The sequence below is a fragment of the Castor canadensis genome, chromosome 12 (assembly GCF_047511655.1).
Source record: "Castor canadensis chromosome 12, mCasCan1.hap1v2, whole genome shotgun sequence".
Classification (NCBI taxonomy): domain Eukaryota; kingdom Metazoa; phylum Chordata; class Mammalia; order Rodentia; family Castoridae; genus Castor; species Castor canadensis.
In genome coordinates this window covers 81,195,905-81,266,512 of record NC_133397.1, presented here as the reverse complement: position 1 = coordinate 81,266,512, position 70,608 = coordinate 81,195,905, and the positions used below count along the sequence as shown (strand labels likewise).

At 41.1% G+C, this 70,608-nt stretch overlaps 1 protein-coding gene and 1 pseudogene across 1 annotated transcript; one reads left to right on the top strand and one right to left on the bottom strand.

Annotated features, from left to right (window-relative positions):
• Positions 1 to 10,088: 10,088 nt before the first annotated feature.
• Positions 10,089 to 47,467, bottom strand: LOC109675841 (small ribosomal subunit protein uS5m). Its single transcript, XM_074050238.1, has 12 exons — positions 47,228 to 47,467; positions 44,892 to 44,972; positions 40,988 to 41,122; positions 37,660 to 37,785; positions 35,519 to 35,752; positions 34,673 to 34,707; positions 33,121 to 33,211; positions 24,196 to 24,242; positions 23,535 to 23,592; positions 23,174 to 23,236; positions 14,925 to 15,061; positions 10,089 to 13,080 (listed from the first exon to the last, which is right to left on the bottom strand). Exons 1-12 carry the CDS (start codon positions 47,283 to 47,285, stop codon positions 12,856 to 12,858), a joined length of 1,290 nt encoding a protein of 429 aa, XP_073906339.1. The 5' UTR covers positions 47,286 to 47,467; the 3' UTR covers positions 10,089 to 12,855.
• On the top strand, positions 43,629 to 43,951 carry LOC109680620 (probable ribosome biogenesis protein RLP24 pseudogene; annotated as a pseudogene).
• Positions 47,468 to 70,608: the final 23,141 nt, after the last annotated feature.

Genomic DNA, 70,608 nt, shown 5'->3' with positions numbered 1-70,608 from the left:
ACCCTGCCTGTCAGTATATATACATGCATCTTATTCACTACTGGTTAGGACTTTCTATCAGTGGTCATTTAATTGTTGCATATTTTACCACTGTTTTAAAACAATATTATAGCAAATTTGCTCTGGGATCATTTCGCCAGAAAAGGGAAATTTCTGAGTAGTAGCAGTGTACGTGTGCTAAATGGATAATGTTAAATGTGCCTCCAACATGTATGAAAGAGCCTCTTTTTCCATTCCCTTCCCAAAGCACATCATCACTATTCTTAATGTTTGTTCAAAAGCATGTCATGTGAATTTGCATTTATGTGATTGTTAGTTGAGACTCAGTGTCTTTTCAAGTGCATGTGCTTATTTGTGTTTCTTCTTATGAAAATCTCCTCCTTACAGCCTTTGCCTCTTTTTCTACCGGGCTGTCCTTTCCTCCCAATGTGTCTCTCATATCTTAACACTGTTTTGGGTGTTAAGAAAAGTTTTGAATGTGGATGTAGTCAAATGATTAATCTCCTTCACAGCCATGGATTTTTTAGTTTAAGCAGATCTTCCCTGCTTTTAGGTCACAAGTATATTCTTCTAGGTTTCCTACTAATACTATAATAAATACTTTGTGTTTTATTTTGTTGGTCAGATGGTCTGGGTTTAAATGCAAGTCTCCTGTACTTGCTAGCTGGTGACACGGGACAGTGATTTGGGCAGATCCTCAGTTTTCTCCACTGTTCTCACTTCCTGGGGCTGTGATGAAGATTAGCCCCAAGTAATGCACTCAACCAGCATTACTTATAAAATGATCATTGTCAATCACTAATCAGAAGACACCTTAACAACTATTGTTAAAATGTTCGGTCACCACCATTTTACTTTCTACCTCTATGAGTTTGACTTTCTCAGGTCCCACAGCTGGGTCAGATCATACAGTATTTGTCTTTCTGAGCCTGGTTTATTTTGCTTAGCACAGAGTCCTCCAGTGCTCTGTTCTTTATCTGTGCTCCATGACCAGAAGCTTTTTTTTTTTTTAGTTTAAATACACTTTATTTTTAGACAACCTACATGACATGCTTTTCTTAAAAAACAATGCCTCCACTCCACATAAATCACAGTCAAGAGAAATGAAGATCTCAAGGTTACCTCAATCCCATTTGTTTTAAGGACCAGAAGCTCTTTTATGCGACTTTTTGTAACTGGCCATTGCTGGGACATTGACCACCATAACTATAAGAATTTATGGGATCACCTGCATCAGGCCACCTGAGCCTTGCTTGCATTCACTCTCAGAGTCTGTCATTGATCCTCTTGGATTACCTGGGTGGATAATCAAGTGCCCTGGAAAAAGTTTGCTTTGTTAACTCCCATCCCTCGTCTTGGTTTGCTGTGCTGGGTCCACCCCTAAGACAGAACCAAATGGTAGGTGAGGAAGCCGCAAGACTGCACCCTCCCTCCTGCAATTTGGTCTCAGCTGACAGGGGAAAGTACTGTTGTCCCGTTATCCCAGGGAGGGAGCTCCTCTTTAGTCCTAGTTTGCCAAGATATTTTATCAATAGATAAGACTTGTATCAGTTTTTTCAGGGAGAGATTCCAGGCTTTCCTCTTTTAAGCTGATACCCTTGTTAGCTACACTGATAGAACATTCCTGTTGTTGGTTCAGTCCTGGGTACCCTCTGGTCACCCTAACTCCTCAGGTGATGGTTTCTCCTCTGGGAGAAAGATGGTCAGAAGGATCCCAGAGCTCAGGCAAGTTTCACTCTGACTTGGTCCCTTCTCTCGGCCACCTCAAGTTGCAGCCACATTATGCTCCACTGGCCTCCCTCATCAGTGTTTGGAGACTGGGTTTGCTCAGGTCCTGAAGGAAGAAGGAACCATGGCAGGTTATGGCCCAGGCCTGTGGCTTCTGCTTAAAGGGATGTAACCAAGCACCCAGAACACCCCCACCCCACATGGTCAGACCCTCAGAGCCTGACTGTGGATTGCAACCAAGCCCCTCTGCATTGACTTCCGGGATCAGCAAGCCACCAGCTCTGGAGGCCAGAACATTCAGGCCTGGAAGACATAGTACACTGGCAGAGAGATGGCAAGCAACGAGCAGCCCTCTAGCTGGTCTCCATCTCTTGGTGTCTTGCAACTTCAAATTCCAGAGAGCAAAGAAATCAAAGGAAAGCTTCACGCAGAAAAAGGGGTAACACATAAATGCAACCATTTCCAGCACAGTAATACTGCAGTGCTCTCAAGTGTTCCAAAATTTATTTGAGGTTCTGACTTTTGGATGCATACATGGAATTGACATATAGTTTTCTTTTTATATGTTATCTGGACAAAATAAATACAAGCCCTGGAGGTTCTGATCCAGTTGCCCAGGATGGACGCAGGAATCTGCATTTTTAAGAAGTCAGGTCTGAGAATCACTGATGATGGAGGTACTGGAAGGTCCTTGCTGCAGCCATTGAGGGGTCATAGAAGGTCTCAGAGACGGCAATGGGCACTGTGGTCCTCTAGTGCCAGTTCCAGCCAAAGTGAAGCAGGAGTGTGTGTGTATGCGCGCCATGTCTAGTACTCACTAGGGAGTAGAACACTTTGATTTCAAAAGTGTGGTTTGTACAGAATCTGAGCATCCTCCTGCAGACCAAGCACCTATACATTCTGTAGTGCTGTGTATATGCAGGAGTGTCTGTGATACCTACATTAAAAACAATGCTGAGGCCAGGAGCAATGGCTCACACCTGTAATTCTAGCTACTAGAAAGTTGGATAGGATCAAGGTTCAAGGCCAGCCCAGGGAAACAGTTCTTGTAACCTGATCTCAACCAATAAAGGCAGGGAGGCAGGGATGCACAAAAGCAAGAAATTATTTGAAAAATAACTCTTTAAAAAGGCTGGTGGTGTGGCTCAAGTGGTAGAGTACTTATCTAGCAAGTGCAAGGCCCTGGGTTCAAACCCCAGTACCACAAAAAAAAATTCTGAGCTTTTTACAAACTGTATTTTTCCATCACTAATAGTATACCTACTATTAATATGTGTGGTGGTTATTGTTTTAAAGATGCTAAACAGGGAGCTTCATACCCGGAAAGGCTGGGAATTCCTGGAGCAAGGGAGCAGAGAAGCTGGGTGGCTGCTGCCCTGGCCACTAGGCTGGCAGTCACCCCCACCCCCACTATGCCCACTTGGGTGACCAGCTGGCTGGGATGCTCTCCAGGACTTGTGTCATCTCAGTCTGTGACAGCAAGAACTCTGTTAGAGAGGAGGAGACATAGTGAGCCTTTTGGCCATGTAACAGCCTGAAGTGGGGGTGAGGGCACCATGGCCACCATCTTTTAGTGGGTCCCCACCACCACTCTGACATTTCAGGCTGACTCAGATTCTTACAAGATTTCTCACACTCCCAACATTGAGTAGAAAGTTCTAGATGTTAATGGCCTCAAAGGCAATAAGGCCCACAAATACACCATGAACAAGGCCCCAAAACCTAACCAACCTCATGGCTAAGTTCATAGCCTGTCCTTCAGCAAAGCAGGAGCCATGCATTTGGGGGTTATCTGGTGAGTGTCTGATTCAGAGGCTGAAATAAAAATGGCTGCTACAAGTTCCCGTGGCTCTCTACTGAGAAGAGCAGGCTTTGTTCCCACGAGTCCCTAGAACATAAGGAGCCCTGGTCATGCCCCACAAAGGACTCTTGAGGTGTGCATTTAAGGATAAAAGACTGCATTTTCCTGAACTATCTTGAAGCCTCAGTTCTGATAGCGTTTTCCCCTGTTCTCCCAGCTGGGGAATTCTCTTTGGTCCTAAGAAAGAACCACACTACCTTCTCAACAACACGTCAGGGGTCCATTTGTTCTGGCTCCTGAGATTCAACATCCTGTTTTGCTAAAACTCAACAGAACGCTTCGAACTCCGAAGGTTTGCCATTTGATCTTAGGCTGCCTCCATCCCAAACCCTTCCCTGCCCCCATGCTTTGAAGCAGTTTCTTTGGAAGCTGCTTCAGAGTGGCAAGAACAAGCGATTCCTCTGATGGTGTTCATTTCAACAGGAGGAAGGGAGGGACCAGAAGGGACCCACGGTGGGAGCAGTTTCTCTCTCTGCTCGGGGTGGAGACTGAGGGTTGCCAGGATGGCTCGGAGAGGGAGGGAGACACTACCCAACTCAGGTAACAAAGGGTGAGGGCTGCTGGAGGCCCCCTCCCAGCCCTGGGTCACTGCCTACCCAGAGCCCCCAGGCAGGAACAAAGGTGAGGACAGCTGGAGATTGGAGGGAAAGTCTTGCTCCTCAGGAGTTTGGGCTGTGACAGTGCCACCAGAATCCCTGCATGGTCTGGACAGCATTCAGGCAGGAGGACTGAGAGGGTGGGACTGCTGGTCCCAAGGGGATATCAGGCAGGGGTGGCCCTGGGAAGCAGTGGGATCTGCTCTGAAGACTGCTGTGGTCCCAGGTCCCAGCATTAGCAAAGGACCCAAGGGACACTAAATTCCCCTGCTTAAGGACAGAAAAATAGGTTTCTTGAGAGCCACAAAAAGAAAACATGTCTCATAGGTTTCTGTTTTACCTCAAGGAATGACCTTGGCCACATAGGTGGCAATCCTTCTCCCCTGTGGAGCCCTCTGATACCTGCCCCAGAAGAGTAACTTCTCCCATGCCCAGCCTCGGTAACATGAGCCATGCTGAGCTGAGCCCTGGGGCAGCATCTTTTCTGAAGTGGTAGCCCCATTTGTAAGATAAAGATTTTAGCTTGATTTTTCTTAACTAAAGGACCTTTTGGGTTATTAACTAGGAGTGAATTATCTGCTCTCCATGTTTAAGACCAAAGTAATGCAGCTCTGCTGGGTGCCCCCTCCCCCAAGCACGAGGGCGTGCACACACACACTCACACACACACACACACTCTGCAAAGGACTTTTCTTTCCAAGGAACTCCTATTGAAGATGAGCCTTCAGCAGGGGCTCTGTGTTTGATGAGGCAGATACCTCCAGTGGGGTCCTGTAGGTGGGAGGGATAGGGGAGCAGGGGAAGGGGCTCCCTAACCGTGAGACTGTGGTCTGTCTCAGTTAATGATCGCCTGGTCTGTCCCCTTGTTTTATAGATGGAGAAGCAAGAGCAGCACCCCCCCCCCCAACACACACAATTCATTCATTCCTTGAATACAACATGGCAGAAGTTGAACCTCATATTGCTTATCGTTTGAAAAAAGCAAGTTTTCTTTTTTTTCTGTCCCTCAGTCTGTAGGTCTCTCTGCGTCAAAAGTTTTGTTACGTTTTGATTGCTTTTAGTTTTTTGAGACAGCGTCTTGCAGTGTAGTCCAGGCTAGTCTGGATCTCCTGCCTAGCTGGAATGACACCCCGAGGCCCAGTTATTCGGTATTTTCAATGTTCTCAGTCACTGCTGCTCAATTTGCACTTGAAAGTGAAGCTCATAAGTCTGTTTGTGCTTCGGACTGTTTGAAAACCACGTCACCTAGAACTCGGTGCATTGGCACAGGTCGTGCGGTCCCCCTAACACTTCTCCTCCCCCCGCCCGCGCCCTTCCCGCCAGGTCATTGGCCTGTCTGGCCCTTGCGGCTGCTGCTGGCGGCCAGGGGTGCAGTGGCCCCCCGACACTGCGGCGCTCCCCCCTCCCAACACCCCGCACTCCACCACCCCCTCCCCCCGGCACCGCGGCGCCCCAGCCCAGGCTCGCCTCGCCAGGCCGGCGGAGAGGAGTCTCCCGGGACAGAGGCCGGTACTAAGGCACACACCATCTTCCTGCATCCGAGCGGCCACCAGCGGCCCCGGGGCCTTCCCGGCCCGGGACCGCAGGGCCGCCGTCCCCGCCGTGCGCGCTGCTCAGCTGCCAGCACCCTTCGCTCGGCGCCCCGCCAGCCCCGCCGTGTCCGGGCACGTTTCAGGCCCCGCCAGCCTCCGGTCACTTTCAGGTCCCCGTGGATGCGCACCAGCAGTCGGCCGCGGAGAGCCCCATCCACACACGCGCTACCTCCTACTCGTCCCTTACGGCCCCAAGCAAAAACCCCTTCACTCCTCCCAACTCCCCAACCATTGGAGTTGGGTTTCTCCCTTCACCCGCCAAAGGATTCCTGGATAAAGGAATTTACCCTGGAGGTGAGCGCCTCACCCTTACCAGCTGTTACTTAATCTGGGACTCAGCGCTCAAGGGTTATTAGTTTACATATGTAAGTGGATTACACCGTTAGGTCCTGTTAAGTGCTCAGCCCTTACCAGGCGCACTGTCAAAACACTAAAGTCACCGGACACCAAACAATATTCTTGATAGGAATGAGGATTTCAATCAATATCAAAATAATGAGCAAATCTCTTAGGGTCTGCAATCACTGATTACATTTTAAGAATAAGGCAGGTTTTCCAGGTCGGACTAGCAATGTTAGCAAGCCCCTATTTCAAAAACAAAAGGTCTGGCAGTGTAGTTTAAGTGACAGTGTTTGCCTAGCAAGTATAAGGCCCTGGGTTCAACTCCCACCACAACAAAAAAGGGCAAAAGGAAAAGGCAGGAGTGCCTCTGCCTGGCAAGTCTGCAATCACCATGGCCAGCAACATTGCATGCAGCAGGCACCTAATTGCTCTCAAGTATTCCCAGAGTGGGACACCCACTGCCCCTGTCAGGTGTTTGCTTCTATTTTTTGAAAAGATGGGCAGCAGTGTGCCAGTGAGATATCTGCTCCTTCTTGCAAGCCACAGGGCCAGAAGCCCCCAACCCAGAAGGCTCCACTCCCTGAACTGTCGTTGGTCTCCTGCAGCCCACCAACCACTGCTCTGCTTCTCCCAGCCTGTGCTGCACCGGCAGGCAGTGTGGACTTCATGCGTCACATTCTCACCCACTTTTAGAAAGCTAGATGGGGACTTGGGGTTGAGAGAGTAGTAAAACAACTTGACATTACACAGTGGCTTGATGGACTTGTGTTTCTGCAGCTGCCCCACTGGGGGTGTGATAATCCATTTGAACACTGTGATCTGCAGTTGAAAGATGTCTGAATCCCACCTCCAACCCACTCTTAGAAAGGGAAGCACCTGTGATACCTTCAAGGAAGTATTTGCAGCACAGAGCCTGGAGCTGAAGCAGAATCATCCTGCTAATAGGTGTTTGTAGCCCTAAAGAGCCCAAGTCCAGCACTGGAAACAGAACTGACCCATGTAGAAGGCAAGCATTTCTAACTGCTACAGGTCACTCACAGGAAGTGGACTACTGGAAGCAACTTCTACATGGTAGCATTCAAAAAAGGAACCAAGGTGACTATTTGGGGAACTCTCTGCCCCCTGGTGGTTGTAACTTAAAAATTTTAAAGTTTCAATGAAGTTTAAATAATCTATGGGTTTAAAGTTTGGCAAATATGACCACTGTGAAACCACCACCACAAACCAGTATGACATACCTATTATCCCCAAAGTCGACTCATGTCCCTCTGTAATCCCTTCACTCTGATCTTATGCCCTCCCATTGCCAGGCAACCACTGATCTGCTTTAACTATAGAGTAGGTTGCATTTTCCAGAATTTTATGTAAATGGACTCATATAGTAGAAGCTCTTTTTTCTGGGTTCATTCCCTCAACATAATTATTGAGGTTCATCCATGCTGTGTCAATAGCTGAGTTCTCTGCCTCCCATGGCCTAGAGGAAGTCCATGTATCCACTCACCTGATGATACATGTGTTGTTTCAAATTTTTGTCCCTTACAGATACAGCTGCTATGCACACTTATATACAAATCTCGTGAGGGCAGGCAGTAACTGATGAAATGCAGAGCATGGACACAGAAGGCCCTAATACTTCTCGGTTTTACCTCCAGTTTACCAGGTTCCCACAGTGACTATCTATCAGGCTCCTCTGGCTTCTGGTAGAGGAAAGGGGAAGCACCTATTTTGAAATGCACCAGAGCATTCAGTTCTTCACAAGGCCTGCCCTCAAGAAAAACTATTTTATCAGAGCCTATGCTACTAGGGTTCATCAGAGCCTAACTGACCCGAGGGAAGTCCCCTCAAATCATTCTGTTCCACCTATGGGGGAAAAGACAACATGCAAGAACAGATTGGTAACATAAGCAGGGAGATGGAACTTCTAAGAAAGAATCAAAAACAAATGCTGGTGATAAGAAATGCGTAACAGAAACGAATGCCTTTCATGGACTCATTACAAACTGGATATGACTGAGGAAACAATCTTGAGAATACATCAAGAGAAATTTGCAAAACTGAAAAGCCGACACACACACACCGAGACCAGGAACAGATTATGTAAGAATTATAGGACAACAAAAGGTGTAACATAAACCTGGTGGGAATATAAGAAAGGAAGACACTGAAGAAATCTGTGAAGCAGTAATGACTGAGAATTTTCCCCAAATTAATGACACCAAAATCAAAGGTTCAGGAAGCTTAGCAAGCACAGAAGAAACACCAAAGGACCAACACCTACACGTAACTGCAGAAAACCAAAATAAAGAAAAATCTTTAATGAAGCTAAAGGAAAAACAACTCACCTATCAGGGAACTTGGTAAGAATTATACCCAACTTCTCCTCAGAAACTGCTGCAGGACTCCCAAGCTGACATGCGGGACACTGAGGCAGTTTAGCAGGAAGCACACCCGCGTTCAAAGGCTGAGCCCCGAAAACAAAGAAGTTTCCCCTCATATACCCTTGCAAACAGGTTACAGAAGCAAAAGGCAAAGCTCAATCCACATATGGCTGCATGTGACTTCACTGGCTATTTCATTCTCCCAGTGCTATGTGACCTTCATGTTTCAATTCTTTATGTTTTATCTCTCTGCTTTGCCATCCCTTCCCCCTGCCTCATTCAGAACACAACCTGTTTCTCTTCCCATCCTCCTCCCTGCTACAAAACCACACAAGAGTTGAATGAAATCTTCAAAGTGTTGAGAGAACCTCACCAAGAATTGTGTCTCCTGTAAATTATCCTTCAAAAGTGAAGGAGAAACAGACTTTCTCAAGTTGAGACTTTTTGTGCTGGTGAACCTGCCTGCAAGAAATGTTAAAAAATGCTCTTTAGTGAGAAGGAAATAACTACCTGAACACAGATTTACACAAAGAAAGGAAGAGTACTGGAAAAGGAATGTGAAGAAACAAATAAAACTTTTTGTCTTAATCTAACAGATAAGCTTGTTCAAAACAACAATAACAATGTACTCGAGCATTGCTTACCTGTATGTGAAATGAATGAAACAAGGGAGGTGGGAATCAGGGAGATTTTGTTATTATAAGGTACCTGCACTACTCATGAAGCAGTATGGTATTACTTGAAAAGTGGGTTAGATGTGATGTATATTGCAAGCTCTAGGGCAACCACTAAAAAAAGGTAAAAAAAGAAGTGTAACAGATATGCTGAGAAAGAAGAGAAAACAAAAACCAAAGGCAAGTGAAAGGCAAAAATAGGAACCAAAAACAAAAGGAATGAATAAAAACCAGTAACAAATACAGCAGAAATTAAATCAGCTGTATCAATAATCATTTTATAAGCCAATGATCTAAATACACCCATCCAAAGAGAGAATCAAAAAGTAAGACCCAGCTATGCTGTAAGAATCCCACATTAAATATAAATGCAATCAATCATGTTTTGAAGATTGGATAATATCAAAAAGGGAATTTCCAGACCTTACATAACCTAGCTAGCTGTTCAAGTTAACATACTGTCATTTTAAATTTTCTAATAAAACTGCTTTTTAATGTGGAAAAAAAAAAAAAGAATCCCACATTAAATATACATGTGCAGGAGTCCTTCCTTATCAATGGCATATACGTCCCAAGAACCCCCAGTGGGTGCCTAAAATTGCAGATAGTACCGAACCCTATATATCATTAATTTTTTTTCTAAACATACATATCTATGATAAACTCTAATTTAGAAATTAGGAACAGTAACAGATTAACAACTAGTAGTAATAAAATGGATAATTTTAACAATATAATAAAATGGCCAGCACTACTGTTGTGTTTTGGGGCCATTATTAAATAAAACTTGGGTTACTTGAATACAAGCACTGTGATACAAGTACATTGATAACTAAGATGGCTACTAAGTGACGAATGGGGAAGTAGCATATATGGTGCTGACACACTGGACAAAAGGATGAGTCACATCCCAGAGGGACAGCGCAATATTTTATCATGTAAATGGAGGTTAACTGAAACTGTGCACAGCTAAACCATGGGTACTGGATTAATGCAGATTAAAAGGGATGGAAAAAGAAAGAAGTACCTATATTAATTTTAGAGCAAGGAAAAATATGGAAAAAGGAGTACTTACATTAATTTTGGAGCAAGGAAAATTATCAATCAGAAATAGGGACATTAATAATGATAACCAATTCTCCCATGAAGACATAAAAATCCTTAATATGTATGAGCTTAACAGCAGAACATTAAAACACATAAGGCAAAAACTGATAGAACCGCAAGGAAAAATAGATGAATCCACGATTATAGTTTGAAATTCCATCACCCTTCTATTAGAAACAGACAGATCCATCAGAAAGAAAATCAAGAAAGCTGACCTCAACAGCACTATCAACTAACTGGATCTAATGGACCTTGTTAGAGTTTAGATCCTCAATGTCCTCCAGAGACCCATATTCTAAAGGCTTGGTCACCCGTCTATGGCACTGTTCAGAGGTGGTGGCGCCTTTGGTATACCTTCACAGGTATGCAATTTTGGGCACGGGGATATTTGATGGAAAGCCTCTGCAGACCCCACCCTCTCACTATGTAACTCTTTCCTCTGAAGTGCCCTCCCCTATGAACTCGTCACCTTGACAGTCCTTCACTACCACTCCATCTCCTCCCTTAAGAAAGTCACCAGGTCCTGATGGTATGAGCCTTCCTGGAGCTATGGACTTTCTCCAGATACTAAGTAGGGATAACTCTGCTTCTCATCTCTATATGATCATTGTCCGTTGTTGGCTCAAGTTCATTGATTTTGTTTGTTTTACAGTACTGAGAATTGAATCCGGGGCCTTGCACTTGCTAGGCAAGTGCTCTTCAAAATGCTCTCCTAGTTTTTTTTTCCTTTGTTTGTTTCAGTAATGTCTCATACTTTTGCCCTGGAAGGCACTGGACCCTGATCTTCCTACCTCTGCCTCTCAAGGAGCTGGAATTACACGTGTGAGACATCATGCCTGGCCCTGATATTTTGACATTTATTAGGTATTTAAGGAGGGTAACCTGACAAGACAGAAAACCTTTAGACAATGATTACCTTACTCTAACTAAATAACACAGAAAAAAACATGCAGTCCCCTTCCCTCCCCTAACACACACACACCTAATGATGTCACAGGTTGAGAACCTTCCCCAGCATCCAGGCTTACAGGGCCTTCTTACTGTACTGCTCCCTCTTCTGGGCAGCATGGCCTCAGGAGAGGTCTAGAGGGGAGCCAGAGCAGGGAACCTGGATTTTCACCTACTCTTGGCAGTCATTTCTGCAGCCTCCTGAGAGATTTTAAAACTCCCAGAGTTTCATAATATGATAATGAAAATCCCTCGGATACAGTCCAATCACTCATTACACCAAAAACCAAGAAATGGTCCAACTGAATAAGAGAAGGCAGGGGAAGACAACCCAAAGATGACACAGGGCTGGGCTACATGACAAAGCTTTTAGAGCAGCCACCGTAACAACACTCCCAAAACAAAACTGAGATAATATAAAGAATCGAATGGAAATTTTAGAACTGAAATATACGAAAGCCAAAATTAAAATACTGAATGGACAGATGAAGGGCAGAATCAAAAGAAAAGTTGTAATTAGTAAACCTGAAAATAAAACAACAGAAACTACCTGATCTAACAAAGAGAAAACTGACTAGAAACAAACTGAGCCTCACAGGCTTGAGAGACTATAGTAAAAGGCCCAATATTTGTGTCATCAGTGTTCCAGAAAAAGCCTGCAGGCTGAGCTAAAAAATATTCAAAGAGATAAGAAAATAACTCAGAAGGCAGACATTAGGATCGAGGTTTGAGGCTAGCCCAGGCAAAGTTAATAAGACCTCATCTCAATCATTAAGGGTGACATAGTATTCATGCCTATAATCCCAGTTATGCAGGAGGCATACATAACAGGATCTTGATCCAGGCCAGCCCAAGAGACCCTGTCTGAAAAATAACTAAAACAAAAATGACTGGGGGTGTGGCTTAAGCAGAACACCTGCCAATCAAGTACAAGGCCCTGAGTTCAATCCTCGGTACTGCAAAAAAAAAAAAAGAACACAGTAACATATTCCACAGAGTAAGAAAAGTTTTTTGCGTCATCTATCTGTTAAGGTGCTTCAATCTAGAATGTACTATTACAACTCAATAATAAAAACTACAAATAACCAAATTTTTTAAGTGGACAAAGGATTTAAATAGGTATTTTTCCAAAAACACCTACGAATGAATGGCCAAAAGCACACAAAGCCACAACACAATGAGGCGCCATTTCACACCCACTAGGATGACCTTCATCAGAAGACAGAACAAATGCTGGCGGGCAGCAGGGATGTGGTGAAACCTGGGATGCCCCAGTGGAACATAAAACAGCCCAGCTGCTGTGGAAGAGTTTGGTAGTGCCTCAATGCAGTCAGGTTACTTTTTAACTGCTCCATAAAATAAAGTTAATAAAAAGTCATTTTGGATGAATCAGCAATTTGGATCAATACTTAGACTGAGTCTTGAACTGAGATATGTATGTGAAGTTCTTATCCCACTAACTGGTGTTTACTATGTGTTCAATTAACCAAAGCTATAATATTTAATTGTAAATAAAGAAGACTGAAGTCCTCAAAAAAGAGGGGTAGCGGAACATGCCAACGTTGGAGGGGCAGTTTCTGGTGGGTGCTGGACAGCACCAGGCACTGGCTGACCAGGCCAGAGCAAAAGTCAGGTGTGTGATCTCTTTAATCCTGACCACACAGAGCGCTTCATTCCCTGCATGGCCTTCACATCTTCCCAGTCCAGTTTGACGTCTGGAACCTCGGCTTCTGGCTCTGGATCCTTTCTCAAGGCCCCCTGGGGGGAGGCAACCACAATGGGCAGAGGACCACATTCCTCCCGGAATTCCACCACATGGAGACCCTTCTTGTCAGCCAGCTGTTGATGGGTTTCCTGGCAAGACCAATTGAGAAAAGCAGGTTAGGTCTACGAAGCACAGCTGTAACCTAAACAGCAAGAACTTCCATCAGCCAGAGGGAAGCTGGAGTAAGAACCCTGTAGAGGGGAAAGAAACACCATTTCAGCTGATTGTGGGTAATGCATTCTGTGGCTAAACTATGGTGATCTGTCATGGATGGAATTATCTTAACCCATCTCTCCACAAACTGGAAAGGAGGAAGGGCCCTACTTTCCAAACCCCCTCATTATGTGCACTGCTAAATTTCATCAAGCCTTCAGATCTCACTATTAATTTATAGGAAATAAAGAGAGAGAAGACAGTAAGGACCCCACAGGTTTTTAGTCAGCACCAAACTGGGAAACACTACAGGACAAACAATCCTTTTTTTTTTCAACAAAAAAAAATGTCAAGGGGAAAAAAATAGGGAATCTACAGATCAAAAGAGACTTAAAACACAGAGCAAAAGCATGGAATGTAAATCTGACAAATGGGTACATTTGTATGAACAGGTTGGATATTTGATGAAACTGAGCCATCATTAATTTTTTCAGGAATGATAACAGTACTGTGAAGTACTTCTTAGTTTTCATCTTTCAGAAATACGCAGTGAAATATTTATGGATGAAATAAAATGGATGTCTTGAGATCTGGTTGAAAATCCCTAAAGCTGGGTGGAGTGGTATTCTGTTCAACTCCATGTTTTCAGATGTCCACTCTATACTATTGTAATTCTGTAAGTATTTAAAATCAGAAAAAAACAGTGAGTTGTTTCATAAAATGATTTAAACTGGTGTGTTACAATCAAAGGCATGTCACTTTACCCGGTGGCATTTTTGTCTGAGTAGCACATTAAAAAATGTAATTTTTTAATAATTGATGGCATTTTAGAAATGATAACAAGTGGTGGTTACATCAGAAGGTTCAAATCACTAACAGAAAATAAAAATATCACATGAAAGATTAAGACTACAAAATCGTAAATCTGACTCATATAAAACCAACAGGTTAAGTTACATCAAACAATTAAACCTTCAACAGTAGGTATGAACTTAGAAGTGTTTTGAAGATGTTTTAGTACCAACACACAAAAGTAAAAAAAAAATTATTCAAATCCTTCTTTTTCTTTTAATTAATTTTCCTATTTTAGACAGAAATATATATTATTCCATGAATCAGTCCTCAGCTAACAGAGTTCAGAGACTGGAGCCTATTCAACTGTTGCCGTTTCTGCTCATTGACCTCTGCTTAAGAGACAGGCCATCCTTGCTGGGCAGACCTTAGAGCTGTCAGGAGGGCCCCTAAAGACACAGCCCTTCCCCTCTAGTGGAGTAATAGTGGGCGAGGCAAAGGCCAAGCTCAGCAGCAACTCAAGGAAAAATAACTGACATATTAATGTTCACAGCTCTTATTAACTCAGGTGAATCTGAACCACCTATGCAGGTACCGTGCAGAATGACAGCTTCTCTTGAGTGTGAGGCACTCTAGGCACTTCACCCGAGATGACTGAAAGGACTAAGTTAGGAAGGACTTTCTCTTTTTGCCTGACTTTTCTCAACAGATGCAGCTTCAGAATGAGCATGTTTTCTTTTCATACTAAAATGCAGATTGCAATTACTGACTTTTAAAAATACTGAATTTTGCAACTTCAAAAAGTCCATGAAGTATTTGTTTAAGGGTTATCGTTAACTCTTCAGTGACCTGATGCAGCTACAGAAAGAAAAGAATGCCCACATCCTCAGGTGGCCCTGAGAGCATCTGCAGTAGGCCATGGGACACTGTGATCTTGAGCACAAGCACACTTCTGTTTCCTTGCCCTGTGACCCCAGGGCAGGGTTACCTGGTGTGCGAGCCCAAGGAAGAGGCCCCGGGTGAGGTTCAGCATATTGACAGACCCGGAGACCTTGGCGTACATGTCCTTGATGCCAATGAGTCGGCAGATGGTGATGATGGCCCTGTGGCAGCGGAGGCCATAACCTAGAAAGAAAAAAGATCAGAGTGAAACTGGCTGCTCGCCTGCAATCACAGGTCTTTCACATGTCTCCAGGACCAGAATTTAGGGACTAACATTCTGCTGCATCACTCTCCATTGGGGTGACGCTTAATAATACACTTAACTTCCAAGATGATGCTATGTCAGTGGAAGGCTGTAAGAAGTAAACAGGTAATATACATGAACCTCTTAAAACAACAGGGCTACTACAAAGATTAACAGGTGCCTGAAAGCCCTTGACATGCCATGCCCATGTTAACTAAGAATGGAGGGGCACATCTGTATACATTTGTGCTCAGGAGCACTTAGCAGAGATGTCCACTTCCTTTTCCAAAAGAACTTCCTCTTCCCTCTCCTTGATTCTTGCCTGGTCCTGGCTCAACCTTCTTAGCTCCTTGCTGGGCACTAAATCTTGGGCGGTCTCCCCTACCCCCCAGCCATTTGCCCTATTCTCCTCCACCTGTAATCCTCTAGCAGAGATTTAAAAATGCAACCCAACACATTGCTCACCATTAAAGTCCCTCACTGCCTACTGGTCTCTGAATTAAAATAAACTCCACAGCCTACAATGACCCCATGCCTGAAGTCTGCCCCTCTCATTGTCCTCACAGGAGGGCATTTCCTCCTCACGCTGGCTTTTCCACTGAAGGGACTTTGCACTTGGGATGTTCTTCCAGGCCTGCCCCTTTGCTCCTCATCTTCGAGATCTCACTCAAATTGCTCCACCTTGGAGAGGCCTCCTTTGACTATGTATGCTACTGAAGATGGTGTCCTCCCTTCTCTACCCCTCAACCCCAGCTCTAACACGTTGTTCTCATTATGGCATTCAGGCCCTCAATGAGAACCCTCAGTAGAATGTGGGCTTCAAAAGGGCCAGGATAGTGACTATTTACTATTGTATCCCTAGGGCCTTGATCAGCACCTGGCCAATGCAGGTAAGAACAAGGAAGAATGAAAGGCCTGAGTTGGGACTCTAACATTTTGATTTGGCAGACACAAAACTCAGCACATACTTCCCTGTTTCAAGCCACAGGTCTGAGCTAGAAGTTGAGTGTTACTAACTTAGGTTTCTGATTTTCGCAATAAATCAGTATCTGTGTGGAAAAACTACATTTGGATCTAAGCACATAACATATTCTCAGCTAAAACCATCCCTCTACTTAAGAGAGTCAAGGAACTTGGACTCTATAATTGTGCCAGGTCATGGCATGTGTGAACCAGGCACCTTAAGGGTGGCTGCAGACAGATTATGATGGCCTTCCTTGTCCTTTTGTGTGGAGTTATCAACACACAGAACTTGTGTTCATGCATGAACATAACATACCCATACGTAAATGTGTGACAGATGTGGAGAGAGAGATGCACATGGAAGGGGGCATGAGGCAGATTTTGGAAGAAGCTAGGAGGCATCCTGCAGGGCTGGATGACCCTGGGCCAGATCCTCCTTCTCTCCAAAGCCTACTTGGCAGAGCCTCTGGTGAGTACCATGGGCAGGTAGGTATGATACACAGCACTAACCACAGTAGATGCTCTGTGTAAGGCAGTCAGTGTCTTACATACACAATGTTCAGTAATAGTACTCACAGTCCTATGGGAATTATTTGACTATATTCTGATATGAACAATTTTAGGCTGGGACTATGCCAAAAAACAATAAAAGTTAAATTTCTGTGTGTGTGTGTGTGTTTATATGGGAAACTCTCTGAAATGCTGTGTCAAGAATTGAATACTGTCTTGTACCCAAGGAAGATGTGTTTCATGGTTACTTAAGTTTGGGAATACTGCATTTTCTATCTTCCCCTGGGATATTCATATTGTATAAACATGCAACGTGCATTAAAAATTGTACCAGTATCAAAGATGTCTTTCCTTAATCTAGTTCTCCCACTTCACACCTACTTCAGGGTAACACCTACTACTATCTCCTCACAAAAATAGTGATAAATAGGAATACAGTTACAGAAATGCCTATTTGTATATGGATTTAGAAAATGTCTATAAAGTACCTTACTATTTCAGCTTCAAAAAAGGATATTTAACCCTAATACACAGGTAATGGTTTGACCTATACAGAAACCTGAAAAAGTACAGTTCTGATTAGAAAACAAGGAAGATTTTTAAAGGGTAAATTTAACTTAACCAATTAAACTAAAATTGTAGCAGCCTTTCCCTTTTGTTTTTCCCCCCAGTACAGGGACTGAATCCAGGGCCTCACACATTCTTAAACTGTAGCAGTCTTTGAAAAATCACTCAGCTGGGCTGGCAGCATAGTTCAAGTGGTAGAGTACCTGCCTAGAAAGTGTGAAGCCCTGAGTTCAAACCCCAGTACCACCAAAAAGAAAAATCATTCAGTTATAAATGTGTCTAAACACTGTCAAACAAAAATATGATGTAGATCACAAACAGAAGCCAAAAATGTAATTTTTAAATTTCTTATAGATGTATTTTTAAAGTTTTTTTAATGTAATTAATTTTATTAATATCATTTATATTTATTTATTAATATTAAGCCAACAGTCCAAACATTACCATTTCAAAATGTACTCATGTAACAATACTTGTGAGATTTTCACATTCTTACTGAGTATTTCATACCGAGGCTTTAAAATCTGGTACGTATTTGATCCTTACAGAGGCTCTCAACAGCCACATTTTAAGTGTTCAGTTGCCTCGCTGGCTGGTAGCCACAAAGTAGAAAAGCACAGGTCTAAACCTTGATGTCTGAGTATCCAACAACAAAATAAATGGCTCATATCAGGCATCTGAATGATTAGCTATACCTTGGAAGCCAAAGGCAAGTTTTGGTGTATTAACACAACAGATACCTTTTCTTATTGTTTCTCTCTTGATTTATTTGCATGCCATAGCTCTAGCAGAGTTGAGTTGAAGCTTTGATAGTTTGAAATTTTAAAGATTTTATCTCTTCTGACTCAAACTTTTTGAGATTACTATAACTAGGGGTATACGAAATTTTTTTTTTTTAACTATAAAACTACAAGTGAAATGTGAATCAGAATGTGTAAGCATTCTACACCCAGAGTCCACTGGACATGACTGTCACAGCCTATGACCAACTCTGCCTGCCTGCTCATCTACAAGACAGGAAGAGCCACTGCTGTATCCCCAGTCTTTCAATCAATAGAGAATGTAGATGTTCAATCAATACATGATGATGAAGTGGCTGGGGTACAGCATGTGCTTGGCCTGCATGAGAATTTGGGTTTGATCCCCGTACCAGAAAAACCCAAAACCACAACACCTGATGATGAGCTGCAAAACAGTGGAACTGAACATGCTATTAAAAACAAATGTAACAGCATCAATGAATTCTCTTAATATTCCCACTCATCCAAATTCAACTATTCACTCAGTTGCTGTCTCCTATTCACATGTGTTCTTCCTGCCCAGAATTATTCTTGGAACATGATGTGTTCACAGCTAGACTTCTGTTTATTTCTGCAAGAGCCTCATTCTTCCTATGCCTAACTTAGGCCTTCTGTTTTGGTGTTTTTTTTTTTTTTTTCATTTTTCTTTTATTATTCATATGTGCATACAAGGCTTGGTTCATTTCTCCCCACTGCCCACACCCCCTCCCTTACCACCCACTCCGCCCCCTCCCTCTCCCCCCACCAATAACCAGCAGAAACTATTTTGCCCTTATTTCTAATCTTGTTGTAGAGAGAGTATAAGCAATAATAGGAAGGAACAAGAGTTTTTGCTGGTTGAGATAAGGATAGCTATACAGGGCATTGACTCACATTGATTTCCTGTGCATGGGTGTTACCTTCTAGGTTAATTCTTTTTGATCTAACCTTTTCTCTAGTACCTGTTCCCCTTTTCCTATTGGCCTCAGTTGCTTTAAGGTATCTGCTTTAGTTTCTCTGCGTTAAGGGCAACAAATGCTAGCTAGTTTTTTAGGTGTCTTACCTATCCTCATCCCTCCCTTGTGTGCTCTCGCTTTTATCATGTGCTCATAGTCCAATCCCCTTGTTGTGTTTGCCCTTGATCTAATGTCCACATATGAGGGAGAACATACGATTTTTGGTTTTTTGAGCCCAGGCTAACCTCACTCAGAATGACGTTCTCCAATTCCATCCATTTACCAGCGAATGATAACATTTCGTTCTTCTTCATGGCTGCATAAAATTCCATTGTGTATAGATACCACATTTTCTTAATCCATTCGTCAGTGGTGGGACATCTTGGCTGTTTCCATAACTTGGCTATTGTGAATAGTGCCGCAATAAACATGGATGTGCAGGTGCCTCTGGAGTAACAGTCTTTTGGGTATATCCCCAAGAGTGGTATTGCTGGATCAAATGGTAGATCGATGTCCAGCTTTTAAGTAGCCTCCAAATTTTTTTCCAGAGTGGTTGTACTAGACTACATTCCCACCAACAGTGTAAGAGGGTTCCTTTTTCCCCGCATCCTCGCCAACACCTGTTGTTGGTGGTGTTGCTGATGATGGCTATTCTAACAGGGGTGAGGTGGAATCTTAGCGTGCTTTTAATTTGCATTTCCTTTATTGCTAGAGATGGTGAGCATTTTTTCATGTGTTTTCTGGCCATTTGAATTTCTTCTTTTGAGAAAGTTCTGTTTAGTTCACATGCCCATTTCTTTATTGGTTCATTAGTTTTGGGAGAATTTAGTTTTTTAAGTTCCCTGTATATTCTGGTTATCAGTCCTTTGTCTGATGTATAGTTGGCAAATATTTTCTCCCACTCTGTGGGTGTTCTCTTCAGTTTAGAGACCATTTCTTTTGATGAACAGAAGCTTTTTAGTTTTATGAGGTCCCATTTATCTATGCTATCTCTTAGTTGCTGTGCTGCTGGGGTTTCATTGAGAAAGTTCTTACCTATACCTACTAACTCCAGAGTATTTCCTACTCTTTCTTGTATCAACTTAAGAGTTTGGGGTCTGATATTAAGATCCTTGATCCATTTTGAGTTAATCTTGGTATAGGGTGATATACATGGATCTAGTTTCAGTTTTTTGCAGACTGCTAACCAGTTTTCCCAGCAGTTTTTGTTGAAGAGGCTGCTATTTCTCCATCGTATATTTTTAGCTCCTTTGTCAAAGATAAGTTGCTCATAGTTGTGTGGCTTCATATCTGGATCTTCTATTCTGTTCCACTGGTCTTCATGTCTGTTTTTGTGCCAGTACCATGCTGTTTTTATTGTTATTGCTTTGTAATATAGTTTGAAGACAGGTATTGTGATACCTCCTGCATAGTTCTTTTGACTGAGTATTGCCTTGGCTATTCGTGGCCTCTTGTGTTTCCATATAAATTTCACAGTAGATTTTTCAATCTCTTTAATGAATGTCATTGGAATTTTGATGGGAATTGCATTAAACATGTAGATTACTTTGGGGAGTATCGACATTTTTACTATGTTGATTCTACCAATCCATGAGCATGGGAGATCTCTCCACTTTCTATAGTCTTCCTCAATCTCTTTCTTCAGAAGTGTATAGTTTTCCTTGTAGAGGTCTTTCACATCTTTTGTTAGGTTTACACCTAGGTATTTGATTTTTTTTGAGGCTATTGTAAACGGAATTGTTTTCATATATTCTTTTTCAGTTTGTTCATTATTAGTGTATAGAAATGCTAATGATTTTTCTATGTTGATTTTATATCCTGCTACCTTGCTATAGCTATTGATGATGTCTAGAAGCTTCTGAGTAGAGTTTTTTGGGTCTTTAAGGTATAGGATCATGTCATCTGCAAATAGGGATATTTTGACAGTTTCTTTACCTATTTGTATTCCTTTTATTCCTTCTTCTTGCCTAATTGCTCTGGCTAGGAATTCCAGTACTATGTTGAATAGGAGTGGAGATAGTGGGCATCCTTGTCTGGTTCCTGATTTTAGAGGGAATGGTTTTAATTTTTCTCCATTAAGTATAATGCTGGCTGTAGGTTTGTCATATATAGCTTTTATAATGTTGAGGAACTTTCCTTCTATTCCTAGTTTTCTTAGAGCTTTTATCATGAAATGATGTTGGATCTTATCAAAGGCTTTTTCTGCATCTATTGAGATGATCAAGTGGTTTTTGTCTTTGCTTCTGTTAATGTGGTTTATTACGTTTATTGATTTTCGTATGTTGAACCACCCCTGCATCCCTGGGATGAAGCCTACTTGGTCATGGTGAATAATCTTTTTGATGTGTTGCTGAATTCGGTTTGCCATTATTTTGTTGAGGATTTTTGCGTCAATGTTCATTAAGGAGATTGGCCTATAGTTCTCCTTTTTGGAGGTGTCTTTGCCTGGTTTTGGGATAAGTGTAATACTGGCTTCATAAAATGTGTTAGGCAGTTTTCCTTCCCTTTCTATTTCGTGGAACAGTTTAAGGAGGGTTGGTATCAGTTCTTCTTTAAAGGTCTGATAGAATTCAGCAGAGAATCCATCAGGTCCTGGACTTTTCTTTTTGGGGAGACTCTTGATTGCTGCTTCAATTTCATTTTGTGTTATTGGTCTATTCAGGTGATTAATTTCCTCTTGGTTCAGTTTTGGATGATCATATGTATCTAGAAATCTGTCCATTTCTTTTAGATTTTCAAATTTATTTGAATATAGGTTCTCAAAGTAGTCTCTGATGATTTCCTGGACTTCCATGGTGTTTGTTGTTATCTCCCCTTTTGCATTCCTGATTCTACTAATTTGGGTTTTTTCTCTCCTCATTTTAGTCAGGTTTGCCAGGGGTCTATCGATCTTGTTTATTTTTTCAAAGAACCAGCTTTTTGTTTCATTAATTCTTTGGTTTCTATTTCGTTGATTTCAGCTCTTATTTTTATTATTTCTCTCCTTCTATTTGTTTTGGGATTTGTTTGTTCTTGTTTTTCTAGGAGTTTGAGATGTATCATTAGGTCATTGATTTGAGATCTTTCAATCTTTTTAATATATGCACTCATGGCTATAAACTTTTCTCTCAAGACTGCCTTAGCTGTGTCCCATAGGTTCCGGTAGGTTGTGTTTTCATTTTCATTGATTTCCAGGAACTTTTTAATTTCCTCTTTTATTGCATCGATGATCCACTCTTCATTAAGTAATGAGTTATTTAGTTTCCAGCTGTTTGTATGTTTTTTGTCTTTACTTTTGTTGTTGAGCTCTACTTTTACTGCATTGTGGTCAGATAGTATGCACAGTATTATTTCTATTTTCTTATATTTGCTGAGGCTTGCTTTGTGCCCTAGGATATGATCTATTTTGGAGAAGGTTCCATGGGCTGCTGAGAAGAATGTATATTGTGTAGAGGTTGGATGAAATGTTCTGTAGACATCTACTAGGTCCACTTGATCTATTGCATATTTTAGATCTTGGATTTCTTTATTGAGTTTTTGTTTGGATGACCTATCTATTGATGATAATGGAGTGTTAAAGTCTCCCACAACCACTGTGTTGGCGTTTATATACGCTTTTAGGTCTTTCAGGGTATGATTGATGAAACTGGGTGCGTTGACATTGGGTGCGTATAGATTGATGATTATTATTTCCTTTTGGTCTATTTCCCCTTTTATTAGTATGGAATGTCCTTCTTTATCTCGTTTGATCAATGTAGGTTTGAAATCTACTTTGTCAGAGATAAGTATTGCTACTCCTGCTTGTTTTCGGGGGCCATTGGCTTGGTAAATCTTCTTCCAGCCTTTCATCCTAAGCATATGCTTATTTCTGTCGGTGAGATGAGTCTCCTGTAAGCAACAAATTGTTGGATCTTCTTTTTTAATCCATTTTGTCAAACGGTGTCTTTTGATGGGTGAATTAAGTCCATTAACATTAAGTGTTAGTACTGATAGGTATGTGGTGATTCCTGCCATTTCGTTGTCTTAGTTATTTGAAGGTTTGATTGTGTGTACCTAACTTGATGTTACTCTCTACTGTCTTGCTTTTTCTTATCCTGTGGTTTGGTGCTGCCTGCCTTTTCATGGTTAAGTTGGGTGTCACTTTCTGTGTGCAGGATCCCTTGCAGAATCTTTTGTAATCGTGGCTTTGTGGTTGTTTTGGTGTTTTGTTCAAATAAAGATGAACAAAAATAGAGGAGAAGATGGGATTGCTGTAATTTCTGATCATTATATTCACCAAATGGTAAGAGTTAGTTACCTCTGGGTTGTTTCTTCATCTTGATATGCGTCCTTTTAAATCTTAATGAAATATCATGGAATACTGGAGGGTAAAAACATAAACACAAGAAGGATCAGGCATGTGGCTTTAATGCCTTTGCAAAACCATAAAGCAAGGCATACTACCCCGAACAGACAACAAACAGTGGCAAAGATAAACAAATTTTCATCCCCCTCATTTCACTAACTCCTTAAGAGATTACATTTGTTTCCACATTTCATACATAAGTAAGACTACAATAACAGAGAAACACAATGATACCCAGGGACATAGGCATATTGCCACGCATCCTACAATGGGCGTAACCCTGCAAATTTTAGAAGAAAAGCCCAACACTCACTTGTATGGTCATCATATCGTTCTATGTAATGCAAATAGTGAATTGCTCTGTTTTTTGCCTAAAGAAAAGAAGAGAGCATAATATATTTTCTTAAATCTGCTATTGAACCAGGCATGGCTTGCAATAAAACAAACAAACAAACAAAAAAACCTCATAGAATTTTTTTGTTTTTCTTTCTTTCTTTCTTTTTTGTTTTTTCACACAGGGTCTCACTTGCAATCCTAATGAATGCTGGAACTATAGTTGTGTACCACAACCAGCTTCTTGATGAATTTCAAAAGTGCCTTTTATGAAATATTTTTATTATAAAAAATGTCACCTGTGAAAAAATTTTGGTATATACTTCCAAAAGTTAAGGGCTTATACATAATCACAATATTACTATTATACTTAAATTAACAATTCTATCTTCGAACATTTTGTCAGTATTCAAACTTCTGCAGCTCTCATAATTCAAATAAACAATCACAAGTTTAATAACAGTGATGCAAAAAAAATACACATACTTCTGAAATGACTTTTTATAAGACAAGTAACCTTTGACAGCAAGCCTCATGAGAGGGTTCTGGGATAAATTATTATTTTCTTTGGTTTCCATGGAGTCTTAACACACAGCTTATTATCTTTCACAAAGTGTCAACCAAGGAAAAACTGTACCTACCTTCCTGAAAGCATCTGTCCGATCAGCAGCTTTCCCAATAGCAAAACCTTTAAAAGAAAAGCAAAATTATGAAGAAGAAAATGTCTTTGGCAAACATGCCTCACACCATATTCTCAGTTCTGGCACCCAAAATATTTTATGCACTTGCTTCATGTATCTATTGCCCACAGAAAACCTATCCACAACCAGCAAGCAAGCAGGAGGCTATCCGGATCGCTTGTCTATCTTGGAGACTTCTGAAATTTTTAATGTGAATGTATTTAAGAAACTTAAGATCAAATGCCTAGTATTACCTTTTATAAATCTCTACTAAAATGAAATACACTTGAGGACAATTCCAAGATGGCGGCTAGAGGGAGGAAGCAGAAAGCGTGCCTCCTAAAGTAAAATCTTGGAGAGATGCTGGAGACACACCTTACAGGAAAAACCACGGAGAAGAGGCAAAACTTTGACTCCTCCCCACCTCCAGCCTGTGCATAGCATCTCCACTTCAAGTTAAACCGAGAAACCAGAAGGGCCCCCGGGCCACCGCCAGACACCAGCGCCCAAACTGCTTGGGAAGACACAGACCACAAGGTGAGCTAAGTGGCACACGGTACTGCCACAGACAACCCTGGGCCAGATCAGCATAGCCCCCTGGACAGACTGACCCCCACCCAGGGAAAAAAGAAAAACTGAATAATAAGCAATAACAACATAAAAGACACTTAGCAAAGAGGGTGGGGTGCCCTGAGCACTGAAGCGGGGGGAGGGGAATCCCTTACGGAACTATAAATAAACAAGCCAGTCCAGAGAAGGCAGAAGCGGTGGCACACACTCCAGCAACTAGGAGCAGGAAAGCTTGTGAGAGTGGAGGTGGGAGGAAAACTCCACAGGAGAGGGGGGGGAGGCCCACTTCCCATGTGAACTGTAAATAAACACGCCAGCCTGAGAAAACGGGTGCAGTGTCACCTCCCCCAGTATACTGGAAAGGGGAAAGCTTGTTGCAGCGGATTAGGCATAGGAGAACTCTAAGTAAACAAAGCCTGAGGGGCCAGGTAAGTGTTAAGCTCACTCCTGAGATCTGCATAAATAAAGCCCCCAGCAACAGCAGGCTGACAGCAGCAGGCAGGCAAGCCACAGCCTCAGATAGCCATTCACAGAACTGTCTCCAGACTCTTTTGTTTTCTCTCCCTACCTTTGATGAGACAACAACCGAACTACACCTGTATGCTGAAAAACTTACTGAAACTGTATTGCACTTGAACTTGGGACACTTTGTGGGGTTTTTTTGTTTTGTTTTGTGCTGTTTTGCTTTGTTTTGTGCTGTTTTGTTTTTTTTTAGTTTTTTTCCCCTTTGATGAGACAATGACAGAACTAATTCGGAGACCCCATCTCCAGGATTGGAGGCTGAGGGACAAACACCAAAATTATTAAGACTGAAACTTTATTGCATTTGAACTTGGAGATTTTTTTTTCATTTATTTATTTTTAATTTTAATTTTAATTTTCTTTATTTTCAATCCTCTGTCTCTCTAATGCCTGTTCAGCTTACTGTTGATTATTAGTACACTATCTCCCCCTGTTTATATCTTTGAAACTTTTTTGCTTCTCTGTTTTGTTTTTTCTACTTATTTGTTTTCCCCTTTTTCTTTATCTTCATTGCTTTCCATCTCCTCTCATCCTTCCATTCTAAATATCACCAGTGTTATTATTACAAGCTAAAACAGTACGGGGTCAATAACAACACCAAGGGCAATGATGGGAAGACAGAAAAAACAGGGAAACCAGTTTTCCCACAGCAAAAAATTAGTACGGGAATCAGAGGGAAATGAGGAAAACAAATACTCAGATCCCGACTCCAACAAACTAAAGATAAACTATGACAAAGAACCCAATGAAGCCCACAAGAATAATCTAAAACAAGAAATACTACAGGTACTCAATGAGAATTTTATAGAGATGATACTGGATATGGTCAACCAAAATGTACAGGAGACACTCAAGAAATTCCAAGACAACAAAAATAGAGAATTTGAAAAAGCACAAGAAGAAACAAAAGAAACCATAGAAGCACTGTATAAACACGAAAGTGAAACAAAGAACACAATGAATAAAGAGATAAATGAACTCAGGATAAAAATAGACAACATTAAAGAGGAAATGACCCAGGATATGGAAAACCTCAGAAAAAAGAATGAAACAGAACTGCAAAACAAAATGGAAGGCCAATCCAGCAGAACAGAAAAACAGAAGACAGAATCTCAGGACTCAAAGATGAAATGGTAATTAAAGGAAAAACCAAAGAACTATTAATTAAACAACTCAAGACCTGTGAAAAGAAAATGCAAGAACTCACCGACTCCATCAAAAGACCAAACTTGAAAATCATGGGCATTGAGAAGGAGAAGAGGTACAAGCAAAGGGAATGTGTAATATATTCAACAAAATAATAACAGAAAATTTCCCAAATCCAGAGAAATCTATTCTCGTACAGACACAAGAGGCTTCCAGAACACCAAATATACCAGATCAAAATAGAACTACCCCATGGCATATCATCATTAAAACAACAAGTTCAGAAACTAGGGAAAGAATATTGAAGGCTGTAAGAGAGAAAAAATAAACAACATACAAAGGTAAACCCATCAAAATCACAGCAGACTTCTCAACAGAAACATTAAAAGCAAGAAGTGCTTGGGGTGAGATCTTCCGGGCACTGAATGAAAATAACTTCAACCCCAGGATACTCTACCCAGCTAAACTATCATTCAAAATAGATAGAGCAATAAAAGTCTTCCATGATAAGCAGAAACTAAAACAATATGTGACCACAAAGCCACCACTACAAAAGATTCTTCAAGGGATTCTGCACACAGAAAGTGAAACCCAACATAATCATGAAAGGGCAGGCAGCTCCAAACTACAGCAAAAGAAAAAGCTAGAAAGTAGAGAGTAACCTCAACTCAGGTACACACAATCAAACCTTCAAACAACTAAGATAACTAAATGACAGGAATCACTACATACCTATCAGTACTTAACACTTAATGTTAATGGACTTAATTCCCCCATCAAAAGGCACCATTTGACGAAATGGACTAAAAAGGAAGATCCAACAATTTGTTGCTTACAAGAGACCCATCTCACCTACAGAAATAAGCATAGGCTTCGGATGAAAGGCTGGAAAAAGATTTACCAAGCTGATGGCCCCCGAAAACAGGCAGGAGTAGCAATACTTATCTCTGACAAAGTACACTTCAAACCTACATTGATCAAATGAGATAAAGAAGGACATTCCACACTAATAAAAGGGGAAAAAGACCAAATGGAAATAACAATTATCAATCTATATGCACCCAATGTCAATGCACCCAAAATTTCATCAAACATACCCTGAAGACCTAAAAGCATATATTAATTCCAACACAGTGGTCGTAGGAGACTTTAACACCCCTTATCATCAATACATAGGTCATCCAAACAAAAAATCACTAAAGAAATCCTAGATCTAAAATATACAATAGATCAAATAGACCTACTTGATGTCTACAGAACATTTCATCCAACTTCTACACAACATACATTCTTCTCAGCAGCCCATGGAACCTTCTCCAAAATAGATCATATCCTAGGGCACAAAGCAAGCCTCAGCAAATATAAGAAAACAGAAATTATACCATGCATTGTATCTGATTACAATGCAATAAAACTAGAACTCAACAATAAAAGTAAAGACAAAAAACATGCAAACAGCTGGAAACTGAATAACTCATTTCTTAATGAACAATGGGTCATTGGTGAAATAAAAGAGGAAATTCAAAAGTTCCTGGAAGTCAATGAAAATGAAAACACAACCTACCGGAACCTATGGGACACAGCTAAGGCAGTCCTGACAGGAAAGTTTATAGCCATGAGAGTATATATTAAAAAGACTGAAAGATCCCAAATCAATGATCTCATGATACATCTCAAACTCCTAGAAAAACAAGAACAAGCAAATCCCAAAACAAATAGGAGAGAAGTAATAAAAATAAGAGCTGAAATCAATGAAACAGAAACCAAAAAACCATACAAAGAATTAATGAAACAAAAAGTTGGTTCTTTGAAAAAATAAACAAGATTGACAGACCCCTGGCAAACCTGACTAAAATGAGGAGAGAAAAAACCCAAATTAGTAGAATCAGGAATGTAAAAGGGGAGATAACAACAAACACCATCGAAGTCCAGAAAATCATCAGAGACTACTTCGAAAACCTATATGACAAAGGTGCTAAAAATATACGATAGAGAAAAGACAGCCTCTTCAACAAAAACTGCTGGGAAAACTGGTTAGCAGTCTGCAAAAAACTGAAACTAGATCCATGTATATCACCCTATACCAAGATTAACTCAAAATGGATCAAGGATCTTAATATCAGACCACAAACTCTAAAGTTGATACAGAAAAGAGTAGGAAATACTCTGGAATTAGTAGGTATAGGTAAGAACTTTCTCAATGGAACCCCAGCAGCACAGCAACTAAGAGATAGCATAGATAAATGGGACTTCATAAAACTAAAAAGCTTTTGCTCAACAAAAGAAATGGTCTCTAAACTGAAGAGAACACCCACAGAGTGGGAGAAAATATTTGCCAGCTACACATCAGACAAAGGACTGATAACCAGAATATATAGGGAACTCAAAAATCTAAATTCTCCCAAAATTAATGAACCAATAAAGAAACAGGCAAGTGAAGTAAACAGAACTTTCTCAAAAGAAATTCAAATGGCCAAAAAACACATGAAAAAATGCTCACCATCTCTAGCAATAAAGGAAATGCAAATTAAAACCACACTAAGATTCCACCTCACCCTTGTTAGAATAGCCATCATTAGCAACACCACTAACAACAGGTGTTGGTGAGGACGTGGGGAAAAAGGAACCCTCTTACACTGCTGGTGGGAATGTAAACTAGTACAACCACTCTGGAAAAAAATTTGGAGGCTACTTAAAGAGCTAAACATTGATCTACCATATGATCCAGCAATACCACTCTTGGGGATATACCCAAAAGACTGTGACACAGGTTACTCCAGAGGCACCTGCACACCCATTTTATTGCAGCACTATTCACAATAGCCAAGTTATACCCCACTACTGACGAATGGATTAAGAAACTGTGGTATTTATACACAATGGAATTTCACACAGCCTTGAAGAAGAATGAAATGTTATCATTCACTGGTAAATGGATGGAATTGGAGAACATCATTCTGAGTGAGGTTAGCTTGGCCGAAAAGACCAAAAATCGTATGTTCTCCCTCATATGTGGACATTAGATCAAGGGCAAACACAACAAGGGGACTGGACTTTGATCACATGATAAAAGTGAGAGCACACAAGGGAGGTATGAGTTTTTTAGGTAAGACACCTAAAAAACTAGATAGCATTTGTTGCCCTTAATGCAGAGAAACTAAAGCAGATACTTTAAAGCAACTGAGGTCAATAGGAGAAGGGGACCAGGAACTAGAGAAAAGGTTAGAACAAGAAGAATTAACCTAGAAGGTAACACACATGCACAGGAGGGCAAAATAGTTTCTGCCGGGTATCAAGGGTGTGGGGAGATGAAGGGGGCAGGGGTGGATAAAGGAGGCGGTGGGGGAAGTAGGGAGAAATGACCCAAACATTGTATGCATATATGAATAAAAAAAAAAAGATAAAAGCAAGAGCACACAAGGGAGATATGAGGATAGGTAAGATACCTAAAAAGCGAGATAGCATTTGTTGCCCTCAACACAGAGAAACTAAAGCAGATACCTTAAAAGCAACTGAGGGCAATAGAAGAAGGGGACCAGGAACTAGAGAAAAGGTTAGATCAAGAAGAATTAACCTAGAAGGTAACATACATGCACAGGAAATCAATGTGAGTCAACTCCCTGTATAGTTATCCTTATCTCAACTAGCAAAAACCCTTGGTCCTTCCTATTATTGCTTATATTCTCTCTACAACAAAATTAGAGATAAGGGCAAAATAGTTTCTGCCGGGTATGGAGGGAGTGGGGCGTAAGGGAGGGGGTGGGGGAAGGGGAGAAAAATGACCCAAAAATTGTATGCACATATGAATAAAAGAAAAAAAAAAGCTTTGAACAGTGCCTGCCATATAATGAACATAGCTGTTGATACATATTGGGCCTCTGGAGGCATAGGCTAGAACCTGTTGATTCAACCAACTATGGATTGAAAATATTTTAAAAAATTAAATATAGAATTTTTTCTTGTTGTTACTCTCTAAACAATACAATGTAACAAGTATTTATAGTATTCATGTTGCACTGCATATTATAAGTGATCTAGAGATGATTTAAAGCATGTGGGAGGGTGTGCACGGGTTATGTGCAAACACTGTGCCATTTTGTATGAGGGACTTGAGCAACCTCAGGTTTCGGCATTCATGCAGAGTTCTGGGACCAATATCCCAGAGATACAGAGGGACAACTATATTATTATTAAATAACAATGCATCTCACAGAATTAACAATAATCCAAGGCTGTCAATGAGTGTTATATCCAATAAATATCTTTAAAATCACCAAAAAAAAAAAAAAATACACTCAATTTAAAAAATTAAGTATGCTCTAAATTAATAAGGCAGATGTTTTTAGACAATTTTAGAAATAGATTAAAATAACCAGAGGGGTGGGGGAAAATTACATTGCTCTGAAGTAAAGCCATGCCCAGGAACTGTGAAGTGGAATCTAGATTTCCATTAACCAGGAAATAAAATCAATGGCTTTTTAGTCTGTGGACACTTGAAATAAGGTTCATCAAGTTACAGAAAAACACTTTCATTCTTCACTGCCTCCATTCATTATTGCTTTTGAAGATCATACTACATTTTAAAATTATTCACAGAAAAGCATCATATGTAAACATGAGATATGCAAGATGTCTGAGACAAAGGGACTATGAATTCCAGCTCCTAGTTTAAACAAAACAAATTAAATCATGGAGGTCCTAGAGGAAAGTACAAGTGGCCTTTCTAAGATAAACACAAAACCAGAAGTGATCTAAGACTAATAAATTTCCTACATATTCTATGGAAACTTCAAAGAGATAAAGTCAATTTAACTGAGAATTCTAATAAAATTGCCCAAAGATAAAATAAAGTACTTCAAAATATTAAAAAAAGAATTTGCTATACAGAGGCTTATAACTTTTATGGATTTAAAATTTCTCTGTGAAAAAAAATAAAAACTAAGTCAAAATGTCTGTTAGACAAAGGGCTGATTTGTCTTTAACTTATAAAGGGCTAATACCTATCAGCAAGAAAAAGAAGTCACCCAATTAAAAAATGCACAAAGTGCATGAACTGATAGATCTCAAAGAGGAAATAACAATGGCCAACAAGCATTTAAAATGGCATCCACACTCTCAAAATTAAAGAAATTGCAAATCAAAACTAAGAAACTGGCTTCACATATCGTACTGACAACCAGTAAAGTTTGGTAACACCCAGGGTGAGGGCGAAGATGTGATGGTACATAGGAACATAAACTGATGCAGTCTTTCAGGACCACAGTACTTATCAAAATGCAAAAGTACTGGGGCAGTAATCTCACTGTAAGAAATCTCCCCGTAGCTGTACTGCAGAAGTACAACAAAGCTACCTGCACACGAAGTTGACTGTTTTTATTAGTAGTAAAACTTTGGAATCAACATAAATATTTAGCAATAAGGAAAAGGTTAGAAAAATTACATTCGTCCGTACTATAGAACACCACGTAACCAGTACAAAGAATGAAGGGAAATCTGTTTACACTAATACAAGATATCTGAGTGTAACACTAAGCAAGAAAAGGAGGTGCAAGCTCCTGGCTCTAACATGTTCCCTTTCTTAAGTGTTTGTTTTAAAAAGATAAAGGGTGATAACACAAAATTTCTGAAGTTACTGTTAAAAGTGGTTTCTTATAGCAACAGGCTATCTGTATTAGTTTTGCTGTGGAAGTGTCAATATGTGTTAGCTAGCAGTTTTCCAGTTTTTCTTTCCTTCAAACTGCATATAGACATTTAGAAAACAGGTGTTTACCACAGATGCTTTGCAGAAAAGTATAAAGATCATTTAAATAACTGGCAAACCTAACTGGAGTAAACACTATTAACCTTTTCAGTGTACAGACCTCTAGTCTCTTTGTATATAAACCTAACTTTGGGGATAGGAGTGGTGATACATGCCTGTAATCTCAATTACTGGGGAAGCAGAGAGTGGGAGAATTGTGGTTCATTGTCAGCAAAGGCAAAAAGTCAGCAAGACTCCATCTCAACCAAAAGCTGGGTACAGTGGTGCATGCCTGGGATTCCAGGCATGCAAGGAGGCATAGGTAGGTAGGTGGGTTGTAGCTCAAGGCTGGCCCTGGACAAAAATGCAAGATCCTATGTGAAAAATGACTAAAGCAAAAATGGGGTGGGGGGAGTGGTTCAAGGCTATCTAGCAAGCATGAGGCCCTGAGTTCAAACGCCAGTACCACAAAAAACAAACAAACAAAAAAAATTTAACTTTATATCATATTACATAGCTTTTTTTAGTATTACTGTGCAATTTTTCATAATTATTTAATGGCTAGAGAATCTTACGTTGTATAACTATGCTGTTTTTGGAACCAAGGCCCTATTGGACATGTGGTGTGTGTCCCTCTAGTTTTTCATTGTACATAATATAGCAGTGTCATAAGGTTTTTAAAATATCCACTGTCCTCCACGGAAAAAACAGACTTAAGAAGAGGAACAGCTAGTCTTTCTTTTTCTCTCTAAGGGGCTTCATGGGTTTACCTACCAGCAGATTTATAACCCCAAACTACTGAAAGGCTTAACCAACAGTAAAGGTCAGGCAGCAGCTTGGTCGCTCAGGGCCAGGCTTGGCCTCCACCCATCCACCACCACTACCATGTGGTATCACATCCAATTTACCTGCAGCTCCTTTTCCATTCCCCACAGCGACCAGGACACGGACTGATTTCTTTCTTCCCTCTTTCGCTGTCATATTGAAGACATTTCTTACCTAAAAGACAAAATGTCTCATCAATAATACATGTAAAGAAAACTCTGAAGTACGGCACTAGAGGGATCTGCCTAGCTCATTCATTCACACGCATGGTACTCTCCCCCTCCCACTCCCATTCTGCAAGCACAAACAACAAGCTGCCTCCCCCCAAAAAAAAACTTCCTCTGGACTGTTTCTTCAAGATGAGAGCAGAAACCAGCTTTCCCTTCCTGTTTCAAAGGGTTAGTAGATGATGTTTAAAGGAATTTGAAACTATACAAGTCAGCATAGCCTATTGTAATGAATGCACCACAAGAAAGAAAAAAGTTGTGAACTAAACTGAAATGGTTTATTACTGATTTAAGATATATTCCAACATCAGAGATGCTAAAATGTCTTAGAGATGATAGGGTGCAGCACATGGAAATAATTGCACAAGACTGGATCTCTATGTTGAGGAGTAAGCTTAATGGAGAATGAAAATTTGGAAATACCTGCTTTTTGTGAACTATAGGAAAATCTGTAGGTATGGTTTTTGGTTTTGGCCTATTTAAAAGGCCAAGAACTATGAAACTGTTAACTAAACTGCTTGGTGGCAGCTGCCTCTCTGGCTCATGGTGCCCCTTTTCTGTAAAAATTAAATTAAAGGAAAAAGGAGGTTGAGTCCATTCTTGTGGATAATCTTATAGAAAACAACCTACATACATGAGAGTTTTTCAAAAGGGATTGGCTTTGAAAAACATACACTAGGATACCAACCTAAAAACTTGTAAATATATTTTAAATTCTGTGATCGATAGAAGAAATAATACACATACTCAGAGAGGGTCCAACACAAATGCAATAAATGATATCCCATACACTGTTAAATAGATTAATTATGCAGCACCAGCTCAAAGGGAGGTTGACCACTTTAGAGAATGTCCTGGAAAGAGTGGCTAAAGTTTACTTGAGATGGGCTTCAGTTCCAAGGGCTGTGAGCAGCTCAGAGACCATTTTCTCATCAAAACTGGACATTCATCTTCACCCCGAGCTTTTATCCCTCCCCCTTCTCTGCCCATCTCTGCTCCATGAATTGAGTGCTATCCACATACAATAGCTTTATAATTCAATAACAGATTGCTAATCTACTTTAGTCTTAGGAAGGAGAAAATTTAAATATAATCACCAAATTCTACTAACTGTACCACTGAAGTTGCCATTTTGAGATAGGGTCCCCTTATGTTGCCCAGGCTGGCCTCAAACTCCCAATCCCACTGCCTTGGCCTCCCAAGCTGGGATTACAAGCATATACCACAAGACCCAGCTCTCAAGTAACTGAATTTAAAGTTCCATTATGTCCTTATCCAGATCAGCTCTCCCCCTGAGAAACTGCCATGCATCAAACACTTTTCCTCTCAGTTCCTCCTGACCTAGCCCCACCCCATCCACTCCAACTGCTCCAAAGGCCTAAATGGATATTTAATTCATCATGCCTACCTCAAGTATCCTGGTATCAAAGTCATCGTATGTTTCTAGGAGAAAAGAAACAGGCATATGGATGAATGTGCTTGTACTACTAATGGATGAAAGCATTCTTCTACACATAGGCACTATCAGAGTTTTAAAAGAGAAAATCTTAGGTCTTTCAGTCCCACTCTCAGAGCCATGCTCTTGTCTACCATCATGAACAGAAACTGCTCTGCCACTGAATTCATAAACCCTGTCTCTTATTCTTTTCAGCAGCTATTACACAATGGCCCCCAGGGCAATGGTTCCTGAAGCTCCCCATATCTCCAGACCCTTGGATCAGTATTTTCCTTTCTAGTCCCTCCCATCTTCACAGCCTCTAACTTGACCAAGACACCAAAACCCATCATTTCTACCAGATCTTGCACATGTCCCCAACTCCTTTACCTGTTGTCTCTTCCCCACACTCCCGGGCCCAATTTGGTGCAGCGATCTGTTCACACCCAGCCTACTGGGCACTGCTGGAAAAAGTCAAGCACAGCCCACACTTAGCCACTCAAAATTCAGCTTCCAATTCCATCAGGGATTCCCTGCTGTTTGGTGGCCTTCTATGTTTTTAGTTTGGTGTCTCTCTGCTCACTATAGCAGCCATTTTTCAAACACTCTCCATGTTACTTTTTTTTTTAACTTTTTATTATAGGAAATTTCATCCTGTTGGAGAAACAGCTCTTAGTATGGGTCTCTAATGTTCCATAAAAAATAGATTGGATAATAATATGATAAGTTATTCAAACATGTGCAAATCCTTTTTTTGAAAAAGACCATCTAAGCAGACAAAACTAATTTCAAAAAGGCAAACAAAATCAAGACTGCTACCTCCATTGGGACCAGGGTCAGGGGCGCCCAGACTAATGCCTCCCCACGTGTTTCCGCTCCATCCTCGTTCTCGTTTTACTTTCATCTTCCTCTTCCGGTCCCACTCTTCCCTCTGCTGGAACATGTCAGCCTCTACCTTCTCCTGTTCTTCCTTGCTTCTTTGGGCAATGGTCTGCACTGCTCCATTTTTCATAAGAGGGATATTCAATCCAGGCCACAGGAAACCAGATCGCCCTGAAGTTTTAAAAATACAAGTAATAAATCTTAAAAAGCATTAACTTTTCAAGTGTTAAAAGGCCTAGCAATGCATGAACAGATAACAATACACTGTTGGTGGGAGTTGAAGTTAATATGATCACTTGGAAGGTCATTCTGCATTATCAAAATTTTAAATATATCTACCCTACAGACTAGCAATTCCAGTTCACACTACTACCTAAAGAAACACTCATGTATAGATACAAGGAATAGGTGTGCCTGAACAAGAATATCCACTGAAATGTTATCTATAAAGGTGAAAAATGCAAGCAACCTAAATGCCAAATAGTAAGTAGAATGGTTACATGAACTATGGCATATCCAACATAGGCCATATTCTGCATGAAATTAAAATAATAAGGTCACTGTCTAGGTTCTGATGTGGACTAATTTCCAAGACCTATTATTGAGTGAAAAAAGTTAGCTGGAAGACAGAATGCAGCATATGGTATAACCTAATTATCTTTAGAAAGAATATACCTTGTATGCACATATGAATAATAAAACAATAAAAAAAAAAAAGAAAGAATATATTTCTTTTAGGGCATTTATACAAAAGCATAAAAAAAAAATCTGAGAGAAACACTAAATGAGAGCAATAGTTTCCCTCAGGGGAGGCAGTGGAACTAGGGATGATGGAAAGGGCATCAAGTGGGCTTTTGGCTCTCTGTACAATCCTTGCACTTTTTTTCTGAGAAGGTATACACATGATTCTTACAATTTAAAAATAAATGTTAGCCAAGCATGATGGCGTATGCCTGTAGTCCCAGCTACAAAGGAGGCTAAGGCAGGAGGATCACTTGAGCCCACAAGTTTGAGACAGCCTAGGCAACACAGCAAGGCCCTGTCTCAAAAAAGAAAACAAAACTAACAAAAATAAAATAAGACACAGATAACTCATAAAGAAAACTATACAATTAGGCATGCAACACTATAGAATCCAGTGCAAAGTTTTCTTTAGTCTGGAAATGAGCTAGTTTGAACACACTAGACTATTTTTATTCTTCAAAAAGTAAAGTATAAATAATCATATTCTAGGGGTCAGCAAATGAAGGCCCAGAGGCCAAATTTAGCCCATGATTTGTTTTTGTAAATTAAGTTTTATTAAGAAACAGTATGCCGGTTAGATCAAAAAGAATTAACCTAGAAGGTAACACCCACGCACAGGAAATCAATGTGAGTCAATGCCCTGTATAGCTATCCTTATCTCAACCAGCAAAAACCCTTGTTCCTTCCTATTATTGCTTATACTCTCTCTACAACAAAATTAGAAATAAGGGCAAAATAGTTTCTGCTGGGTATTGAGGCGGGGGGAGAGGGAGGGGGCGGAGTGGGTGGTAAGGGAGGGGGTGGGAGCAGGGGGGAGAAATGAACCAAGCCTTGTATGCACATATGAATAATAAAAGAAAAATGAAAAAAAAAAAAAAAAGAAACAGTATGCCCATTCAATTATGCACTGTCTACATCTGTGTTACAATAGCAGAGTTGAGTAGTTATAACAAGACCTATGGCTCACAAAGTCAAAAACTGTTACCATCTTCTCTTTACAGAGGAAATCTGCCAGCTGTCCACTTATTCTGTCTTTCTATCACTGAGATGTAAACTCTTGGAGCTCAGGGACTGTCACAAGATACACAGGGATACTTGATGTGTGCTAAACGAACAACTGAATGAATGAATCCCGTTCTCCAGGATTGTCCTGCTCCAGTGTCCTGTAGCAATGAGTAGGCCATTCAGTTGGACTCAGAAACCATGAATCCCAGTGCAATCCCCGAAATTCATGAGAATTGTTTAATGCTTCCAGTTTGTAAAATGTCCATAAAATCTGGGAAAAAAAGTTTTAAATTTTAAAGCACATTAGCTGTTTTTATAAGTAAGTTTACCTTCACCAATGATCTGCCCTCTGTTCAAATCCTTTTTTCTCTTTTTCTTAGATCTTTTGCCTCTTCCTTTTCTTGCTCCAGCACCAGTCTCTGCTAAAGCACCTTTCCATAGCTCATCTGCTGTCACTGTAATGAAACAGGTTTTTTTTAATTCTGTACTTTTTGAGCAATGAGCTACAGTCTCCTATTGAATAAAAACAGCCAGAAGAAGCCAGCTTCACCAGCACCACTGAGGCAATGCAATCAAAATAAATTCATTTCTTTGTACATATCACATGGTTACAGTTGGAAAGTCCAAGAGGAAACAATTCTATTACTTTCCCCCACAAATGACAGTCAACATTTAAATTCCAGTTACTTACCAGAAGGCTTGCTTCCCTGAAACTTGATCAACTATGATTTAGGACTTTTCCAGTCCTTTTGCCTCTGTGATAACCACTGAGATCATCAATAACTATCCTACAGAATTCTTAGTCCAAACAAGAATCAATATTTCAGTCTAAACCCATAAATCTTAAAAATAAAGATACTCTCTGCCAGTGCCTTATTTCCTTCAAAATGAGATGTTCAAATTAATTTTTAACTCCAGTTAAAGTCTAACCAATACATAGGAAAGAATGAGCATTTAGGTGTACGGGTGTACGCATGTATGTGCCTTAATTCTTGTGTCTTTTTAATCTATTATCACACTGTGAATTTCTAATATTCCCAACCCTGTTTCTATCATGCATTTCAAGCAATATTTTTACCTCTGAACTTGCAGAATATTTACAATTCTTTACTCTTGATCATTACTAGATTTTATTGGTATCGCCACATTACTTATTGGACTTAAATTCTGCCTTTCTATGAACTTCTAGCCTTTCAGAGTATCGTCATTTTATAACCAGATTTTATTCCATTACCAACTCATCTAATAATCAGAGCCACACAAATGTTACCCTAGTTAAAGATATATTATATGTATATTTATATACATGAAATACAAAACATATTCTGGAAGACAACTAAGTACCTGTATTCAATTTTAAAAGTTCTACCTGCTTGTTTCCAAAAAGACCTTATCTCTTAGGTCAACATAGAAATACATATTACCTCCCTAGAGAAGAACATGGAAAAGGATATATATTTTGGATTTATAATATTTTTAAATGCTTTGCATGGATGTAGTATCCCATTTCCCACACACACATATTACAATTAATCTTTGTAAGTAATACTGAAAAATGTGAGATTTTCACAGGCTGCTTTGCACATTACTGATGGGAACAAAGGATTAAGTTCAAATTGTAGACCGACCCCCACCACTAATTCACATAAAAGGAACACAGGTTCAAAATTAAGGACCAACTTCAAATTGAACTCTAAGGATTTGATTGCTTTCCCTTACTACTTAAGTTCACTTATAATGGAGGCACACTAACAGTCTAATCAATTATAGTTTTCCTTAGAATCAGAATCAGTAAATCACCCAATAACACTAAAAGGGAGGGGCTGGCAGAGTGATTCAAGTGGCAGAGCACCTGCCTAGCAAGCATGAGGCTGAGTTCAAGACCCAGTACTAGCAAAAAAAAGACTAAAAGGGAATCAATTTTACAAGAAACCTGACACTAAGACAAAAAGTATAAAACTGAATTTTTTTTTACAAATTTTAACAAAAATAAAATTTTTAACTACATTTGAAAGAGATAGCAAAGTATGTCAACTTTTAAAGGCCATTGTGCTACTAAAATGTGCTTAATTTTTTTACATTATAAGATACTTATTTTTTTAAAATATGAAAGACAGACAAAATAAACTTAATTGTAATCCCATGGTCACTGTTAGATGAATATGAACTGTCTTTTTCTTTATATGTGTATGCTTATCTAAGTGTATCTATTTTAAACAAAATTAAAATTATACCTTATACACAATTTTGTTTGCCTGTTACACTGTGAACTTTTCCCCACATTCTTTTTCTTTTTAATTGTTGTACTGGGGGTACATTTACATGTGACATTTACAAAAGTTACGATATATCATAGTTCACCCCTTCCATATTCTTAAATATTATTCATGGCATGGTTTTCTAATGGCTACCATTGAATTAAGTTATTTTAATAGCGACTTTAAGGGCTGGAGGTATGGCTCAAGCAGAAGTGCTCCTGCTTTGCAAGTGTGAGGCCCTGACTTCAAACCCCAGCACTACAAAAAGAAAAAGAAAGTTGTAATAGCAACTTTACCATTTTAACATCAAGTTTAACATTCTAATTTACCTAAAAGGCTATTGAGAATAGAATTACTATTATTTCAGCTTTTTGTCATCTTCTGGAAGAGAAGTTAGGTTTATAAATACATTTGATAACAATCAGTATACAATAAGGTTTACATTTTATACACACACACAATCAACTACACTGTCCAATTTAATATATTGAGTTCTCTCTTAATCATGCCAACTAACATTGCTTACTAACTTGGATCAAAGACTTTAAGTGGGGTCCCACTATGGCAGGGGGTAGATTTAACAAGTATAATGGTAAAAACTCTTAGAAAATCTTGAATTTTGAGCAGGTGTTTTGTTATTATTGTTTAGTTGTTTTCTTTTTTTCTTGGAGATCTAGAAAACCAAAGACTAAACCAGGTTTGGTGGTGCATGTCTATAATCTCAGTGCTTGGGAGGCTGAGACAGATCATAAGTCTGGAGCCAGGATGAATGGAGGAAATTAAGGTAAGGGTATATGGTTGATGGACTTCATGGAACAAAGAAAACTCTTGCAATTGCTTTAAATGAGATGGGGAGGGGGTCAAGGGGGAGAGACAGTAGGGGTGATCTAACAAATGTACAATATAAGCCTATTTGAATCACCACAATGAATCCCCCTGTACAATGAATATGTCCTAATTTAAAAATAAAAAAAAGTGTCCCTTCGATAGCTCAGCTGGTAGAGCGGAGGACTGTAGCTGATATCCTAAAAATAAAAAAAAAAGTTTGAAGCCAGCATGGGCTACACATTGCGACTGTGTCTCAAAAAGAAGCAAAAACAAACAACAAAAAATCCAAGTAAATTAAAGACTATTTCCTGTTAAAACAGCAAACTATGCTAGTTTCAACTGAGTTTGACCCACTGGAGAGAACTAAAGCAAACTAGTGCTCTCCAAAATACAAATACAACTGGAAGCATGTGAGATAATCCTAGAAGGTACATCAAGGAACATTTTTACTTTAACAGAACATCATAAGCCAGCACTAAAATGTTAATTCATTTAAGAAAGAATTTAAACACAAAAGCATCTTTTAATTTCCTGTTTCATTAAGTGAGAAATTTGTGGCTGTTCTACATACATTTAGTGAAGAAACTGTAGGGTCTATACTGCTGGCCCAAGCTTCTGGGAGAAGAAATACAGCAGTGTGTCTGCACAGCATGGCTCAAGCTGGTGAAATGATGGTTTTCTCTGGTTCCCCATGACAACAAAGCACCTACAAGCAGATGAAATAAAACTTTTGAGTTAGATGCTCATGGTAGTTCAGTGCTGGTGGCTCACAGCTATAATCCTAACTACTTGGGAAGCAGCGACTGGAAAAATCGCAGTTGGAAGCAAGCCCAGACAAAAAGTTCGAGAGATCCCATCTCAACCATTAAAAAAAGCTGAGGACTTCAACTATCATTCCAAATCCCATTATGCTAGATACATTTTAGCTTTTCTCATAACTACCTTAATCTTCAATAAAACATCTTAATATTAATATTTAATATTAAGATAGTTAATCCTGAACTACTTGGAACTATGATCTTTGATTTAATTCAAGAAGTATAAAAACCCACTATTGATTTTTAATTCTCTTATCTTTTTTGAAAGATTAAAGTATGATTCATAGCTAATAATGTTCTAGCCTGACAATACAATTGTCAAAAGCAGGAAGGAACTGGCTTTACAAATAGACACTTTTAAACTCAGTTGCTACTACTGACTGTGTTCACAGTGTGTTGTAACGTCACTTTTAAGAGAGACGGCAGCAGCTTGTGCTAAACCACAATCTGAAGCTCAGTCATAGATTATTGCCCACAATTTCCAATTATGCTCTGATTCTTTGAATTTTGATTAATTTCAAACCACGAAATCCCAGTCTCAGGAAACAATCACCCTGAAGCCCAAAGTGGACCAAGCCCAGGAAGCTCCCTTAGGTGGGCCTCCTCAAAGACAGTCTTCCTGGCAAGGTTTCATTGAACCATTTTTACCATGAAGAACTTCTTCTTTCTAATTTAAGTTCCTTCTGTTAGATCAAACTGGCTGATTAGTGACATGTCTGAGAAAAAAAAATTACTATGTTTATGGGAAAATCTATTGGAGCACTTAGAAAAATGTACTGACGTACTAAGGAAGCACACAATATTTTAAAACACAATTATTAATTCTGGGAAAAAGAAGCTGGGCATGGTGGTACACACCTATAGTCCCAGCTATTCAGGAGGCTGACGCAGGACAGCTTGAGCCTAGGAATTCAAGATCAGCCTGAGCAATAATGAGATACTGTCTCAAAAGTCAAAACGAAAGAAAAAAAGAACTGGCAAAGTGGCTCAAGTATGAGAGTGCCTGCCTAGTAAGTGTGAGACTCTGAGTTCAAACCCCAATACTGCCAAATTAGTTAAGTAATTAATTTTTTAAAAAGAAAAGAGAATTGGGAGGAAAAAGGAAATTTTAGTAATAGAACACTACCTAGCTCATGTGTGAACATATACATAATCTTAATAATGAAAACACTGCCAAGAAAGTCAATCAAAATTGTCCTTATAACTATGCTGGGAGAAAGTAGGAATATAATGTGACACCTAAACCATCAATTAGCATAACAATGTTGATAAAAGAACAACCGACACAGCTTATATAGAAATATAAACAGAAAGGTGGAAGAATTCGAGGTGTCACTATACAACGGGTAGAAGTAGGAAACGGAACTGACTTTTAAGCTATAAACCTTTTAGCACCCTTGCACGTTCAATATTGTAAGAAACAACACTACAATTCAAGACAGGGACTACTCTCCCTATTTTTTGTTTATACTTGGCTGCAAAGGTAGGAAGTGGTAGAACAGAGGCTCCTGCTGTCATTGCAACAGTTAGCCTCTTTCCCTGGAGCCTTCTAACCCTTCGGCTATGACACCCCTTTTCTGGCACTCTTCACAGAAGCCTTTTCTAGACCCTGCATCAGCTCAGGCTGGAGACACTGCTTGTTTCACTGTAAAAGCAGAGTCAGTCATTTATGAATGAATGAATCAATCAACAAACCAACAAGTGAACAGATAAATAAAGGGAAGAAACCAGTTCTGCCAGACTCCTCTGCAGGACCTCCTAAGCAAGACATCTTACAGGCGGGGTTAACAAGAGGAAAGGGACTAACATGAACAGGAAACGGCAGCATTCAAGTTAGAAACTCAAGGTCACAATGAGATTCCAATTCTGCCCCACATGGTCCACACAGAAAGGCAAGACATAACTGACCACAGACACCACATGGGTACAGCAAAGTTTGCCTTCTGTCCTTCCTAAAGAGTGATTGAAGAGAAGGCCCTGCACTGTATCAGTGGGAGGTCTGTGTTATATGAAGAGGTCTCACAGAGTATCCAGAGAACTCGGGTCCCAGTCCTGTCATGACTGGCTCTGTATCCTGAGAAAGTCACTTAGCCTCTCAGACCCACTTTATCATCTATAAAAACGTAATAACCTTCTCATAAACACTGCATGAGATGCCTCTAATCCTAGCACTCAGGAGACTGAGATAGGAGGAGGAGAGCCTGGGCTACATAGCAAGACCCCACCTCAAACCAACCACCCACCCAAAAAAACCTTGTATGAGGATTCACTAGGATAACTTGCTTTAAGGCTACTACACAATAACTATGCAATAAATGGTAGGAATTTACATAAAAAGTCTGAGAAAGCTCTCAAGTCTGGTGTTTGGTAGGTGGGGTCCCACCTGGGTTCAACATGCGAATCAAGAAGTGTTATTTCTGTCCAGGGCCCATCTACCCAGGCCACAGCATGATGTTCATCCATGATTACAAAGTTTTCAGAGTCTGTAAATCCAAGTGTCACAAAAACTTTAAGCCAAGCTAAATTTAGAATGAACATATCGAAGAAAAATAAACAGCTACAGAAAGTTCAGGACATTAAAGAAGTTAAGCAAAACATCCATCTTATCCGGGCCCCTCTTGCCAGGCAAAGGAAAGCAGCTCAAAGAAAAAATGGTACAGCAGTTACAACAGGATGTGAACATGGAGGATATTTTCCAGAAATCTCACTGTCTATAGCCATTTGTATATAAGTTCGAAAATCTGTGAAGACTTAGAACTTCTAAATTATTGACTTGTTACATAAATTCACTTGAATGAAAGGCAATTAAAAATACTTTTCTCCTACACTGCTGCCTGCAAAACATCAGATCATGGATGTCAGGCTGCATCTCAGATTTCATCTCTCTTCACTGGTAGATGTGCTCATGTAAATCTCAAAAATTCTCTGTGTGAATACAGAAGTGAATTGTGGACATAAAATGATCATACCATTTGCGTAATAGTACCAGGCAACACTTACGTGGTAAGTTACTACAGAATTTCATGGCTAGTGACATAAAGTTTTCTTTGCGGTAAAACACTCCTTTTATTAATATTATAGAAGGGGGATATAACAAGGAACTAAAAGTTTATATGACAAGCTCAGTGTCTTTTATTCTGACTTCAGTGTTTTTATTTATTAGCTTCTTAGAAGAACATGATGGCTTCATATAGTGAGGCCAAATTATGCTGGGTTGTTTGACCTGGTTTACCTGTTCTGACAGGTAATTGTGGATGTTGAGAGAGATGAGTTAAATAATCTTTGTCTGAAATGGCACTGTATTTTTTCTGCTTTGGAAAGTACTCAGTTCTAACTTGTGATTATTGATAGAGCAAGCCTTTCTTTCTTCCTTTCCCACTACCCTACTTTCCCAGCCTAGCAGAAGAATCTCAGTGCTTTTTAATGTTTATCGTGTGGTTTTCTTTAAAAAGCTCCTAGCTGATTTCAGAAAATAGAAATTATAACTAGAATATCTGTTCATTATTTATACATAAAACCATTTCTAAAGTTAAAAAAAAGTCTGAAAAATACTCGACTGTATACATTTCTATTGTAAAGAAAACCATTTAATTTTTTCTTAAACTATAGAAACTATTCTAACATTAAATCTTATGAGAAAAGGTATATGAGTCTCACCATTGCCAAGGACAGGCTTCAATGTCAAAATGGAAGCAGCTGGAAAGGTATTTAGAGAAAACTGTCTAGACCAGAAATGACCTGCAAATTAAAAAAAGAAAATTAAAGATGCATTTCTGCATGAGAAGGAACATTTTTAGTTGTAATACCCACAGAATACTAATATCTATAGATTAAAAGAACTAAGACAAGTGAGTAATTCCTGGGCTCCATTATCACTTGCCAAGTAGCTGACATTATACCTTACCTCTCCCTTCTTCTTCACCCTCATATCCATCCAGTTACTACACCTTATAGTCTCCTCAAAAATCAATCTACTGCCAACTGTACCCTCTGCTCTGATCTTGCTGGACCTTCTTTAGTAAGGCCTATCATTACTCAGCCACAGGCTAACATCAATCTCCTAATAGGTCCCCAATCTCTCTCTCCCCTCCTTTATAAAATAGCAGGGTTAGGCTGGGTGCCAGAGACTCATACCTGTAATCCTAGCTACTTGGGAAGATGAGACCATGAGGATCACAGTTCAAGGCCAGCCCAGGCAAATAGTTCATGAGACCCCATCTCTAAAATAACCAGAGCAAAATGGAGTAGAGGCATGGCTCAAGTGGTAAAGCACCTGCTTTGCCAACACAAAGCCCTGAGTTCAAACCCCAGTCCCACCAAAAACATAAAAATAAAAAAACTAAAATAGCAGATTTAGTCACTTCACACCCTGGCTTTTCTTTCTCTGGCTACCTACTGCCTGCAGAACAAAGTAAAGCAGTCTCATGCTGCCCCTCTCCCTTCCACTCTCCTCTAACCACGCCAGATTTGTAGTCAGTGGTGATCTCACCCTGCTCTGGTACACTTATGTGTCTACACCAGATTTTGTTGACACATCAGCGCTTGGTGAAGCCTCCCTTGTTTGATACTCCAGCATAGGCTCTGATAGCACTTATGAGCAACTCATATTTGACAAGAGTGCCAAGACCACTCAATGGAGAAAGAATAATGTTTTTTTTTAACAAATAATGCTAGGACAACTAGATATCAACACCCAAAAGAATGAAGGTGAAACCCTACCTCACACAAAATATAAAAATTAACTCAATACGAGCCAAAAACCTGAAGATGAGTGCCCAAACTATAAAACCCTTAAAAGAAAAGATAGGGGTAAATTATCATGACCTTGGATTTAGCATTGGTTTCTTAGACATGACACCAAAAGCACAAGTAACAACCAGAAAAAGATCGATAAATATAAAATAAATGTTTAAAATGTGTGTGCTTCAGGGCTCCAGATGTAACTCAATGGTAAAATACTTGCTTAGCATGGACAAAGCCCTGGGATCAATTCTCATCACTGCAAAAACAAAAACAAGGGGTTGGAGGTGTAGTTCAGTGGTAGAGCACTTATCTAGCATTTGCAAGGTCCTCGGTTTGATCCCCAGTATAGGGATTTAAAAACGAAACAAAACAAAAAAACTATCAAGAAAGTTAAGCAACACACAGAATGACAAAATTTTTTGTAAATCATATATCTGGTAAGACTTATATCTAGAAAATGTACAATAATAAAGACAATCCAACTTAAAAATGGATTTGAGGATATGATCACAACACAGACAAAAGCAGGTTTTCCGCCAAAGGACTTCAAATCAAATTTTGCAGCAAAAATAGTTACAAAAGCAAACTTTTCGGTTTTTAGGGGGTCTCTGGATTTCAAAATTACAAATGCTGAACTACGGACTTACAATAAAATAGAGAAGGTAATCAATCGCGGAGCCTCAACGATGAGCTAGAGCACAGCTGGCTGCCCTCCGGGGCTGCACACAGCTAAGGGGTGGAAGAGACTTCAGTAGTAAATGTACACCCTGACCTTCGAATCATCGGTCTTGGCAGTAAAGGGCACCGATCCGCCCGGAATGTAAACTGGCTGTTGCTAATCCTATTCCGCCCCAGTTGGAAAGAGACCCTTTCCCTGTCGAGCTTCTCTGGGGACCCTGAGCCTCCAACTGAGAGTTGACATTTTATATATATATATAACTGGAACATATTATATATTTACATATTTTTTCCAGTTCCAGCCACTCTTCGCCCAGGATGCAGAAGCGGTTTCATGAACTGAAAAGGACCTTACTGAATGGCGTCCAATTCACTCACTTTAAGTCACTGGCCCCAGCCACCCAGAGAGGGAGAAAACGCGCGCAAGATCATACAACCAGCCTGGACATAAGGGGAGACCGGCGTGAGGGGGCCAGAGGACGCAGCTTCTAGCCTCCCTCCGCCCGGTCTTCCGCAGACCCCGGGAAAGCCCCTCACTCCCGCGCACTCAGCGTCGGGGTTCCAGCTCTCACCCGCCCGCACGCCGCACAGGGAAGGAAGGTAGCCTGCAGCGCGTGCGGCCGCAGCCATGCTGTAGCCGGAGCTGCGCCGCCGCCTTCCTCGGGGGCAGCCTTCCCAACGCCTGCCGCTACCGTCCCTCGTCAAACAACCCGCCTCAGTCCGCGGCTAATGCCCGAGACTCAAGGGCCACGCCGCAGCGCCGGCGGGCGTGAAGAAGTTTCCCGGCGAGCCACAAGCTAAGCTGAGTCAGGCTCGCCGCGGACAGCCCCCAATGGGGGGTGGGGTCCTCATGGAAGGACCCTTGGGCGGGGCTTGGACAGGCTTGGGCGGGGCTAGCTCACGCTGTTCAGGCGCTGAGAAGGCGGCAGTCAGAAGAACACAGCGGCTGGTGCTGTGGACTCTACCGAGGTGCTGACCAGCACGTAAAGTCCTAAGTGATAGGAGGATCCGAGGGGTGAATAAGGCTAAGTGTAAAAGGTTCATACCAGCAAAGTTTTGAAGTTTATTACATTAAGCATTTAGATTACCTTGGTCTTCATACGTGTTAGTGTATTCATTTTAATTCTACCCTTTGGTCACACACCTGTCCCAGCCCTAGGCTATGGTTTTTTACCCACCTGGGGCATAGCTTTTACCATCCATGGTTGTGCAAATGATTCACACACCTTCAACTAGAAGGAAGAACAGCACTGTCCTCTGGTAAGAGGCTAGGAATCCCGCTCAGATTCCTCCGATTTACAAAAGTATAAAAATTTTCAAACAAGATAAGTAAATATACTGACAAACTAGAGACAAAGATCAAGACTTGCTTCATTTCTCTTTTTTCCTCTTTCTTTGCTGAAGTAGACAAACTGTTTCCTACTTATTTCATGATGCATCTCATTTTCAATAGATTTTTGACATCTCAAATTGGCTAAATTAAGAGAGTGATTACACCCACTTATCAAGCCAACTGCTTCAGGATGGTTGGCAGCGCAGTAAGACCAATAAATCTCATGAGCTGGGCTCATGGTCACACTTTATTTTCTGTGGAGTGAGTCATTAAGACTGAAGCTAGCAGGATAGAATATGGTTAACGAATATGGTTAATGATGGCATTTTGTAAATTTGTGAATAGTTATCTTGGCAGAATCGTTGCGAACAGGACTAGCAAATCCATATCCAAAGTGTCGGTTTCAGTAAAAACAAGGTGTTGCCTACCATGATAGAACTGATCTAATGTAATCAAACTACAACCAGATAGCTGGCTCAGGCTCCAGGAGTGGTGCCGTATCAGGCACTCATTGTTGGTCTCTGCTATTCAAATATGGAGCAGACCACACAGTGACTGTAGTCAGATGGGTACTGGAGAGTGAAAGTCCATGTGGAGCCCATACACAACCTCCACCCTTGACATTTTATGAGTCCATTTACTGGGGAGAAGGCTGACTGACATCCACAGATTGGGTTGTTCAATCCACAGTAAAATCCTCTGTGAAGGTCATTCTTTGGTAAACATTCATGTAAGGAACATTCTGTGCCTAATCATTGAAGTTTGTCCACACACCTCTTCCCCAGACCTCTTGTCACCAGTTTTTGAATTGTGTTCCTTTCATGTATCTCCTCATCCAACTAAGCCATTAGCCACAGCCCATGAAAAAATGTAGATGTGACCTGTGACCAGGCAAAATAAAGAAATAGGTACATTACTCTTAAGTCCTCCCCACTGGGAGAATTTCCCTTAACCACTTCTTCAGAACCATCCCAGAGTAGGATCATAGTATTTGAGCAGTCCTCTTTCAGGTGGTGGCTGCATGTCATGCATAACCATGCTAAACCAAAGCCAAGAGTCTTCTTTGGACAACTGGTCACAGGCAATTCCTCATAAAGCTATGCCTAGGACTTGAGAAAGATGATGATGGAACATGGGCATGAGGAAGTCACACAACTGTCACACAATTGTGCCTTCAAGACCTGCTGGAGTCCAATTTCATATGTCTCACTTTTATTTGATGATATAGTGTTGTGCGCATTTCACTTTGCGGCTGAGTGAAGCAGGTAATAGCCAGGTCACATGGTGGTACATTGCCTGCCTGTGGTCAAGCATTCAAGTGCTATTAAGGCCTATAGCAAGTTTGATTTTGGTTAGTTTGTTCTAACTTTTAACTTTTAAGTACTTACAGATTCATAGAAAGTTGCAAAAATAATTGAGAGGTCCCATGCCCTCCCCATCCAGTTTCCCCCAGTGTGGCATAGGAGGAAGAATAGCACATATTACACATAGTTATCACATAATTATAATACACTGTCAAAAGCAGGAAGTGGACATTGGTATAATCCAGTTTATTCAGATTTTATCAGTGCTACATGCTCTCCTGTGTGTGCATATGGATGTAGTTCTATGCAATTATGTCATACATGTAGATTTCTATAACCACTACCATAATTTAGATACAAAACTGTTCTATCTCCATCACATTCCTTTTGCCTTTCCTTTAGAGTCACAACTATTCCTCTTCTCTCCTCTCTCCCAGCATCCCTAACCCTTGGCAACCACTAATTTATTCTCCATATCTATAATTTTGTCAACTTGAAGACATTACATAAATGGAATCATACAGTATGTGATCTTTTCAGATGACTTTTTTCACTCAGCATAATACCTTTGGTGTCTATTCAAGTCATTTTATGTACCAATAGTTGTTTCCTTTTCATTACTAAACACAACCATGGAACCACCATTTGTTTATGGGTAAATGGAACTACCATTTACCCATTATAGGATATTTGATTTGCCTCCAATTTTTGACTGTTTCAAACAAAGTTGCTGTTAACATTAATGTACATGCTTTTTGGTTGGGGTTTTTAAGATAAGGTCTCACTTGAGGCTGGCCTCAAATAATGATCTGCCTGCCTCAGCTTCCCACATGCTGAAATTATAGGCATATACCACTATTCCCAACTATGTACATTTTTGGACTTAAAAAGTTTTTAAATTATGTCAAAATACACATAAAATTTGCCATATTAACCATGCTAAGTGGACACTTTAGTGACATTATGTACATTCATATTGTTGTGCTGCCATAAGCACCTTCCACCCACAGAATTCATCTTACAAAACTAAAACTTGGTACCCATTAAACAACCCATTCCCCTCTCCCTGAGCCCCTAGTGATGACCATTCCACTTTATGTCTCAGTAACTATGAGTACTCTAAGTACCTCATGTAAGTATTTCTCACTTTTCTGGCTTCTTTCACTTAGCATCATGTCTTTAAGGTTCATCCATGTGTAGCATTTGGCATAATTTCCTTCCTTTTTAAGTCTGAATAATATTCTACTTCTCACAGACACATATGCTTTATATACATAGATAGATACACTGATATATATATAGATATAAACTCCATGCAGCATTTTGTTTATCCACTCATCTGTCGATAGACAGTTGGGTTACTTCTACCTTTTAGCTATTGTGAACAGTCTTGCCATGAACATGGGGGTACAAATGTCTCTCTGAGTCCTTCTTTTGGTTCTTTTGGGTATAAATCCATCATTTACATGCTTTTGTTGGGGAGGGGAATAAGTTTTCATTTCTCCAGGATGAATGGGAAGCACTAAGATTGGCATATATATGGTAAATATGTAAGTTTATAAGAAATTGCCAAATGATTTCCCAAAGTGATCATATCATTTTATATAACCACCAGCAATGTGCAAGAAATAGACTTTCTGTGCATCCTTACAAGCATTTAGTACAGTCACCATTTTTAAGCTGTTCTAGTGGGCTGTAACTCATTAGAAACATCTCATCATGGTTTTAATTTACATTTCCCTAACACTTCGTGATGTTGTTCAACTTCTTTTCATGTGATTTTTTGCCATTTATTTATGCTCTTTGGTGGAATGTCTGCTCATATCTTTTGCTCACTTTCTTTCTTTTAGAGATTGGGTCTCACAAACTGTTTGCTCAGGGTGGCCTCAAACCTCAATTTTCCTGATCTCAACCTCCCAAGTAGCTAGGATTATAGCCACTTGTGCCCATCTTTGCTCATTTTCTATTTGGTTTGTTTTGAGAGTTCTTTACATATTCTAGGTGTAAGTCCATTTTGTAAGTTGTTTGAAAATATTTTCTCTCAGTCCACTGCTTGTCTTTCCATTCTTTTAGCATGATCATTCACCAAGCAAAAGTTTTTAATTTTGATAAAATCCAATTTATTATTTTTTTCTTTAATAGATCATGTTTTTAGTGTCATGTCTAAGAACTGTTTCACTAGTCCTTGATCCTAAAGCTTGTTTCCTGTGTTATCTTCTAAAAGTTTTATAGTTTTAGGCTTTGCATTTGAGGCTGTCTATAGTTTAGGGGCCTCAGTTCTCTGGGAGAATTCTTCTTACTTTGTACTCAGCTACAATGAAATGTAGTTCACATACCATACAATTCACCATTTAAAGTGTACAGTTCACTGGTTTTTAGTATCTTTGCAGAGCTGTGTACCCATCACCAATTTTAATGTTGTCAATGTTTACCCATGTTGTGACAGGTATCAATACTTCATTACATTTTATAGCTGAGTAATATTTTGTTGCATAAGTATACTACATTTTTTATCCATTCATCAGGTGATATACATTTGGGTTGCTTCCACCTCATTACCTAGTTTTATTAGTTCTTTGAATATTCTAGACGTCCCTTATTAGATATATGCCTTGCAATTATTTTCTCCCATCTATGAGGTATCTTTTCCCTTCTTTAAGCACAAAAGACTTAACTTTTGATTCTGTTTATCTATTTTGTCATTGCTGTTGCTCATGCTTTAGGTATCATATCCAAGAATCTACTGCCAAATCTGAGGTCATGAACATTTATCTCTGTTTTCTTCTAAAAGGTTTTATCATTTTAGCTCTCATGTTTAAGTTTTTGATGTATCATGAGTGAGATCATATTGTGTGAGGTTAAGGTCATTCAGCTTTATTCTTAAGCAAATAGTGTTGCAGCACAATTTGGGAAGAGAAGAGAAGGGTAGACATGGTAAGCCAAGGAAAAGGATAGGGCAGGGAGAAAGGCAGGGCAGGGAAGTTCTTTACCCATCAAATGGTCTTGATATCTTTGTTGAAAATTAGTTGTCCATAGACACATGGTTTGTTTCTGAGCTCTCAATTCTATTCCATTGATTGATAATGCCTATACTTTTGTCATTAGCACACTATGTTGACTATTATTGGTTATAGTAGGTTTTGAAATTGGGAAGTGTAGGTTTTCTACATTCCAAGATTGTTTTGATTACTGTGGATCCCTAGCAATTCCATATAAATACTCAAATCAACTTGCCAATTTCTAGAAAGAACATAGCTGAGATTCTTTTTCTTTTTCTTTCTTTCAGTGCTGGGGACTGAACCCAGGACCTTGCCCATGCTAGGCAAAAGCCTTACCACTGACCTCTCAAAAGAGAGTCTCATAGAGAGTACCAATTATTATTGGTATTATAAGAATGAAAGCTTTGCACTAATTTTGTTAAATTTACTCCTAAGTATTTTATGGTTTTTTTTCTTGTGGTGCCAGGGATCAAACCCAAGGCCTTCACATGCTAGGTAAGCATTCTACCAATAAGCTACATCCCAGCTCTTGTTTTTTGTTTTTGTTTTTGTTTTAAAGACAGGGTGTGCCTACGTAGTTCAGGCTAGCCTTGAATTCACTATGTAGCCCAGGCTGGTCTTGAACTCATGATCCTCCTTCATGTGCCTTCTGAGTGCTGAGGTTACACATGTGCACACCACACCCAGCAATTAAATATTTCTTTTTGATGGCATTGTACATGGAATTGTTGTCTTAATTTCATTTTTGGATTCTTCACTGAACATATATAGAAATATTACTGATTTTTGCATATTGATCTTATATCCAGGAACATTGCTAGACTCATTTATTTTAATAGGTTTTTAGTGGAATCCTTCAGATTTTCTATATACAAGATCATATCATCTGTGAATAGTATCTCTAAGTTTACACTTTTCATTAGTTAACATCTTATAATATTCTGTTATTCTTTCCCTCTCACATTTCTGCTCACCACAGCAACACTCTGAATCCTGACACTCTCCTGAGCTCAACAGAGGGGAAGGCTCACAATTGTCTTTCTTCCATTAGGGAACGTTTTGTGCCTTATACAGATTTGTTAGAGACTCACATTGAGAACCCTGGCCTAGTATTTTTTGTTGATGGATCATACCTCAAAACAGAACCAGGAGATTATCAAGCAGAATAAGCTAGTACTGATTTAAATTCTCCTTAGCATATAGTCCTCTACCTAAGATAATGTCAGCCCAGTTAGCAGAATTTATTGCACTCAGTATATAGTGTAAGGAAATGTGGGCCCCAAAAGTGACCACGTGGAGAGGAGTGATCTGGCCAAGAGATTCTTTATTGCCGGGTGGGAGAGGGAGAGAGCAGAGAGCCAAGAGAGACAGGGAGAGAGGGGCAGGGGCTTAAATACCCCTCAGTGAGACTCAGCATGATCTGATTGGTTAGGATCTTATGGTTCATACTGATTAGAGGTTGGGGCAGAAGGAGGGTTCAAGCTAGAGTTGAGGCTGGACTGTGACCCTGGGAGGCAGGACCGCGACCCTGGAAAACAGAAGCTTAAGGGTGCAGTAAGAACTGAAACCTATCAGCACCATTATTGCCAACATTCCTCCCTTTTTTGTTTGTTAAGGAAGGCGGGGTGTTGTGTTCGCTCTGGCTTCTTGGAGCTGGCAAGGGGCGGCGTAGGGGAAGGGAGGGCTAGTTGGCAGATGGCGTCGGAGTAGCGAGTCTCATAACGGCATACACCCAGGCTCCAAAGGTGAAAATTTCCTCCTCCCTGAATTCAATAAAGGTTCCCTGTAGCCATAGATCGTAAATGGTCTCCAGCCACTCCTCTGGGCCTCGTATGGCAGGTATTAGCCAGCTGTCCTCTTTTAGGGAATCAAGGAACTGCAGTAGGCGCCTTGTAAGAGATTGAAGTGGCTCAGAGTCCGGTGTCCTGGTAGGGTTCATCGCGGGTGTCCTCCGGCTGAGCTATAAGGGGGTGATATCCCTGAAGGAGAAGCTGGTTGAAAGTTTGGTTAGAGAGTCTGTTCACCTGAGATCTGAGAAACTGGAGTAAACAGGGTAGGAGGGCGCAGAGAGCAATGAGCATAAGCAAAGGACCCAAGAAAGGCAGGAGCCAGGTGACGAGAGGAGAGCTCAGCAGGTCGGTTAAGGTGTTCTTACTGGGTCCCCTTAGGAGGTCCTCGGCCAAGTCTGTTAACCTTTTGACATTTTGTTCCACAATCCCGGACTCATTGACATAATAACAACATTCCTCCCGGAGGAAGAAACAGGTACCCCCTTTTTCGGCCGTTAAGAGGTCCAGGGCCCTACGAATTTGGAGGGCCACCTGAGCTAGAAAGGTGAGCTGACACTGAAGGGAGGCCAGTGAGGCCGAGGTGGATTCGAGGGTGATCTGTAAGCGCTCCTCAAAGTCCCTTGCTGAAGTAACACTATGGCCAAGAGCTCCCCCCGCAAAGCCTGCAGCGGCAACGGAGGTTGCCAAACTTATACCCACCATAACGGGCAAGAAGGCAGCGCGCTTTGGTCAAGCACCGAATAAGAGGGAGAATTCAGCTTCCCCATAAAGAATAAGTTGGGGAACTATGATTACCAGTATGCAGGGCCTGGGGGTAGTTTGGGTTATGCAGGAGTGTAGGGTGTTGTGGCACCAGAAATATAGCCCCGAGGGGGACACCAGTTGTGCTGTAACTGTGACGTTGATATGACAGGAGAGAGAAAAGTTGGACCGAGATGTCGAGAGCGGGGTATAACAGGTGTGTGTAGGAAGGGGAACTTGTGTAGAGTCAGGTGCCCATAGAGGTACTGATGGCAAGGGAGGGGTGCATGAAGAGTTTTGTAAGGCAGGGGAAACCTTGATAGGAGATGAAGCATTAATGGGAACTGCAGCCAGCAGAGGACGCTGGAGGGAGGCACAAAGAAAGCAGTCAATGACACTAATGGATGTGGTGAGGTTCATGAGTTGGAGTGAAGCCTGGAACAGTTGGAGCCAGGTAGAGGTGGAGGATTGTTGAAGGGCCTGTTGTAGGCTTTGTTCTGACTGGAGTACCTCTGAAGTCACCTCCTTTTTGAGTAGGAATTGGAAGGGTGAGCTCCCTGGAAATCGTAATGTGAGCTGAGGGTTTAGAGGCAGTGCACCCAGCATAGAGGGCTATCATCTGTTGTCCCATGGGTTGGGGATGTGGGCCACGATGGTCCCATTTTGTCCCCTATAAAGGGAGAATTCATTGTCTGGGCCCCTTAAATTCAGTACCTGGTAGATGTTACACGACCAATAGGGACATCCCCCATATTCCTGGGTATATGGTGCCCCCTTCTTGCAGTAGTCCTTAGTCTGGGAGAAGAAAGGGCAATGGCATCCAAAGTCGCTATCACTCCTGGGTTTGAAGGGGACTGGCACCTCTTAGGAGAGCAGTCTCCAGTGCCCACCAGACCGGTGAGAGAGGTTTCTGAGACAGTGTAGGTCTCCCATATCTTAAACCTCCAAAAGTACCCTCCGGCATTAGCCTGCCCACTCATGGAGAGGAGGGTGAGAACAGCGAATAAAAAGAGAGAGTCAAGGCACATCCTTGGGGGCCGGGCAGGGAACATGAACCCAAGAGATGTGAAGTTTCAAGGGGTCTTCAGGGGAAGGGGTGCAAATGAAGGCAGGGGGTGAAGGCGAAGGATCGCTGGGATCACTCTGCCAGTTGTCTCCAAGGGGCCGGGCTGGCTTTAGACTGGAAATAGGAATCCAAGATGTTAGTTTTCCTGGAGTCTCTTCTAATCGGGCTGCAGTAGTAGTGCAGAGGATGATTTTAAGGGGCCCTTTCCATTTTGGGGTGAGGGGTTTCTTTTCGGGGAAAGGGGGAGAGAAATAGATCCAGTCCCCAGGTTCAAAGGGAAAGAGAAATGAGTGTGTGAAGGGTTCGGAGATAAGGTATCATGGTGTCTCCACAGTTGGGTTCGAAGGAAGGAGAGCAGGGGAAAGGCAAGGTGTCCCGGGAGGGGGCCTGTGGCAGAGGTGATCCCCGGAGGCAAAGCTGGGTGACTGAACATTAACTCAAAAGGGGATATTTGTGTGGGCTTCCATGGGAGCACCCATAGGCGGAAGAGGGCTATTGGAAGGAGCTGAACCCAGCTAGGTGTAGTTCTAAGGTAAGTTTGGTGAGAGTCTCCTTTGTGTATGGTTGGAGCGTTCTACCTTCCCTGATGAGGAGGGGTGGTAAGGGATATGGAACTGCCATGGGATATTAAGGGCCTTGATAACTGTTTGGGTCACCTGGGACATGAACTCTGTGCCATTATCTGATTGGAAGGAAGTAGGCATCCCAAACCCAGGAATGATGTGGTTTACAATAATAGATGCCACAGTTGAAGCCCTCTTATTAGAGGAAGGCCTCTACCCACCCCGAGAAAGTGTCTACCAAAACCAAAAGGTATTTGTGTTTCTTTACCTTGGGCATGTTAGTAAAGTCTATCTGCCAATCTGCCCCTGGTATGTGTCCCCTGGCCTGGTGAGTAGGGAATGGGCCAGGCCTTAGAGGGGTGTGTGGGTTGGTCCTTTGACAAGTGGGACATGTGGAGGTGAGATGGTGTAGATATTGGGAATCCTCCGGGGTAAGGGGAAAGAATGAATTTAAGAAAAGCTTGAGATTCTGAGTGCTAGTGTGGAAGATAGAGTGTAGATATGAAAGGAGAGTATGTCTAGGGAGTGACTCATGGGCTGGTTCAGGAGTCTGGTCCTGAAGCTTTGCAAGGGCCAGAGTGGAGCAATTCTCCCTTGCCGCCTGTCGGGCAGTCTGATATGCCTTAGAATTGCCCATAGTTATGGGTGATGAATCCGTTTGGTGGGACCGGCAGTGGGCGATCCCAATCTTAGAGGGGAGGAAAGAGGCCCGGAGAAGGTTGGTAATGAAGGTGGAGTTGGTGAGAGAGGTCCCTCTTGTGGTTAATAGTCCCCTTTCCTTCCATATAGCTGAGTGGGAGAGGAGGATGTGGAAGACATATTTAGAATCAGTGTATAGAGTGAGAGAATGGTCGGCTGCCAGCTCAAAAGCCCTTGTAACTGCAAACAGTTCAGCCTGCTGATTGGTGGTACTGGGAGGGAGGGGCTGTGCCTCGATGACTTGGGTTAAGGACACTATAGCATAACCTGCTCTCTGTGTACCCCCCTCTACATATGAGCTGCCATCAGTGAACCAGGTTTAGGTGGAGCCCTGCAGGGGCCCCTCCTGGATGTGTGAAGGGCAGGGAAGAAGGGCCTCCAGGGTCTCGACGCAGTAGTGGGTAGGCATGGCAATAGAGGTGGGCAGGAGAGTGGCAGGATTTAGGGAAGAGCAAGCACGAAGGGTAATGGAGGAGTCATGGAGGAAGGAGACAAGAAGCGACAGGATCCGGCAAGGGGGGAGGGTTCTTAAGCCCTTATATGTCAGGAGTTCCACCAGGAGATGGGGGGAGATGATTGTGATTGACCCCCTGAAAGTAAGTTATTTTGCTTCCTGACTACAACATAGGCTGCTGACAAGGCCCGTAGAGAGGGGGCCCATCCCCGGACTGTGGGGTCAAGTTTTTTAGATAAATATGCTACTGGGGCAAATGTTGGACCCTTGTCTTGACCCAGAACCCCCAGGGCTAAGCCTTTATTTTCATGGACATAGAGGGTGAATGGTTGTTGGATATCTGGCAGGTGGAGGGCTGGGGCCTGGAGGAGTGCCTGTTGAAGGCGTCAGAAAGGGGTGTTGATAGAGGTAAGTAAAGGTTCAGAGGGGTCTCCCCTAGTGGCATCATATAAGGGGCTGCCAGGAGGGAATGGTTGGGGATCCAAACCTGGAAGTATCCAGCCAGTCCCAAAAAGGAAAGAATTTCTTCCTTCGTTTTGGGAGCCGGCATTTCCTGAATGAGCTGTTTTCTATCCAGAGTAATTGCCTTAGAGTCATGGGACAATTGAACTCCCAGGTATGTGACTGTTAATTGAGAAAGTTGGGCTTTGTGGAGAGAGGCCCGATATCCCTTGTCTGCCAGAAAGTTTAAGAGTAAAGTGGTGTCGGCTTGAGAGATGTTTAGAGAGGGGCTACACAAGAGTAAATCATCCACATATTGGAGGAGGGTGGACCTAGAGAGATGGAGGTTTTTGAGATCGCTAGCAAACACCTGACCAAATAGATGGGGGCTGTCCCTAAAACCCTGAGGGAGGACTGTCCAGGTGACTTGTTGAGAGTGGTGTGTGGGGGGGTCCGTCCAAGTGAAAGCAAAGATGTCCTGTGAGTCGGGGGAGAGGGGAATGGTAAAAAAGGCATCTTTAAGGTCAAGGACAGAGAAGTAAGTGGAGGAGGCAGGAATAGAGGAGAGAATGGTGTAAGGGTTAGGGACGAGGGGGTATATAGGTTTAAGAGTATTATTAATGAGTCTAAGATCTTGGACAAGGCAGTAGGTGCCATTTGCCTTTTTTACAGCTAGGATGGGAGAGTTGTATGGGGAATGGGTGGGTCTGAGTAGCCCCTTGTGGAGTAAATCGGTAATGATTGGTTGTAACCCCAACAGGCTGGAAGTAGGGAGTGGGTACTGAGGCTGGCATGGAAAGTGATGAGGGTCCTGTAAGAGGATCTTAATGGGAGGACAAGTTGCCAGAGAAGGAGTGTCAGTGTCCCATACTTTAGGGTTCACCCCTGAAGGGAGGATTTTACCGGTGGGATCAGGGGGGCTGTCCATAGCCATAAGGGCAAGAAGAGGGATAGGCCTGAGGTTAAATGAGATGAAGGCCTGAAATTTGGTTAAAATATATCTTCCCAACAAAGGGGTGGGACATTGGGGCATGACCAGAAACTGATGGGCAAAAGGATGACCTGAAAAGGAGCAGGAATGTGTGGGAGTCTTTCTGGGAAAAATAGTTTGTCCCCCTACCCCGACAATAGGGGTTTGTGATGGACTGGTGGGCCCCCAAAACTCTATCAGGACTGAGAAAGTGGCACCAGTGTCCAGGAGGAGGCATATGGGGTGTCCATCAATCAAAAGGCTTACGTTGGGCTCCTGAAATGAGATGGTAGTCGCCGGGAGGGAAGTCCCAAGGCCCCTTCAGTCGTCTGTTGCAAGCCCAATGAGGTCAGGACTGGAGCAAGAGTCTGATCCGGCCCCCCACCGAGAGCTGGGGCAATCAATCGCCCAATGTCCATGCAAATGTCATCTGGGGCAAGGCTGGGTTGGTGGCCTAGGATTTGGGCAAAAATTAGCCCAATGTCCCTCCTTTCCACATCTGAAACAGGGACTCGAGGGGCCTTTGTTCGCTGGATGTTGATTCCCTCGCTCGGTCCGAGGGTTTGGGCCTCGCATAGCCTGGGCCAACATTTGGCATTTTTGGCTTCTCACCTTTTCATCACGGGAGTGGAACACCTTGAAGGCGGCTGCCAACACCTCGGTCTGAGGAGTGAGGGGGCCTCTATCGAGTTTTTTTAATTTTGCCCTAATGTCGGGGTAACTTTGGGAGAAAAAATAAGTCATAAGAAGTTGTCTACCATCTGTGGATTCAGGGTCAATGTTGGTGTATTGTTGGAGAGCCCTGTCTAAGAAGGTAGAGGGGTTTTCTGTTCCGTCCTGGATGATTTCCTGGAGTTTTTCAAAATTAATGGCCTTTTGTGATGCCCGTTTTAGCCCTGCCAGGAGGCAGGTGGCAAATTGGTCCCAGAGGGTAAGTCCAGCCTGGGATCATGGTCAGGCACCGCAATGGTACCTGTGGGATGATTGGGGTTTGTCTGATGGACCTCATCTGCATACATGCGAGCCTGTTCCCAAACCCTTTTACGTTCCTCAGGCAAGAGGGTGTTAGAGAGAATGAGATAGATATCATGGTAGGTTAGGCTGTAAGACTGGAATAAATATTGAAATTGTTTGACATAGGCAGAGGAGTTAGTTGTGTAGGAGCCCAGGCGAGCTTTGATTTGGGAGAGATCGAGCACAGAGAAGGGGACATGAACCCTAACAATGCCCTCAGATCCGGCTACCTCCCAGAGGGGTGCTAGGAGGGAAGGAGGGGTAGGCTGGGCAGCGAGAGTGCATGACCTAGTGGTGGGAGGAGGTGGGGGAAGAGGGAGGAATCAGAGTGGAAGGGGAAGTGGGGGCAGGGGGTGGCGATGCAGAAGGGGGTGAAGAAGCAGGAAGTTGAGGCAGGTTGAAAGATGGTGGGGTAGGTTGGGGAGGAGAAGGATCGGGTGGAGCCTGCCGACAGTATGGTGGGGGCTCATCGGCCAGGTCGAAATCCGATAGAGCTTACCAACTAGCCAAATACCAAAGATTAAGCATATATACTGATAGCAGTATGCCTAGGAGCAGTTTATGACTTTAGGGTGCTTCGAAAACAAAGAGAGTTTCCTAACCTCTGCTAGAACTCCCATAAGAAACGGAGAACAAGTTAGGGAACTTATGGATACACTCCTATTTCTTAGAGAGGTGGCCATTATTAGGGCTGTGGTTTATACAAAGATAGTATGAGAGAGGTAATATGGAAGTGAAAGGAAATGTTCTAGCAGATAATTATGCCAAACAACCAACTTTAACTAAGATTGTTACTAACTGAACTCTCAAAGAATAAACCTCTATAGGAATCCAAAGAAATCATTACAAAATATCAACACTAACTCCCTGATTCTGAAAAAGAATAGTGTTAAAAATTATAACCTTCACTTAAATACTCTCCAGTGCTCCCAAAAATGGCTGCTTGGTGCTCTCACATTACTTCAAATGGATATTATCTAAATGTCTCCATGAAATTACTTATTATACTAGGACAAATTGGACACTATACTAACATTGATACAGAAATGTTTTAAAGACAGCTTTTTAACAGGTTATTTTCAGATGTTTTATCTGTCAGCATAATCATAAAAACATTCTAGGGTGGGACATGCCAGGAATCAAAATCTTGGGGCTGAATATGATGCACAGATGACACGCACAGGAATTTCAGATGCTCAGGGTTCTTAAGCCTGCTCTGAGAATGAAAGCACAGACAGACTCTAACAGCAGAGGTCGGAAAGATTTTATTTGCAGAGAATTTAGTTGGAGAAAAGAGAAGAGAAAGACTGCATATTGGAGAATGCAGGGGGACCCGGAAACCGGTGATCCCGTGGGTCAGGGTAGGGAGTGGGTTTTATAGCCTATTTGCATTGCCTGATGGCAGAGATGCCTTTCAGATGCAAACAGGCATTTCCTAGGGAGGAGAAGTGTCTCCTTCACCACTTATTGCCTTTTGGGACCTCCCGCAGTCTGTCCTTCAGTCTTTCTTTTTTTTTTTTTTTTTTTTTTTCTCACTCGAAGTGTTGCTTCTTTTTTTTTTTTTTTTTCATTTTTCTTTTATTATTCATATGTGCATACAAGGCTTGGTTTATTTCTCCCCCCTGCCCCCACCCCCTCCCTTACCACCCACTCCACCCCCTCCCGCTCCCCCCCTCAATACCCAGCAGAAACTATTTTGCCCTTATCTCTAATTTTGTTGTAGAGAGAGTATAAGCAATAATAGGAAGGAACAAGGGGTTTTGCTGGTTGAGATAAAGAAAGCTATACAGGGCATTGACTCACATTGATTTCCTGTGCGTGGGTGTTACCTTCTAGGTTAATTCTTTTTGATCTAACCTTTTCTCTAGTACCTGGTCCCCTTTTCCTATTGGCCTCAGTTGCTTTAAGGTATCTGCTTTAGTTTCTCTGCATTAAGGGCAACAAATGCTAGCTAGTTTTTTAGGTGTCTTACCTATCCTCACCCCTCCCTTGTGTGCTCTCGCTTTTATCATGTGCTCATAGTCCAATCCCCTTGTTGTGTTTGCCCTAGATCTAATGTCCACATATGAGGGAGAACATACGATTTTTGGTTTTTTGAGCCAGGCTAACCTCACTCAGAATGATGTTCTCCAATTCCATCCATTTACCAGCGAATGATAACATTTCGTTCTTCTTCATGGCTGCATAAAATTCCATTGTGTATAGATACCACATTTTCTTAATCCATTCGTCAGTGGTGGGGCATCTTGGCTGTTTCCATAACTTGGCTATTGTGAATAGTGCCGCAATAAACATGGATGTGCAGGTGCCTCTGGAGTAACAGTCTTTTGGGTATATCCCCAAGAGTGGTATTGCTGGATCAAATGGTAGATCGATGTCCAGCTTTTTAAGTAGCCTCCAAATTTTTTTCCAGAGTGGTTGTACTAGTCTACATTCCCACCAACAGTGTAAGAGGGTTCCTTTTTCCCCGCATCCTCGCCAACACCTGTTGTTGGTGGTGTTGCTGATGATGGCTGTTCTAACAGGGGTGAGGTGGAATCTTAGTGTGGTTTTAATTTGCATTTCCTTTATTGCTAGAGATGGTGAGCATTTTTTCATGTGTTTTCTGGCCATTTGAATTTCTTCTTTTGAGAAAGTTCTGTTTAGTTCACATGCCCATTTCTTTATTGGTTCATTAGTTTTGGGAGAATTTAGTTTTTTAAGTTCCCTGTATATTCTGGTTATCAGTCCTTTGTCTGATGTATAATTGGCAAATATTTTCTCCCACTCTGTGGGTGTTCTCTTCAGTTTAGAGACCATTTCTTTTGATGAACAGAAGCTTTTTAGTTTTATGAGGTCCCATTTATCTATGCTATCTCTTAGTTGCTGTGCTGCTGGGGTTTCATTGAGAAAATTCTTACCTATACCTACTAACTCCAGAGTATTTCCTACTCTTTCTTGTATCAACTTAAGAGTTTGGGGTCTGATATTAAGATCCTTGATCCATTTTGAGTTAATCTTGGTATAGGGTGATATACATGGATCTAGTTTCAGTTTTTTGCAGACTGCTAACCAGTTTTCCCAGCAGTTTTTGTTGAAGAGGCTGCTATTTCTCCATCGTATATTTTTAGCTCCTTTGTCAAAGATAAGTTGCTCATAGTTGTGTGGCTTCATATCTGGATCCTCTATTCTGTTCCACTGGTCTTCATGTCTGTTTTTGTGCCAGTACCATGCTGTTTTTATTGTTATTGCTTTGTAATATAGTTTGAAGTCAGGTATTGTGATACCTCCTGCATTGTTCTTTTGACTGAGTATTGCCTTGGCTATTCGTGGCCTCTTGTTTTTCCATATAAATTTAACAGTAGATTTTTCAATCTCTTTGATGAATGTCATTGGAATTTTGATGGGAATTGCATTAAACATGTAGATTACTTTTGGGAGTATAGACATTTTTACTATGTTGATTCTACCAATCCATGAGCATGGGAGATCTCTCCACTTTCTATAGTCTTCCTCAATCTCTTTCTTCAGAAGTGTATAGTTTTCCTTGTAGAGGTCTTTCACATCTTTTGTTAGGTTTACACCTAGGTATTTGATTTTTTTTGAGGCTATTGTAAATGGAATTGTTTTCATACATTCTTTTTCCGTTTGCTCATTGTTAGTGTATAGAAATGCTAATGATTTTTCTATGTTGATTTTATATCCTGCTACTTTGCTATAGCTATTGATGATGTCTAGAAGCTTCTGAGTAGAGTTTTTTGGGTCTTTAAGGTATAGGATCATGTCGTCTGCAAATAGGGATATTTTGACAGTTTCTTTACCTATTTGTATTCCTTTTATTCCTTCTTCTTGCCTAATTGCTCTGGCTAGGAATTCCAGTACAATGTTGAATAGGAGTGGAGATAGTGGGCATCCTTGTCTGGTTCCTGATTTTAGAGGGAATGGTTTTAATTTTTCTCCATTAAGTATAATGCTGGCTGTAGGTTTGTCATATATAGCTTTTATAATGTTGAGGAACTTTCCTTCTATTCCTAGTTTTCTTAGAGCTTTTATCATGAAATGATGTTGGATCTTATCAAAGGCTTTTTCTGCATCTATTGAGATGATCAAGTGGTTTTTGTCTTTGCTTCTGTTAATGTGGTTTATTACGTTTATTGATTTTCGTATGTTGAACCACCCCTGCATCCCTGGGATGAAGCCTACCTGGTCGTGGTGAATAATCTTTTTGATGTGTTGCTGAATTCGATTTGCCATTATTTTGTTGAGGATTTTTGCATCAATGTTCATTAAGGAGATTGGCCTATAGTTCTCCTTTTTGGAGGTGTCTTTGCCTGGTTTTGGGATAAGTGTAATACTGGCTTCATAAAATGTGTTTGGCAGTTTTCCTTCCCTTTCTATTTCATGGAACAGTTTAAGGAGGGTTGGTATCAGTTCTTCTTTAAAGGTCTGATAGAATTCAGCAGAGAATCCATCAGGTCCTGGACTTTTCTTTTTGGGGAGACTCTTGATTGCTGCTTCAATTTCATTTTGTGTTATAGGTCTATTCAGGTGATTAATTTCCTCTTGGTTCAGTTTTGGATGATCATATGTATCTAGAAATCTGTCCATTTCTTTTAGATTTTCAAATTTATTTGAATATAGGTTCTCAAAGTAGTCTCTGATGATTTCCTGGACTTCCATGGTGTTTGTTGTTATCTTCCCTTTTGCATTCCTGATTCTACTAATTTGGGTTTTTTCTCTCCTCATTTTAGTCAGGTTTGCCAGGGGTCTATCGATCTTGTTTATTTTTTCAAAGAACCAACTTTTTGTTTCATTAATTCTTTGTATGGTTTTTTTGGTTTCTATTTCGTTGATTTCCGCTCTTATTTTTATTATTTCTCTCCTTCTATTTGTTTTGGGATTTGCTTGTTCTTGTTTTTCTAGGAGTTTGAGATGTATCATTAGGTCATTGATTTGGGATCTTTCAATCTTTTTAATATATGCACTCATGGCTATAAACTTTCCTCTCAAGACTGCCTTAGCTGTGTCCCATAGGTTCCGGTAGGTTGTGTTTTCATTTTCATTGACTTCCAGGAACATTTTAATTTCCTCTTTTATTGCATCGATGATCCATTCTTCATTAAGTAATGAGTTATTTAGTTTCCAGCTGTTTGCATGTTTTTTGTCTTTACTTTTGTTGTTGAGTTCTACTTTTACTGCATTGTGGTCAGATAGTATGCACGGTATTATTTCTATTTTCTTATATTTGCTGAGGCTTGCTTTGTGCCCTAGGATATGATCTATTTTGGAGAAGGTTCCATGGGCTGCTGAGAAGAATGTATATTGTGTAGAGGTTGGATGAAATGTTCTGTAGACATCTACTAGGTCCACTTGATCTATTGCATATTTTAGATCTTGGATTTCTTTATTGAGTTTTTGTTTGGATGACCTATCTATTGATGATAATGGAGTGTTAAAGTCTCCCACAACCACTGTGTTGGCGTTTATATATGCTTTTAGGTCTTTCAGGGTATGTTTGATGAAATTGGGTGCGTTGACATTGGGTGCGTACAGATTGATGATTATTATTTCCTTTTGGTCTATTTCCCCTTTTATTAGTATGGAATGTCCTTCTTTATCTCGTTTGATCAATGTAGGTTTGAAGTCTACTTTGTCAGAGATAAGTATTGCTACTCCTGCTTGTTTTCGGGGGCCATTGGCTTGGTAAATCTTCTTCCAGCCTTTCATCCTAAGCATATGCTTATTTCTGTCAGTGAGATGAGTCTCCTGTAAGCAACAAATTGTTGGATCTTCTTTTTTAATCCATTTTGTCAAACGGTGTCTTTTGATGGGTGAATTAAGTCCATTAACATTAAGTGTTAGTACTGATAGGTATGTGGTGATTCCTGCCATTTAGTTATCTTAGTTGTTTGAAGGTTTGATTGTGTGTACCTAACTTGATGTTACTCTCTACTGTCTTGCTTTTTCTTATCCTGTGGTTTGGTGCTGCCTGCCTTTTCATGGTTAAGTTGGGTGTCACTTTCTGTGTGCAGGATCCCTTGAAGAATCTTTTGTAATGGTGGCTTTGTGGTCACATATTGTTTTAGTTTCTGCTTATCATGGAAGACTTTTATTGCTCCATCTATTTTGAATGATAGCTTTGCTGGGTAGAGTATCCTGGGGTTGAAGTTATTTTCATTCAGTGCCCGGAAGATCTCACCCCACGCTCTTCTTGCTTTTAATGTTTCTGTTGAGAAGTCTGCTGTGATTTTGATGGGTTTACCTTTGTATGTTACTTGTTTTTTCTCTCTTGCAGCCTTCAATATTCTTTCCTTAGTTTCTGAACTTGTTGTTTTAATGATGATATGTCGTGGAGTAGTTCTATTTTGATCTGGTCTGTTTGGTGTCCTGGAGGCCTCTTGCATTTGTATGGGAATATCTTTCTCTAGATTTGGGAAATTTTCTGTTATTATTTTGTTGAATATATTACGCATTCCCTTCGCTTGCACCTCTTCTCCTTCTTCGATGCCCATGATTCTCAAGTTTGGTCTTTTGATGGAGTCAGTGAGTTCTTGCATTTTCTTTTCACAGGTCTTGAGTTCTTTAATTAATAGTTCTTCAGTTTTTCCTTTAATTACCATTTCATCTTCAAGTTCTGAGATTCTGTCTTCTGTTTGTTCTATTCTGCTGGATTGGCCTTCCGTTTTGTTTTGCAGTTCTGTTTCGTTCTTTTTTCTGAGGTTTTCCATATCCTGGCTGTTTTCTTCTTTATTGTTGTCTATTTTTGTCCTGAGTTCATTTATCCATTTATTCATTGTGTTCTCTCTTTCACTTTGGTGTTTATACAGTGCTTCTATGGTTTCCTTTATTTCTTCTTTTGCTTTTTCAAATTCTCTATTTTTATTGTCTTGGAATTTCTTGAGTGTCTCCTGTACATTTTGGTTGACCCTATCCAGTATCATCTCTATAAAATTCTCATTGAGTACTTGTAGTATGTCTTCTTTTAAATTATTCTTGTAGGCTTCATTGGGTCCTTTGGCATAGTTTATCTTCATTTTGTTGGAGTCTGGCTCTGAGTTTCTGTTCTCTTCATTCCCCTCTGGTTCCTGTACTAATTTTTTGCTGTGGGGAAACTGGTTTCCTTGTTTTTTCTGTCTTCCTGTCATTGTCCTTGGTGTTGTTACTGTCCCTGTACTGTGTGTAATTAAGTATTTTCTAGCTTGTAATAATAACAATGGTAATATTGAGAATGGAAGAGTGAGCTGAGATGGAAAGCAAGAAGTTAAAGAAAAGGGGAAAACAAATATACAGACAAGAGGGAGAAAGCTGAACAAGGTATCAGACAAGAGAGTTTCAAAGGTATAAACAGGGAGTGTTAGTGTACTAATCGACAGTAAACTGAACAGACAATAGAGTGACAGAGAGAGGATTGAAAATCAAAGATAAAAAAATTAAAAATAAGTATATGAAAGTAATATCTATTTATAAAAATGAATTAAAATAAAATGGAAAATAGAAAATAAAAAAAAAAAAAAAAAAAAACAAAAAACTTCCAAGTTTATATGCAATGCAATTTCAGTCTTAATAATTTGGATGTCCGTCTCAATCTCCAGTCCTGGAGATGGTGCCTCAGATGTTGTTCTGTAGTTGTCTCATCAAAGGGGATGCATAAAGTAGAACAAAACTACACTCACACACACACACAGAAGATAAAAAAAAAAAAAAAGTCCCACCAAGTGTCCCCAGTTCAAATGCAATACAGTTTCAGTAAGTTTTTCGGCTTGCAGGTGTAATTCGGTTGTTCTCTCATCAAAGGTAGGGAGAAAAAGAAAAAAAAGTGTCTGGAGACAGTTCTGAGAGTGGTATCTGCAACTGTGGCTTGCCTGCCTGCTGCTCTCAGCCTGTAGCTGGCGGCGTTATTTATGCAGATCTCTGGGGTGAGCTAGCACTCACCTGGTCCCACAGGCTTTGTTTGCTCAGAGTTCTCCTGTGCGGCGGCCTCTGCTACAGGCTTTCCCCTTTGCAAGCACTGGGAAAGATGCCACTGCCCCGCGTTGTCAGGCCTGGGTGTTTATTTACAGTTCACCTGGGAAGTGGGTCTTCCCTCCTCTCACAAGCTTCCCCGCTCCTGGTTGCTGGGCGCGCGCCCCGCTCCCGCCAGAGCCTCTCCGGCCCGCCCGGCTCGTTTATTTACAGTCCCGGGAAGGATTCCCTTCCCCCAATCTTCAGCACTCAGGGCGCCCCACCCTCTTTCCAGCGTGTCTTAACTTTTCTTATTGCTTAGTACTCAGTTTCTCTTTTTTTCCCGGGTGGAGGTCAGTCTGTCCAGGGGGCTATGCTGCTCTGGCCCAGGCTTGTCTGTGGGGGAACCGCAGTACCACGAAGCTCACCTGGTCCGCGTCTTCCCAAGCCGTATGGGCGCCGGCCCCTGGCAGCCCCGGGGGCCCTCCTCGGTTCTCCGTTTAACGTGAAGTGGAGATTCTCTGCGCCGGCTGGAGATGTGGAGGGGTCAAAGTTATGCCTTTTCTCGGTGATTATGCCTGCAAAGTGTGTCTCCAGCGTCTCTCCAAGATTTCACTATAGGAGGCTCGCTTTCTGCTTCCTCCCTCTAGCCGCCATCTTGGAATTCTCCCTGTCCTTCAGTCTTTCAATTGCACATGTTCAGATGGTTTTGCCTACCCAGATCTCATCCTTAATAAAATTTGGATATGTTGTAGTTATTGTATGTCTGTTTTCAGGATGGGCTGTAGCATTTCCTTGCTGAAAATTTATTTATAATCAATCACTAGGAGCTGCTTGATTTTGGATTTTCAACCTGGGGCACACTAACTTTTTTTCTGGGGGGGCTGGTACTGGGATTTAAACTCAGGACTTGCACTTTCTAGGCAGGTGCTCAGGCCTTTTTTGCTTTAGCTATTTGGAGACAGGGTCTCACCTTTTGTCCAGGCCAGCCTGGACCTCAATACCCCTATTTTACTCTTCCTGCCATAGGTGAGATGACAGTCACACACCACAGCATCCAGCATTTTTCTAAGATGGGGGCTTACAAACTTTTTGCCCAGGTTAGCCTTGAAACTTGATCATCACATTCTCTACTTCCCAATTAGCTAGGATTACAAGTGAGGGCCACTAGTGTCCAGCAAAGCACCCTAACTTTTATATCAGGTGAAAAGACACAGGTTAGACAGAAACTCGGGGTCAGGTGTGTTGTACACTCAGCTGGAGATGCACAACCCTTATTGCTTCTTTTCTCTATCTTGATTCTTTAAGGCCTTACTCCTTGCAGTTCTTTAAAACCTCTTTCCTTAGGCTTGCACTGTCCATGTTTGCTCTTAGCTTAATTGCTCTTAAAGTCGTTTGCCCCCAGGCTTGCACTGTCTCATCTCTCTTTAGCTCTCTTAAAGCCTCAGTGCTCAGACTTGCAAACAGCCTTGCCTACAACCTGCATATGCATAACTCTTAAAGTCTCGGACCTTAGACTTGCACAGTGCACTGTCCCATGTTCTCTTTGCTTCTAAAGCCTACGTTAAAATTCTTTCTTTGGCTTAGCTTTCTAAGGCCTATGTTAAAGTTCTCGGTGCAGACTTTCTATCAACCCCTCTTTAGCATATTCCCTTTAACAATTCTTTTCCCTTCCAAAAGCTTCTTCCCAATATTCAAAGGCAAAAAACCCCCCCAAAGCAAAAAGTCCAAAAGCCCAAAGTAAAGCCCCCAAAAGCAAAAGCCCCAAAAGCCCCTCTTCCTCCTTCAGGGGTCTTTCATAGCAGCAAACAGGGTGGAGCCACAGGGAGGGGCATGACATTGTAACAAGAGAAACCTGTGTTCCTGCTTCTCTGAACACAATTTAGGAGACGCAGCTCTTCTGCCTTTCCCTGTTTCATGGCTGGGGTCTGTGCCTGTCTTGGCCTACAGGTAAAAGCAATTAACTTCATCTCACCTTGCTTTTGTCCAGTTCTTGTAGGCTTTAATCCGCTCCCCACACTACCCTACTATTTAAGGCATGGCAAAATATTGCAAAGGCCTCATGTACCATGTCCTGTATTATCACCAACAGGTTAAGGTCACTTTCCTCAACCGCCTCTTTGTTATGTTAAACCATGAGATTTTCCTTCTTAGAAAAGAGAGAAAAACTGCACTTTAATCTCAATACAAACAACAAATACAATCAGAGCACTATTCCAATGGTGGGAGATTAAAAAAAAAATAGAGCCTAAAAGATCTGTCAATAACTCCGGAAGAAGTTATTAATGAAGTCACTCACTTCTCCTTAAATGGAATACAGAGCTGTCTCGATTCACTGGGACAAGGAAGGCCAGCAGTTTCATGGATCTAGATTTCTTGCTGGCTTATCATGATGGAATCTATGCTATTGCTATTATTTCTGTTCTTAGATCAATGAAATAGACTGTTCAACACATTAAAGAAAACACTGCTTTGCCCAGCTGCTCTCTTATCAGATGATTGCCGTGATGATACAAAAATAAAAAGATCAAGAAGATCTTGTGTTACAGTTTACTATGTAGACAACTGAATGAGGCACAGATGACACACACAGGAATTTCAGGTGCTCAGGGTTCTTGAGCCTGCTCTGAGAATGAAATCACAGGTGGACTCCAGCAGC

Coding starts and splice junctions, on each gene's coding strand:
- LOC109675841 (XM_074050238.1), bottom strand. CDS start 47,285: ATGGCTGCGGCCGCACGCGCTGCAGGCTACCTTCCTTCCCTGTGCGGC. Junction 44,973..47,227: donor CCTGTGCGGCGTGCGGGCGG/GTGAGAGCTGGA, acceptor TTTAATTTGCAG/GTCATTTCTGGTCTAGACAG. Junction 24,243..33,120: donor GAATGGAAAAGGAGCTGCAG/GTAAATTGGATG, acceptor TTTCTTTTAAAG/GTTTTGCTATTGGGAAAGCT.